This window comes from Megascapheus bottae, chromosome X (genome assembly GCF_031878675.1).
Source record: "Megascapheus bottae isolate mThoBot1 chromosome X, mThoBot2.hap1, whole genome shotgun sequence".
NCBI classification, from domain to species: domain Eukaryota; kingdom Metazoa; phylum Chordata; class Mammalia; order Rodentia; family Geomyidae; genus Megascapheus; species Megascapheus bottae.
The window spans coordinates 29,623,381-29,684,328 of NC_143547.1; the positions used below are offsets into that span (position 1 = coordinate 29,623,381).

Consider the following 60,948-nt stretch of genomic DNA (forward strand, 5'->3'; position numbering starts at 1 on the left):
CGGAAAATGCTGAATAAGGAAAGTTTGAGTGAACAAGAATTACAAACATATAGTTATAATGATAGTATACAGAACCTAGGTGTCACAAATCACATGGCTAGCCAGTACAACAGACGGAGTCAAGTTTAGAGTTCACAGATACTGGATGAGTACACACACACACACACACACACACACACACACACACACGCAAGAATACAAATCACGCACCTGGTTATTAGGAATCCACTGTCATCCAGAATATTTTGAGGCTGAAATCTAAGAATCATGGCTCAGAGAAAGCATGGACAAGAAAGTCTATGAAACTCTTTTCCTAAATAATCACCAAAACTAGGAAATGGAGCTATGGATCAAGTGATAGAGCACCAAGTTTGAGCAAGGACAGCAACACACCCAGAGTTCACAACCCAGAACGGACACACAAAAATCATATTAATAATACCTGAAAGTCAGGTGGACACATGGAATTTAACAGTACAGTCAGGGATCTGAAGGCCTGCCAGGGGATTGGGTAACTCAATGTAGGAAAAGGCCAATACCAGGGGTTCAGGTATGATAATGAACAGGTGACAGCAAGACTGTTGTTGTTGGAAGTGTATGGAAGTAGAAGGATTCCTTTTGCTTCCTTCCAGCCTCCCAAGCCCAGCTAGGGAAATTCACCCTCACCCACCTGCTTTCCCCTACTGACTCCCCAGCTCACCCCAATATTGTGCAGACAAGGCCACCATTACCTCCCCACAGGCGCAAATGTCCTCTGTCCCAGCTGCTCATAAGTCTGCATGCCTAGAAAGTGGGCAGGAAGGAATGGGATTGTGGGCTCAGGAAATCAGAGAAGGGGTAAGAAGTGGGAAGTGTGGGGCCTGGGAGCCTGGACTTGGGGAAGTGATAGAGGCTAGAGGGGAGGGCTCAGCAGTTAGGGTGGAATTTGGGGGAGGAGTCTGGACTGTGCATGTGAGGTCTGCAAGTGAGAATGCAGGTCTTGGAGCCAGGATGTGGGTTCAGATCATAGAGAGAAAGAAGCCTGGGATCAGCCAGTGGGAAGCAGGGAACTGAGGTTAGGGCTGAGGAGTAGGGAGCTGGGGTAGAACCCCTATCAAGGTGGCTTAAAGGCTTGTGGAATCCCTTACTTCTAGATGTCATCATCTGTCCTTGGAGCAGCTCTCTGGGAATGGGATCCCATGCTTTGAGGTGTAGTGCTTCACACCATTTAAAAGTCAGGTTAGAAACCAGAAAATCAAAGTACACCCCTCAGTGCCCTGGCTATGTGAACACTCAATACTTCCAGTCAGGCACAAGTTCACCTGAGATTGGAAGGAGCTTTTCTGTCACGAAATTGTCTTGATCTGAAGAATAAATCCCCTGTTTCTATGACAAGCAGATGCTGATTGATGGGAATTTGCCTAATACTAATAGACCGATGAAAATCAACTAGGCTAAATTCCTTGGAGATAGGCCAATTGGGGTGTTAACTAGCTTGCTTGCTTGCTTGCTTGCTTGCTTGCTTCTTTTTTGTTGGTCATGGTCATGGGGCATGAACTTTGGGCCTGGGCACTGTCACTAAGCTTTTCAGCTCAATGCTAGCTGAGACGAGAAAAGGAAAAGAAAGAAAGAAACAAAGCAAAAAAGGAAGAGAGAGAGAATGAAAGGCATTTAGTCCCTGGGCATCAGTGGCTCATGCATGTAACCTACTGTACTCAGGAGGCTGAGATCAGGAGGATTATGGGCAAAGTCAACCTGAGGAAAACAATTTATGAACACTGCGTGTAGAATAATCAGCTCCCAACTCAAGTATCAAGGCTACCCTGGTTTTCTAGTGGTTAACTGGAGATAAGAGTTTTATGGACTTTGGTTCCTGGGCTGGCTTTGAACCTTGATCCTCAAATCTCAGCCTACTGAGTAGCTAGGATTACAGGTTTGAGCCACTGGCTCCCAGCTTCATGTGTTTTTCTTTGCTTGCATTTCAGCACTGGGGATTAAACCCAGAACCTTGAAATTGCTGGCCAAGTGCTCTACTATTGTCATGCCCACAGTGTTTTCTTATTTTTTTTGAGACAGGGTTTCATTGCCTTTCCTAGCTGACCTTGAACTCACAATCTTCCTGTCTTTGCATCCAGAGAGGCTGAAATTACAGGTGTTTACAATCAAGCCTAGCTTCATTATTTTTTTTTGCCAGTCCTGGGCTTGAGCTCAGGGCCTGAGCACTGTCCTTGGACTTTCTCAAGGCTAGAGCTCTACCACTTGAGCCTCAGCACCACTTCCGACTTTTTTCTATATATGTGGTACCAAGGAATCGAACCCGAGTCTTCATGCATGCTAGGCAAGCACTTTAACCACTAGGCCAAACTCCCGGCCCCTAGCTTCATTATTTTTTATGTGACAGTATGAGTGCTTGAACTCAAGGCCTCTCACTCTCATAACTGTGACTCTTTTTTTTTGTGCCAATCCTGGGGCTTGAACTCAGCTCCTGTGCACTGTCCTTGGGTTTCCTCAAGGCTACAGCTCTACCACTTGAGCCACTGTACCACTTCTGGCTTTTTATGTGGTACTGAGGAATAGAATCCAGGTCTTTCTGCATGCTAGGCAAGCACTCTACCACTCTACCCTGTCCCCCACCCCCACATGAGCTCTTTAAGGATCCTTTTCATTTCCACCTTTCCTTTTTAATCACTTCATTGTGGGCATTGCTGGAGTTGAATTTATGGCCTGCCCTTCCTAAAACTTGTCAGGACTTATTTGGACACGAGGCTCTCATGGCTCTTCCTGTCCGGGTTTGGATTTGCTCTCCTCGATGTGAGTGTCCTCAAGGCTCCTGGGTAGCTGTTATTCCAGGCAGGAGCTGCTGGCTCCTAGTCTGTCTGCTTTATTTAATGCTCTATCTCCAACATCTGGAACTTTCATTGCTCGCTTTACAAGCTACCCCTTAAAAGAGTCCCAGTCATTGTGCAAACTCATTGCAGGAAAGAAATGAGTGAACACAGCTCTTCTTGAGGTCTCAGTTTACCTTTACTTATCCGTAGAAAAGAGTTCTCCAAGACATTTTTTGCCAGTGATCTGCCACTTGAGCCACAGCACCACTTCTGGCTTTTTTTCCCTATATATGTGGTACTGAGGAATTGAACCCGGGTCTTTGTGCGTGCTCGGCAAGCACTCTACCACTAGGCCAAGCTCCCTGCCTCCAAGAAATCTTTAACAAAGATGAGATGACTGAGACCAGTCATTTCAAATGGTATTTTTATTCTTTCTCTTAACCTCAGAAAAATCTTGAGTAGCCATTGGGGCCAGGAAGTGGAGTAGGGACTGGGCTGGGTAAGGACCCCGGATGTCCCACCTTCCCTCTCCATTTCCCATGGTGTTTGGAGTTGGGATTGAGACTAGAGTCACCACTCCATAGAAAGGGTTCAAGAGGGGGGGTGGGGGGAGGGTAATGGGTACCAAGACATGTGAAAGGGTATCAATGTATGTGAATTAATGCACCTTCTATCTGGCAAATATCATGTAACCCTTTTATAATTACAATAAAAATATATTTTAAAAAATAAAAAAAAATCAAATCAAATTGTAATGGAGAAATATTAAAAAAAAAAAAACAGGGTTCAGGAAAACGGCCCATTTCCCTCGACACAGAGACTCATGCTCTCGGGCATAGACTGGGTTAAGACAGTCCACGTCTTTGTTCACAACTGTGGCTTTGATCTCTAGTCCATTCAGTAGGCAGGAGGCCCAGACTGATTTTCCTGAGGTGGATTCTGAGGATGTCAACACACAGGGCCTGCAGGAGAGAAGAGCAAAAGATGGGGCTGTCAGAAACTCCTCACCAGTCTCTGTTTCAGTAGGCTCCTGAAATCTATTTCACCCCCACAAGCCAAAAGTGTCCCATCCATTCCTGACTCTCCTCCTTTCCTTCATCTCCTACTTTAATAAAAAAATATGTTCAGGGTGATGTATAGAGGGGTTACTGTTACATATATAATGTAGTGGGTATATTTCTTCTTGAAAATTGTTACTCCCCTCCATGTTTTTCTCCCACTTTCTCTCACCCCCACACTACCACAATGTAAGATTCATTTCCACATATTGTGATCATTTGTGTTACATTGGTGCATCCTTTGTCCTTAGTCTCATTAGTCAGTGTTTTTTTTTTTTTTTGCCAGTCCTGGGCTTGAGCTCAGGGCCTGAGCATTGACCTTGTACTTTCTCAAGGCTACAGCTCTACCACTTGAACCTCAGCACCACTTCCAGCTTTTTTCTATGTATGTGGTACCGAGGAGTTGAACTCAGGTCTTCGTGCATGCTAGGCAAGCATTCTACCACTAGGCCAAACTCCCGGCCTAGTCAGTGTTCTTAATGAATTGTTTATTTATATTATTTTATTAAAAGACTATATTGCCCAAAGCTGTGGCTCATGCCTGTGATCCTAGCTACTCAGGAGGCTGAGATCTGAGAATCAAGGTTCAAAGCCAGCCCTGGCACAAAAGGGCCTGAGACTCTTATCTCCAATTAAGCACTAGAAAAAAAGAAAATGGGGCTTGACTCAAGGGTAGGGACATAGCCTTGAGCTGAAGAGCTCAGGGTCAAAGTTCAGGCTGAGTTCAAGCTCCATTACCCACAAAAAAAATTTTTATTAATATTGATTTTTTTGCCAGTGATGTGGCTTGAACTTAAGGCCTGGGCACTGAATCTGAGCCTCTCTGTGCTCAAGTCTAGTACACTACCTTTTGAGCCACAGCACCACCCTGGCCTTTTCTGTGTTTGTGGTGATTATTTTTTTTTTTTTGCCAGTCGTGGGCTTGAGCTCAGGGCCTGAGCACTGTCCTTGGACTTTCTCAAGGCTAGAGCTCTACCACTTGAGCCTCAGCACCACTTGAGGCTTTTTTTTTGTATGTATGTGGTACCGAGGAATCGAACCCGGGTCTTCATGCATGCTAGGCAAGCACTTTAACCACTAGGCCAAACTCCCGGCCCTGATGATTTTTTTTGTAGGTCATGGAGCTTAAACTCTGGGCCTGGGCACTGTCTCTGAGCTCTTCAGCTCAAGGCTACCACCCCATCCCTTGAGCCTTCTCTACCCAGCCCTTCTTCTCTAGTGATTAATTGGACATAAGAGTCACAAGGTCTTTTGTGCCTGGGCTTGCTTTGAACCGCTCAGATCTCAGTCTCCTGGGTATCTAGGATTACAGGTATGAGGCAACGGGCCTGGCTTGATTTTTTACATCATATTTCAAATGTCAAGTTTAACAAACAAGTATTCAAGAATGGAATCTTTATGTGCAATCACTGGCACATAAATTTAAGAACAAAATTAAAATTGAGCTGAGAGTTTGTGATCTATATATCGATATGTCTATAGAATATATATAATCTATCATATATGTATATGTCTATATAGTTATAGTTATATCTCCGAGTTCATGTTAATGACCTTGAGTAAATGCATATTGAGTGATTGCTCTTGTACTGCTTGATGTAATATCCTTATCATAACCTGGATTATGATGCTCAGGGTAGATGCCCAGGAGTGGTATGGCTGGGTTATACAGAAGATCTATGTTTAGGTTTTTGAAAAACCTCCAAACTGCCTTCTAGAGTGGTTGTACTAGTTTACATTCCCACCAGCAATGCAGCAGGGTTGCTCTTTCTCCACATCCTCACCAGCATTTGTTGTTGTCTGTCATCTCCTACTTTTAAAAATGTATTTATCTGACTGTTTTGGCTCAGGGCCCCACATTTGTGAGAAAGGAGCTCTATCATGTGAGCTGTGCATGCCCTAATCCCATTTTGCTTTCAGTATATTTTCAGGTAGAAACATGCATTTCTTTTTTTCTTTTTTTACCTGTCCTGGGCCTTGAACTTGCGGCCTGAGCACTGTCCTTGGGCTTTCTCAAGGCTAGAGCTCTACCACTGGAGCCACAGCACCATTTCCAGCATTTTTTCTGTGTATGTGGTACCAAGGAATTGAACCCGAGTCTTCGTGCATGCTAGGCAAGCACTGTACTACGAGGCCAAACTCCTGGCCCAGAAAAAAGCATTTCATCTAGGCTAGATTCACATCAAAATTCTTCTACCAAATTCTCCCATATAGCAGGTGATTACAAGTATAACCACTACACCTGGCCCTAAAACTCCTCCTACAAGCCAGCAGTTTCTTGAATCCTCCATTTTGAAAATGCTTCCACCTCTCTTCACAATAGCTCTCCCTCATCTGCCTGAAGAATCCACCCTCTAGAACGATCCCATTTTGCAATACTAGGGATGGGACACAAGGGGTCATGCATGCTAGAAAAGCATTCTCCCACTGAGTTCCATCTCTAGCCTCTCTGCCTCTTCCAGTATCTTAGACGCTTGCTGGTGCTCTATCTGCTCTGTCCCTTCTTAAGACAATTGCCCTTAGTCTTCTAACCCTCCCCCCATTCCTGGCTTCATCCTTCCTCTATTTCCCACAGCTCCATCCTGACAATGTTCCACTAATGTCACTATATCTAAGAACAAGCATTCTTGCTGAATGCTGCCTCTTTTCTCCTGCCCTTAACCATGGGGTGCTCACCTGACTATTGGGCTATTGGCACAAAGGGGGTCCACAAAACCAGGTACCAGATGAAGGGTGAAGGTTCAGGTGGAGAGCCAGATGACACTTGTGCCTTACTTGGAGGCTGAAGGATAAGAAGGGCAGGAGTCAAGCTAAGTGCAGGTACAAGGTCAGGCTGGGGACTGGGTAGAAGGTACTGACCGATATTCCACAAGGTTCCCTGTATGAATGGAACACGCCAACAAAAATAGTAATGCCAGCCAGCATGATCAAGGTTACAGCAAGCACAAGTATTAGCTTGTAAGCAGCAGCATTCTCCAGAACTGTGGTGAGACAAAGGCAAGTCAGGGAAGAGGACTCACGTGCTGTCCCCTCCTGAATGGGAGAAGGTCATTGTGTGTGTGCACGTGTGTGCCAGTACTGGGGCTTCAGTTCAGGGTCTATGCTGTCCTTACTCCTCTTCCAGCTTTTTTCCATACTTTTCTTTTCCTTTTCTTTCTTTCTTTCTTTCTTTGCATATGTGGTAAATTGGCGATAAGTCTCTTGGACATTACTGCTTAGGTTGGCTTTTGATATGTAACTATCAGATTTCAGCTGCCTGCGTAGCTAGGATTCTAGTTATGAGCCACTAGCAACTGTCTCTATTACTATATCTTGAGCTCGACCTTGTCTGAAATCCCTATTTTCTCCTCCAAAGACTGTGTTTCTGCCTTGTGTGACTGTCCCTCTATGTCTCCGTTGTCTAAATGAGCTTCATACCTCCACTCTAATAAAATCTTTTCACTCTGCCTCTGTATGAAATCCTTTCATTCTGCCTCCCCTTTAGATAAGCATCTGCCCTACTCCCTAGTCTCCAAGTCCTGCCTTTGTCTCCATTTATCCAGCTCTACGTTGCTATGGAGACCTATCTGACCTTAAACTTGAGATCCTCCTGCCTCAGCCCTCTGACTGTTGGGAATACAGACATGTGTTATCACATCCAGATTCATCTTCTTTCTTCATCATCTTGGTGCTTCTATCTTCTGATTAACTGTTTCTGCCTGTCTCTTCTGTCTAGCCATCCATCTGTGCCTCTTTCCTCTGACTGAACTAGTGCTCTTACCTGTTGAGCCTTCCTTTCCTGACATTCCTGTCCCCACCGCTTCTGTCAGGCCACCAATTTTTGCCTTAACTGTCCCAGACAACTCTGCCTTTCTGTGTGTCCATTCCTGTAACTCCTTGTATCTAACAACTCTCTCCACTGCCAGAGCTCCAGCCTCTTTCCAAATAGCTGAGTCTATGACTTCTATTCATCCTCTCCTGGTACCCAGCTTCCTGGGAATTCTTGCCACACACCTCCCAATCCCGACTAGAATTAGTACCCTCCACAGAGTTAAGGCCATGGCAAGGAGGATGGTGAGGCACACGAAATGGCTAAGCTGGTCTTGGTGGTTGTATATATGGACTATTGCTTCTGGCATACAATCTGGAACAATAAAGAAGAAACGTGGCATTCAGGATGTGACAGGCACATGAGGACTGATACCCCAAACCTCACTCTCACAGCGCCAGAAATCTACACAGGAGCTGAGCATCCATCCTCCTCTTGGAAATTGTTGGGTCCATGATCAGGGAGGAAAGAAGCTCAGAGACTTTTGTCCCAGTTCCCTACCCTGGCCATACTCACTGGAGAAGACTAGGTGTCCAAAGGTGACCAGGAGTCTTTACATGAAGAACATGGCCCCAAGACACACACTGGCCACAGCCTACATCCTACACTAGAAAGGACTAAGGTCTAAAGGTTATGAAATTGATATGCTGATTGTCTTGGATTGGCCCTGGCCCAGAAACCCCCTGAGCCCCCTACTCCCATATTGGTATTCAGCTTGTACCTACTGGGGTGCTAAGTGACTAGCCAAGCTTCCCTCCTCTGCCCCCCTCACCTATTCTGCCCCCATGTTACCCATTTTGCCCACCATTACCTCTTCCTTCCATCTGAAAGTCTATGCTGTCCCTCTGTGTGTCATCATCCACATATGTCCCCTCTGCTTTATCTCTACCTCCCTTCCCTGTTAACATATCTTTTCCTTGACCATTTGAACACCTCTCTTCCCCAGCCCAGTCCACACTGACCTGCATTTCAGCTGACTGTCGGATCTCCACCATCCTCTCAGATCCTCAGAGTTAAAAAAAATCTCACTCAACAATCACGGTTGTCTTTCTTTGCCTGAGGGCTCTGGATTACCAAAAACCCCGCTCATCACAGTCTAACTAAAGCTAAAGTTCCAACACTGCTATAGGAACCAATGGACATAATGAGTGCCCCTCTCAATGGGGACATCACACAGGCCCCCTGGCTGCCCACTTTTCGGCAGAGTTCCAGGTAGATGGGCAGGACCTCAGGATAGCACACGGTCCGATGTCATAATGGGCACTGTGAAAGCATTTCTGCAGGCCCAGAGACAGTCCATGGGGTTAGGATATCAGACTCCCTCAGTCTCTCTGTCAGACTCTCTATCAGACACTTTTCAACCCCTGAGTTTGAACATTGTTTCTACCATAAATAAAACAGTAGGGGCCAGAACAGGAGGGTCTGGGTATGGTGGTAATGTAACATAACTCAGTCAGCAAGAAACAGAGAAGCCACATTTTGAAAGGTCGAATTGAGAGTTTTTATTGTAGAGCTGGCATCTGCAGGTGGACTCTGGTCTCGAAGACCTGCAGCCCAGAACAAAGCTTGAACCAAGCACAGGTACTCAAGGCTTGAACTGGGGGCCTAAGTGATCTCTCAGCTTTCTTTGTCAGTCGTGGAGCTTGAACCCTGGGCCTGGGTGCTGTCCCTGAGCTCTTCAGCTCAAGGTTACCCCCCTACTCCTTGAGCCACAGGGCCACTTGCAGTTTTCTAGTGATTAATTGGAGATAAGAATCTCCCTGACTTCAGTGCCATGCAGGCTTTGAACTACGATCCTCAGATCTCAGCCTTCTGAGTAGTTAGGATTTATAGGCGTGAGCCACCACATCCAGCTTTGTCTCAGCTTTTTCACTAAAGGCTAATGATATACCAGTTGAGTTAGAGCTCCACTCTTAGCTTTCTTGCATTAGTGGTAATAAAACTCTGAGGACTTTCCTGCCTTAGCTTACTCTGAACTGGGATCCCCCAGACCCTTAAAGGCACAATAGCCAGGTTCCCATGGCTCAAGCCTCCAATTAGTGTAGAAACCTTTATTTCAAGCCCCAGCACCAGTAATAAGAAAAGAATTCTTAGCTTCTAGATATTTTCAGTGAAACCAATCATTGAACAAGATACACATGGTGGCTCATGCCTGTTATCTTAACTGCTCAGGAGGCTGAGATCTGAGGGTTATGGTTCAAAGTCAGCTCTGGTAGGAAAGCCTGTGAGATTCTTACCTTCAATTAATCAACAAAAAAATGCTGGAAGTGTAGCAGTGGCTCAAGTAGTAGAATGTGTGCCTTGAGCAAAACAAGCTCAGGGAGGATGCCTAAGTCCTGAGTTCAAGCCCCAGCACTAGCACAAAACACACAAAAAAAACACCCCTAAGCTTTCAGTTAACCATAAACCAATTACATCAGAGTCAGAACGACAAAAACAGACACATACATACACTCCATGCCAAGTCCAGGAACCAGAGTCAGGTCAGTCCTGAATACATAGAGCTCTGTTTCAATATAGATTGAGGAGCTGAGAGTGGAATTCACCCCTGTAGCCCAGCATTCTCTAACCTTAGCTCTTGGGAGACTCAGGTGGGAGGATGAAGAAGGAGGATTGCTAGTTCAAGGTCATATTCGCTACATAGTGAAGCTCTGTCTATAAATACAGGAGTTATACATATGGCTCAGTGGTAGAATGCTTTCCGAGTATACAAGCGGCCCAGAACAGGGAAAAAATATAAATGAGTCAAACAATAGAAGGATCATGACATGTGTGTATTTGGAAACACAACAGCATACTTTCAATTCCAGTGGACACAATCTGACAGATCACACCATAGGATAAGGCTAGAAACAATCATCTAGTCAGAACAACCAAACCTTTGTGATTGTAACTGCAGTACAGAAGATATCTACCATTACAATTAGGAATCACACACACACACACACACACACACACACACACACACACGCACAAACTTGAAACGATTCATCAGAACTTTCACCAAATCAGAGATGAATTGAGTTAAACACAAACATATCATACCACTGGAACCCTGGAGCTAGACAGATTTTAAAAGCTTGATAAGCTCACAGAATCAGCTGGACAGGAAAGTATGAGTGGCTAAGTGTCACAGGGATATGTTTGGAATGACAATATATAGTATTTAGCTTTCACATATCACATGACCAACTAGAGAGAATCAGCCAGTACAGCAGTCACAGAGTTAAACTGGATCAATACATTCACATACACAAAGCTCTCTCTTTCTGTCTTTCTGTCTGCAGTACATTCACATACACAAAACTGTCTCTCTGTCTCTGTCTCTTTCTCTGTCTGTCTCTGTCTCTCTGTCTCTCTCTGTCTCTCTATCTCTGTCTCTCTCTCTGTCTCTCGCTCTCTCTGTCTCTCTGTCTTTCTCTCTCTCTCTCTCTCTCTCTCTCTCTCTCTCTCTCTCTCTCTCTCTCTCTCTCTCTCTCACACACACACACACACACACACACACACACACATACAAGCATCAGCTACAATGGAAATTCAGAAACCACTGCCAGCCAGTCAGCCTGAAGAACACTCCCAGAATCAGCACATGGTCTGCAGGCCTCCTAGAATCCACAAGAGTCACAGATACTTTAGCCATTTGACCATCCACAGGAGTTGTTGGTGTGGACCCAGTGGCCCCCTCTCTCCTAGCTTAGCATGCTCTTTCCCTAGGCAGCATTAGGCTCATTCAGTAGAGGTAGTAAACAATTAGCTACCACCCCCTTCACCTGAGATGGCACTCCTTTGGTCTGCTATAACCATATAAGGCAGGAAGGTCCCCTAAACCTCACAGGTCATATAGGTCACCTGAGATGGCACTCCTTTAGTCAGTTATGACCAAATAAAGCAGCAAGAGTCCCTAAATCTTGCAGGTTATAAGAGGTCACCTAACACAATAGCCAGCACTTCTCTCTTTCAAGAAGGGGTCTTGTCAATCCTTTGCTGGCAATAAACCTTTTCTTGGTTCTCTGTACCTGGATGGGATGTCGGCATGATTTTCTGGCAAAGTCTAATATTCTCCAACAGATGTTATCTGGCCAGCCCGATTCCCCAAACAGAAGTCCTGAGAGGCTGAGTGCAGGTCCCATGCTCACCTGTAACGCTAGCTATTCCAAAGGCTAAAATCTGAGAAACATGGTTCAAAGAGAGCCTGGGTTAGGAGAGTCTGTGAGACAGTTTTCTCTAGGCAGCTACCAAAAACCCAGAAGTGGAGCTGTGGCTCAAATGTGTTTTTCTTTGTTTATATTTCAGTACTGGGGATTGAAACCAGAACTTTGAACTTGCTGGGCAAGTGCTCTACCATGGGAATTATGCTCTCAGTCTTTTTTCTTTTCTTTTCTGCCAGTCCTGGGGCTTGAACTCAGGGCCTGCGCACTGTCCTTGAGATTTCTCAAGGCTAGCACTCTATCACTTGAGCACCACTTCCAGCTTTTTCTGTGTATGTGCTACCGAGGAATTGAACCCAGAGCTTCATGCATACTAGGCAAGCACCCTACCACTGGGCCACACTCCTAGCCCCTTTTTTCTTTTTAATGAGACAGGTTCTCACTAACTTTTCCAGCTGGCTTTGATCTTACAGTTCTCCTACCTCTGCATCCTCAGTAGCTGGGATTACAGGTGGAAACCACCAACCCTGGTTACACTATATTTACGTGTGTGTGTGTGTGTGTGTGTGTGTGTGTGTGTGTTTTGTTTGTGCCAGTACTAGTGCTTGAATTCAGGGCCTCTCACTCTCAAGACTGGGACTCCTATTACTTCATCCATATTTTTGCTTTTGACTTCTGGCTGGTTCACTGGAAATAAGAGTCTCAGGGAATTTTGTGCTCAGGCTGGTTTAGAACTGTGATAGTCAGAACTGTAGTCTTTTGAGTAGCTAGGACTGGCTTCATGCTTGAGGAACTTATGAGGTTTTTTGTGCTGGTATTGGGTCTTGAACTCAGGGCCTGGGTGCTGTCCCTGAGTTTTCCTGCCCAAGGCTAATGCTCTCCCCTTCAGGCACAGTTCCATATCAGTCTTTTGGTAGTTTATTGGAGGTAAGAGTCTCACGGACTTTTCTGCCTGAGCTGGACTCAAACCTTGATCATCAGATCTCAGCCTTCTGTGTAGCTAGGATTGCAGTCCTGCGTCACCTATGCCTAGGGCATGAGAGTCCTTTTCATTTCACTGTTCCATTTGCAACTGCATCATTTTTTCTCTCTTTCTTTTGGCATGGCTGGTGTTTGACCTTGGGGTCTTGGACTCATTAGGATGTGACTCAGGCCTCCTGTCATCTCCTGTATCGTTGAAATGTCCAGTTCATTCCAGAGAATTTTTTTCTGAGCAATTGAACAATTTAAATCCAGTATTTTCTGTGGTTATTCTAAGTGATTATTTGCATCTGGGAACAGATGTAACAGACACCCAACTTGACTGGAAGAATTGGAAGTTGGTATTTCTAATCTACACAGTATCAGAGGCTGAGCTCAGCCAATGTTTGTCTCCCTTCTCTTTGTCTGTGACTCCCAGGGAAGCTACCAGCGCTTCTGTCTTAGCCAACAAGCCCTGCTCTAGGCATCTAGAGTGCAGTCAGCTGCAATTGCCCAGGCTGGAGGGTGGACAGTATGGAAAGGGATACTGAGTTGTGGTCATCATTCATGGGACTGCACTTTTCTTTGTGCTCCAATTCCTCCATGGGTTTGATCTTTGTTGTTGTTGGTCCTGGGGCTTGAATGCCGAGCCTGGACACTGACGTCTTTTGTTCAACACTAGGCCTCTACAACTTGAGCCACAGCACTACTTCCACCCATTTCCTGAATACTTTATTGGAGATAAAGTCTCACAAACTTTCCTTTCCTGGCTGGCTTCAACCATCAATCCACAGATCTCAGCCTCCTGAGTAGCCAAGATTACAGGCAGGAGTCAATGAATGGCACTTGTTAGTTTTTTTGCCTTTTTATGGCAGTGGGGCATGAATTCAGGACCTTGGGTTTGCCAGGCTCATAGGAACCTATCAATCACTTGAATTACCAATTAGACCACAAGAAGTGGGACTTGGCTCAAGGGAAGGGTGGTAGACTTGAGTTGAAGAGCTCAGGGACGGCACCCAGGCCGAGTGCAAGCTCCATGACCCACAAAAATAAGTGTTTCTTGGAGCCGGGAGTTTGGCCTATTGGTAGAGTGCTTGCCTAGCATGCACGAAGACCTAGGTTTGATTCCTTGGAACCACCCTACCCTTGAGCCAAGTCCCACTTCTTGTTTTCTAGAGGTTAATTAGATATAAGAGTCTCAGGTCCTTTTGTGCCCGGGCTGGCTTTGAACCTTGATCCTCAGATCTCAGCCTCCTGAATAGCTAGGATTACAGGTATGAGCCACCATGCTCGGCGAAAAACATGTTTAAGTTAAAGAAAAATTATTTGAAAGACTGGGAGTGGGGCTCATCTATCATGTGTTAAACCCTGGAATTGATTCCCACTTCATAATTTTTTAAAAAAAAAACTAACTTGGAAAAGTCGTTCATAAATTGCTCAGTTTTAGAGTAATATCTTTTTCACCCATTAAGATGTCAAACATCTGGTGAGTTTTTTATTTTATTTTTTTTTGCCAGTCCTGGCGCTTGAACTTCAAGCGTGGGCACTGTCCTTGAGCGTTCTCAAGGCTAGTGCTCTTCCACTTGAGCCACAGCACCACTTCTGTTTTTGGTTGTTTGTTTTTTCGTGTGCATGTGGCACCGAGGAGGGCTACGCAAGCACTCTACCACTAGGCCACACTCTGGGCCCCACATCATTTTTTTGTAACTCATACTTCTTGTAAAGACTTGGGTAAAATTGGCCCTTAGATACTTACCCTAGCTTCTCCTTCCTCTTGCTTGGATCTGCAGGGTCAGACCTACATCAGGGTGTCTGGCACAACCTTTTCCTAGATAACTGTGATGCAAGCTTCTTCTGGTCATCAGAGGGCCCTGAGGACAGCGAGTGGCAGAGCGCCATCTATCACACCCTAGAAGGAACTGAAACTGCCACAGAAGGTCCGTCATCACCAAGAGCTGCCAGGCACCCTCCCTCTCACCCCCTCCTCAGAGCTGCCAATATCAAGCTCAGCATCTTGGGCAAGCTCTTAGGAAGCGGCGATTGCGTGGCCTCATATCAGCAGTGCCTGTGGGCCCGTGGTGGGTACGCGGTGTGGGGGGGGGGGGTGGAACAAGAAGGGCATTGCAATCAAGGCTTTGGAAACAGCAAAATGGTTTAATGTAAGGAACAAATATGGTTTCATCAACACCAAGGAATATGTATTTGTATACCAGACTGCCAGAAATAAGAACCCTAGGAAGTCTGCTAGTAGTGTAGGAGATAACGAGACTGTGGAGTTTGATGTTGTTGAAGGAGAAAAGGATGTGGGGGCAGCAAATGTTACAAGTCCTGTTTCAGTTCAATGCAGTAAATGTGTAGTAGATCATACTCATTATAGACACTATCCAAGTTGTAGGGGTCCTCCAGACAATTACCTGTTGAATTACCAGAAAAGAATAAGGGATCAGAGAGTGTGTCCAAAAGCTACGTCCAACAAAGCTGTCCTACCACAGACAAAGGTTTCCCACCTTACTGCATGCAGAGACCCTGTGGGCATTCTCAGTATTCCAACCCCTGCCAGTGCCCACTGCCCCTGATTTGAAGTCCTTTCTTCTTACCCTGCCTATCTCTGCCACCCCACTGGTCCAGCGCTTTTTTTTTTCACCCTAGTCTCAAAGCCTTGCCTTTCTCTTCATCTAACTAGATCTACCTTCCTCCTGTCAAAATGATTGACTACTTCCCATCTGAGTCTCATCCTGTCTACAGCTCTATGCATCCTTTAGCCTCACTACTTTGTTTTCTTTTTTTTCTTTTTTTTTTTTTTTTTTGGCAGTCCGGGGCTTGAGATCAGGGCCTGAGCACTGTCCATGGACTTTCTCAAGGCTTTATCTACCGCTTGAGCCTCACCACCACTTCTGGCTTTTTTCTGTGTATGTGGTACTGAGGAATCGAACCCGGGTCTTCGTGCATGCTAGGCAAGCACTCTACCACTAGGCCAAACTCCCAGCCCCTTCCTTTGTTTTCTTTTATGAGGAGCAAATCCCAAACTGAGCACATGCACGGTTAAGTGTTCTATATTGAGCTGTATATTTTCTTTTTGGCCAGTCCTAGGGCTTGAACTCAGGGCCTGGGCACTGTCTTTGGACACTTTTTGCTCAAGGCTAGTGCTTTGCCACTTGAGCCACAGCGTCACTTGTGACTTTGTGTGTGTGTGTGTGTGTGTGTGTGTGTGTGTGTGTGTGTGTGTGTGTATGTGGTACCAAGCACTTGAACTCAGGGCTTTGTGCATGCTAGACTAGCACTCTACCACTAGGCCATGCTCTCGACCTAGAGCTACATATTTCTAATCCTTGGGATTTTGTTTTAGGACTCCAAATATATGTATATATAAGGTTATGTATACACAGTGTACATATCTATTGATATATGCTGATATACAGTATATATAATGATATACTGTATGTGTACATATATATGTGTAGTGTGTGTGTATATACATGTGTACATGTGTGCGCCTATGCACACACCCGCCATGGTAGTGGGGTTTAAACTCAGGGCCTGTATGCTCTCCCTAATTTTTTTCCATTCACCTTAGATCTCTATGACATGAACCAGAGATCCAATTTCAGGCTTTCCTTTTTTCTTTTCGGTGGGTCATTGGCGATAAGTCTTGTGGACTTTCCAGGCCAGGCTGCGTTTGATTCATGATCCTCAGCCTCATTACATAGTTAGGATTATAGCTATGAGCCACTTTTCCCAGGAGGAAACCAAAGCTATTTATTAAAAATGATACAGTGCAAACAACGAAATTCTTAATACGGAGATTGAAAGGTTTACTTGTTTGTGCTAAGATATTTTAAACAAAACTCTAAAAGTATATTAATGAGAATTTCATCTCACTAAAGAAATTTATTCTGTTGAAATGTGTAATCGCAAAGTATATATATATATATATATATATATATATATATATGGCATAATATTGCTTTATATCCTCTATGGACTTTTTTCTGTCAATTTTATTGTCAAAAGGGTGTCATCATGTATAGTGTAATGATCAAATTCTTTATTGGTTTTCTTTCCACCATTCCCCATTCCCCATTTTGAACCAGGTTTTTTGTTGTTGTTATTTGTTTCTTTGTTGCCAGTCCTTGGGCTTTCCTCAAGGCTAGCGCTCTACCACTTGAGCCTCAACACCACTTCCAGCTTTTCTATGTATGGGATACCAAGGAATCGAACCCGGGTCTTCATGCATGCTAGGCAAGCACTCTACCACTCGGCCAAACTCCCAGCCCCATTTTGAACCAGTTTTAAAGTGTTCCATTATTCTATGGTCACACATACAAAATACTTGCCAAGATTTTCCCTCTCCCAGCTCATCAGCCCTTCAAGTTTTGAGATAGGCTCTTGCTGTAGAGACCAGCCTGACCTCAAACTCAAGATCCTCCTGCCTCAGCCTCCGAAGTGCTGGGATTATAGACAGTGCTACTGAATCCAGTTTCATCTTGTTTCTTCATTCTAACTGAGCTTCTCTCCTTTGGTGATCCACTAGCACATCTTCCTTCTGTCAGGCCGTCAGTGTGTGCCTCCTCCTGCTGAGATTCTGTCCTGCCATCCATGCCTCCGTCTTCTGGCAGGCCACCAATTTTTGCCTTCTCTATCCATCAGCGAACTCTATATTGTACTGTGTGTCCATTTCTACCACCTCCTTCCAATATTCTTCCAGAATCCAGCATCCATTCAAACATTCAAACATCCACCCCCACCACTCTGTTTCCTGGGTTTCTTTGCCCCCACATGAGTGTCAGAGTTAGGGCCACGACAGGTAGCACAGCAGGGTGCCTACAGAGGCTGGGCAGGTCCTGCTCATTGGATATGTGGATCCTCACCTCCTGCATACAGCCCAGCACATAGAAGAGACATTCAGGATGACAGAAGTACAAGGACTGACTGCCCTAAAAGTTATATTTAGTGTCAGAAGTTGACACAAATGATGGGTATGCACTGACACCCCTAAACCCATCCTCAGTGTGCCAGAAAGATACACAGGAAGCCCACACATACCTTTCCTTTGGAGACTGATGGGTCCAAGTTCTGGGATGGAAAGAGCTCAGAGGCCGTCGTCACAGCCTCCAGCCCTGGACCTAGCTGTACTCATTGGAGAAGATGAAGTATCCATAGGTGATTAGGAGTCTCTACAAGAACAACATGACCCCGAGGGATATACTGATCACAGCCTATATTTGGCAGTAGGTGGGACTAAGATGTATATGCTATGAAACTGTTATGCTGAGTGCTATAAAAAGACCCAGGCCCTTAGGGCTGGGAGTTTGGCCTAGTGGTAGAGTGTTTGCCTAGCATGCACAAAAGCCCAGGTTCAATTCCTCGGTACCACATACATAGAAAAAAGCCAGAAGTGGTGTTGAGGCTCAAGTGGTAGAGCTCTAGCCTTGAGAAAGTCCAAGGACAGTGCTCAGGCCCTGAGTTCAAGTCCCACGACTGGCAAAGAAGAAAAAAGAAAGACCCAGGCCCTCCAACCAGATCTAACCTCCAGACTCCCCTCCTCCTAGACCAGTATTCAGCTGGTACACACTGGGGTTTTGTGTAACTAGCCAAGTCTCTGGGGCTCTTCAGATCAAGGTTTCTGCCCCACCGCTGGAGCCAAGCCCCACTTTCCCGTTTAAGAGATTAATTGGAGATAAGAGTCTCAGGTCCTTTCATGCCAGGGCAGGCTTTGAACCTTGGGATCTCAGACTTCTGAGTAGTTAGGATTATAGGCATGAGCCACCGAACCTGGCCAACCGCATTGTTTTAAAGGAGGAGCTGGGTATGTGGCTTAGTGGTAGAGTGCTTACTGAGCATGGAAGAGGCCCAGTACAGTAAGCAAATATATGTCAAACCACTGAGGGGTTGTGAGTTGTGTGCATAGCAAGACATATAGCAAGAGCCTCAATGAACAAACAACCTAACAGATTACACCATAGGATAGATCTAGAATCAGTCACAGTCAGAACAACAGTCAGTCCTATTGGATCATAATTGCAGTACAGAAAACATGTACTATTAAAATTAGAAATCACACATATAAGACTTGAGGCAATTTTCCAGGATAGTTACCAAAACAAAAGAGAAATGATTCCACCTCATTCCCGTTAGAATGGCCAGGATCAGGAAAACGAATAATAACAGATGCTGGAGGGGATGTGGCCAGGAGGGATCACTACTACACTGTTGGTGGGAGTGCAAACTCATTCAACCACTATGGAAAGCAGTATGGCAGTGCCTCAAAAGACTAAACATAGAGCTCCCCTATGACCCAGCAATTCCACTCCTTGGCATTTAACCAATCGTCCAGAAACAAAGACATACTAAATCTACCAGCACAACGATGTTCATTGAAGCACTATTTACCATAGCAAAGATACGGAACCAACCTAGATGTCCCTCAGTTGATGAATGGATCAACAAGATGTGGTATTTATACACAATGGAATTCTATGCTGCTGTCAGAAAGAACGACATTGTCCCATTTGTTAGGAAATGGAAGGACTTAGAGAAAAATCATTAACTGAAGTAAACCAGACTCAAAGGAAGTTAGGCTCAATGGTTTCCCTCATTTGTCTTAATCAGTAGAAACCTTGGGCTCTCCTAGCAGAGATTTGCAATAGAGCAAAACTTTGATACATAAGGCCATATAGTACAACGCTAAATGAAAGGACCTCTAGGATATAGAAACAGAAGCCATATAATGAATGGTTGTTGTCCTTAATGTACTATGTTATCTCTCATCTCTTTTGCTGTCCCTTGGTTATCTCATATTGTTACAGTATCTCACTTTGTTACCTGATATATGGGACATATTTGTATTTGGTTATTTGAAATTGTATAGGGAAGGGGGAAAACAAGATGAGGGGTGTGGGTGGGGGGAGGGAAATGGGGATCAAGACATGTGAAAGGGTATCAATATATGTGAATTAATGCACCTTCTATCTGACAAATATCATGTAACTCTTCTATTAATTATAATAAAAAATATATGAAAAAAGAGAAATGAACAGAGTTAAATTCACACACACACACACACACACACACACACACACACACACACGTTACCATTGATTATTTGGAACCCACTGCGAGGCAGACTATTCTGGAGGGTAAGATCTGAGAATCATGATTCAGAGAGAATCCTGGCAAGGTTTGTGAAACTCTTTTCCCAAATAACCATCCAAAACTTGGAAGTGAATCTGTACGGGTGGTAGGGCACTAACCTTGAACAAAAAGCTAAGGGACAGCAACAGATCCTCAGTTCACGCCCCAGAACTAACATACAAAAAACAACACCTGAGAATCTGATGGAAACACACACATACTTGGAAAAGAAAGGTGAAACTTACAAGTAGAAGCAAAGATCTGAAGTTCAACCAGGGGACAGGGTACAGTCACCACTGGGGTCCATGTACAGGAAAGGGCCAATAACCAGGCGCAGTTCAGATAGGATAATGAACAGGTAACAACATCGCTGGTGTTGGTGGGACGACACGGAAGTAGAAGGATTCCTCTCTCCCCTTTGGTCTTTCCATCCCTGCCAGAGAAATCACACCTCTCTCCACCCGCTTTCCCCTGCTGATTTCTACCTCCAACACTATGTAGACACAAGAACAAGGCCACCACTACCTCCCTGCATGCCTGAAAATCCTCTGTTCCACCTGCTCATAGGAATGCAGGCCTAGGGAGTGGGCAGGAGGGAATGGGGTTGTGGGTTCAGGAAGTCAGGGTAGGGATAAGAAGTGGGAAGTGAGGGGCCTGGGAGCCTGGACTTGGGGAAGTGATAGAGGCTAGAGGGGAGGGCTCAGCAGTTAGGGTGGAATTTGGGGGAGGAGTCTGGACTGTGCATGTGAGGTCTGCAAGTGAGAATGCAGGTCTTGGAGCCAGGATGTGGGTTCAGATCACAGAGGGAAAGAAGCCTGGGATCAGCCAGTGGAAAGAAGGGAAATGAGGTAGAACTAAGGTGTAGGGAGCTGGGGTAGAACCCCTGTCAAGGTGGCTTAAAGGCCTTGTGGACTGCCCTTACTTCTAGGTGTCATCATCTGCGCTTGGAGCAGTCCTCTGGGAACTGGATCCCATGCTCTGAGGTGTACGTAGTGTTTCACAACATTCTTAAGTGGGGTAAGAAACCAGTGGCAGAGCAGTAACCTGGATCAAAAAAGCTCAGTGACAATGACTATGCCCTGAGTTCATGACCCACTACTAGCACAAATCAAATAGTGTAACATCATGCCTTTGCACAAGTGATTCATGAGTGTAACCTAGGCTACTCAGGAGACTAAGATTCAGATGATCAAGATTCAGAGCCTGCCTGGGAAGAACAGTTCACAGAACACTGTGACTCAAAGTCCCTGGGTATTCTAGGGCATTCTTTCTAAATATGGGCAATGGTGAGTTCTGCTTTTCATCCAGTGTCTCTGCCTGCTTCTCACATTGTCAAAATCTTGTGAAGTCAGTTTATTCTCCTTTTCCCTGACTCTTCTTACTCATTCTGCACCACTAACCCTCTCTCCGTTCTGCTCCTGGACTACAGATCTCCGCTTAGCCGTGTTGGAGTCAGAGTTGAGCTCAAAACCACATGCTGCTGGCATGAACCATAAGCACGAGCTAGTAATCCTATTCAGAAGCCAACATGTGAGAATGGAGATTGGAAAGGAGCACAACCAGAGAAACCAAGAGACTCTTATCTCCAACTTACCAGCAAAAAGCTGGCTGGCTCAAGTGGCACTGCACCAGCCTTGAACAAATAGGCCCAGTGAGAAGCTGATTCCTTGGGTTCAAGCCCCTAAGTTCTGTCATTAAAGAAAATGTTTCTTTTTCATAATCTCAAAGGTGTTTGTGGAAGGTCACGAACAGGGGTGTTTCTCTTCTGTTCAGCATGCTATGATCCTTGCAAATATGAAGTTGTCCACACCTGAGAAACTCACTCATTAAGTATTTTCTCCTCTTGAATTACTTCATTGTTCTTACGAGTCAGTTATACAATCAGTATTTGAATATTTATTTCTCATGTATGAATTAACTTTACTCCCTTTTCTCTGCTTTTAGACATTCTTCCTGTGTTTTGGGTTTCAGTACTGGGGATTGAACCCAGAACCTTGAACTGGCCAAGTGCTCTACCATGTCAGTTCTGCTCCCAGCCTTTTTTCTTTGGAGAAAGGGTTACGTTAACTGTGCCCAGCTGGCCTGGAACTCATGCTCTTCCTGCTTCTGTATCATGAATAGCTGAGATGACATGTGGGCACCACCAAGCCTAGCTTCACTCTATATTTTTGTTTTATGAAAGTACTAGTGCTTGAGCTCAAGGCCTGTCACTGTCAGGTTGGGACTCTTACCAGCTGAGCCACATCTCCACTTCTGCTTTTGGACAGATTCAGACAAGGTAAGATTCACAGGGAGTTTTCTGCTCAGGTTTTAGAACCATGATCCTCTCAACTCAGCCTCTTGAGGAGCTATGTTGGCCTTCACTCTTGAGGACTTTTACAAGTGTTCTTTCCACGAACGCTGATCTTGGGACTTGGGGGCCTGGACACTGCCCCTGAGTTTTTCTTCTCTACCAAGTGGTAGGCCACTGCTCTACCACTTGAGCCAAAGCCTCCCTTCCGGCTTTTTGATCGTTTATTAGAGATCAGTATGGCACACGCAGTCTTTCCTCCCCTGTCTGACTTCAAACCTGGGTCCTCAGATCTCAGCTTCCTGAGTAGCATGGATGATTGGCGTGGGCCACCAGCACCTGGCATTCTTCAGAATGGCGTAAGTTCTTTAAGAACCCTCCTCATGCCAGTGTTTCCTCCGCAATGCTGCATTTGTTGTGCATTACTGGTGTTAAAAGTCCAGGTCTGCACTTTCTAGAAGTTGCAGGGACTTCTTTGGAGATGAGAATCTCATGGACTATCCTACCTCGGCTTGGGGTTGCCGTTCTCAGAGGTGAGCCTTCTGGGTAGCTAGGATTACAGGCATGAGCTGTTGGCTCCTACTCTGTGTGCTTTACTTAATGCCCTATCTCCAATGTCTGGAACTTTCATCGCTCAGTCTGAAGCTACATCTAGAAAAGTTCCCAGGCACTGTATCATTTCACTGAAGGAGAGAAATGAGTGAATGCAGCTCTACTCTGGGCTTCAGTTTACTTTTACTTATCCTTAGACAGGTTTCTGCAGACTTCTTTTTTTGTGGGTCTTGGGGCTTGAACTCTGGGCCTGGGCGCTGTCCCTGAGCTCTTCAGCTCAAGACCACAGCCCTACCCCTGGGCCTAGGCATTGTCCCTGAGCTCTTCAGCTTAAGGCTACCACCCTACCCTTGAGCCAAGCCCCACTTCCCATTTTCTATAGATTAACCGGAGGTAAGAGTCTCAGGTCCTTTTATGCCCGAGCTGGCTTTGAACCTTGATCTTCAGATCTCAGCTTCCTGAATAGCTAGGATTGCAGGTGTGAGCCCCTGCACCCTGCTTTCTCAAGACATTCTTATCAAAGATCACAAGACTGAGAGGAATGATTTTTTTATCTTTTATTTTTTTTCATTTTTTTATTTTTTTAATATTTTTATTATAATTAATAAAAGGGTTACATGATATTTGCCAGATAGAAGGTGCATTAATTCACATACATTGATACCCTTTCACATGTCTTGGTATCCATTACCCTCCCTCCCACCCCCGCCACCCGTCTTGGTTTTCCCCCCTTCCCTATCCAATTTCAAATAACCAAATACAAATATATGCGATATATCAGGTAACAAAGTGAGATACTGTAACAATATGAGATACCCAAGGGACAGCAAAGGACATGAGAGATAACATAATACATTAAGGACAACAATCATTCATTATATGGCTTTTGTTTCAATATCCTGGAGGTCCTTTCAATTAGCTTCACATTATATGGGCTTATGTATCAAGGTTTTGCTCTATTGCAGATCTCTGCTAGTAGAGCCCAAGGTTTCTACTGATTATGACGAATGAGGGAAACCATTGAGCCTAAGTTCCTTTGAGTCTGGCTTACTTCACTTAATATGATTTTTTCTAAGTCTTTCCATTTCCTAACAAATGGGGCGATGTCATTCTTTCTGACAGCAGCATAGAATTCCATTGTGTACAAATACCACAACTTGTTGATCCACTCATCAACTGAGGGACATCTAGGTTGGTTCCATATCTTTGCTATGGTGAATAGTGCTGCAATGAACATTGTTGTGCTAGTGGATTTAGTATGCCCTTGTTTCTGGATGGTTGGGTAAATGCCAAGTAGTGGAATTGCTGGGTCAAAGGGGAGTTCTATGTTTAGTCTTTTGAGGCACTGCCACACTGCTTTCCATAGTGGTTGAACGAGTTTGCACTCCCACCAACAGTGTAGTAGTGATCCCTCCTGGCCACATCCCCTCCAGCATTTGTTGTTATTCGTTTTCCTGATCCTGGCCATTCTAATTGGAGTGAGGTGGAATCTTAGAGTTGTTTTGATTTGCATTTCTTTTATGACCAGAGATGTTGAGCATTTCTTCATGTGTCTGTAGGCCATTTTTGTTTCTTCTTCAGAGAAGACTCTCTTTAAGTCTTTGGCCCATTTTTTAATGGGATAGTTGTTACTTTGGATATTAGTTTTGGAGTGATTCAATTTTTTGAGTTGTTGATATATTTTAGATATGAGGTCTTTGTCCGTTGTTTGGTTGGTGAAGATCTTCTCCCGGCTTCCTAATTAATTTACTAGCTATGTCCTTTGCCATACAAAAGCTCCGCAGTTTAATGCAGTCCCACTTATCCAGCCTTTCTCTGATTTGTTGTAATTCTTGGTCCTTATTAAGAAGGTTTCGACCTGTGCCAAGGAGGCCTAGTGTATCTCCTGTTCCTTCCTGTAAAATTTTCAGTGTTTCAGCTTTTACCTCCAGATCTTTGATCCATTTGGAGTTAATTCTAGTGCAGGGTGACAAAGAAGGATCCAACTTTAGTTTTCTGCAGGTGCTTAACCAGTTCTGCCAGCACAACTTGTTGAAGAGGCTGTCTTTCTTCCATTCTCTTTTTTTGGCTCCCTTGTCAAAGATTAGGTGGTCATGGGCCTGTGGTTTAATATCTGGGTCCTCAGTTCTATTCCATTGGTCTTCAGGCCTGTTCTTGTGCCAGTACCAAGCTGTTTTGAGAATTATAGCTCTGTAATAGTGTCTAAAGTTTGGTATTGAAATTCCTCCAGCGCTGTTCTTTCTGCTAAGAAGTGTTTTTGCTATATGGGGTCTTTTATTATTCCATATGAAATTTTGAATTGTCTCTTCTATTTCTTTAAAGAATGACATTGGGATATTGATGGGTAGAGAAGAATGATTTTAAACAGCATTTTTATTCTTTTTCTTCTTTCTTTATTTATTTCTTTTGTTCTTTCTTTTTTTCTTTTTTTATTGGTCGTGGGACTGGAGCTGTGGGCCTGGGCACTGTCCCTGAGCTCTTCAGCTCAAGGCTACCACCATACCCCTTGAGCCACAGCATCACTTCCAGTTTTCTGGTGGTTAATGGGAGTTAGAGACTCACGAATTTTGGTGCCTGGGCTGGCTTTGAACTGTGATCCTCATATCTCACCCTTCTGAGTAGCTAGGATTCTAGGCATGAGCCACCACACCTGCCTTTGTTCTTTTTCTTTACTTCAGGGGACTCCTAAGGGGCCACTTGGGCGAGGACGTGGAGTAGGGACTAGACTGGGTTAGGACCCCTGAAGTCCTGCCCTCCCTCTCGATTTCCCATGGTGTTTGGGTTGGGATTGGCACTAGGGCTGCCAATCCATAGAAAGGATTCAGGAAGCCAGGCATGGTGGCTCACCCCTGTAATCCTAGCTACTCAGGAGGCTGAGATCTGAGGATCACGGCTCAAAGCCAACCCGGGAACAAAAGTCCGTGAGACTCTTAACCACTAGAAAACCAGAAGTGGTGCTGTGGCTGAAGGGGTAAGGCAGTAGCCTTGAACTGAAAAGCTCACAAACAGTGCCCAGGCCCCAGAGTTCAAGCCCCATGACAGATAGGGGGAAAAAGGTAAGAAAAAGAAAGGCTTCAGGAAAATGGCCTATTCCCCTTGACATATAGACTCATGCTCATGGGCATAGAGCGGGTTAAGTCAGTCCATGTCAGAACTGTGGCTTTGCTCTCTAGCCCACTTGGTAAGCACAGAGCCCAAATTGATTGCTCTCAGGTGGGTACTGAAGGCACCAAAACACAGGGCCTGCAGGTGACAGAAGATGGGGCTGTACCACACTCCTCCCCCAGCTGGTCTGGCGATGACTCTTCAGGTCTTAACCTGTCCTCTGTCCCCCAGGAGTGTCCCATCCATTCCTGCCTCTCCTCTGTGCTCTATCTCCTACTTATTTTTTATTATTATTATCACTACTATAGTTTGGGCTCGCGGTGGAGCATTTGTGAGAAAGGTGCTTTCCCATCTGAGCCATGGCCTCATCCCTTTTTATCTTTTAGTAATGCTTTTCAGGTAGAATAATATACATGTAAGCTAGGACAGCTTCGGATCAAGATCCTCGCACATAGCTGGGGATTACCTGTATGCCCGGTGTACCTGGCCCCAGCTCTCCTCCTATAACCCAGCACTTTCCTCAGTCCTCCATTATCAAAGTACTTTTACCTCTATTCGCAACAGTTTCCCCCTCATCTGTCTGAAGAATCCTCCCTCTATGTTATCCTGTCCCCTTTCTCAGTAGTAGGAATGGGACCCAAGTGGTTAAATATGCTAGGAAATCATGCTGTCACCGAGTTCAACCACCAGCTCCTTTGTCTTTTCCAGTGCTTTATCTGCTTGGTCCCTTCTTGGTTTTTGCCACCGAACTCAGAGCCTGGACACTGTCCTTGGATACTTTTTGCTCAAAAATCAAAAAAGAAATCAAAAAGTGCAAGTATACCCCCTCAGTGTCGCGCCCGTGTGAACAATCAACATTTATAATCAAGCACAAGTTTACCTGGGGCTGGAAGAAGTCTTTCTTGCAAGGAAATTGCATTGATCTGAAGAAAGAATAAAACACTTATCTCTATGACAAGCACATGCCAGCAGTTTGGTGTAAGTCACCTAAGCTAGACTCCTTGGAGAAAGGCAGATATGGGTGTCAACTTTTTTTTTTAATTAGTTGTGGGACTTGAACTCTGGGCCTGGGCGCTGTCCCTGAGCTCTTCAGTTTAAAGCTATCACCCCACCCCTTGAGCTACAGCGCCACTTCTGGTTTTCTGGAGGTTAACTGGAGATAAGATTTTATTACCAGGGCTAGCTTTGAAACTCGATCCTCAGATTTCAACCTCCTGAGTCCTAGGATTACAGGCCTGAGCCACTGTGCCTGGCAGGATGTATCAACTTACTTAAAGTCCCATTGCAGAATGGCTCAGAGGCCCTTAAGAAAGATATCCTGGCTAGATGTCTTTGGCCCTCATTTGTAATTGTAGCTACTCAGGAGACTGCTGTCTAAAAATCATGATTTGAGACTGGGAGTTTTGCCTAGTGATAAGAATGCTAGCCTAGCATGCACAAAGACCCAAGTTCAATTCCTCAGTAGCACATACATAGAAAAGGCCAGAAGTGGTGCTGTGACTCGAGTAATAGAGCAAAGGACAGTGCTCAGGCCCAGAGTTCAAGCCCCAGGATTGCCAAAAAAAAAAGAAAAGAGAAAAAAATAAGAATCATGGTCTAAATCCAGCCCATGCAAGAAAGTCCGTGAAATTTTATATCCAATTAAACACCACAAAGGCACAAGTGGAGCTGTGTTTCAAATGGCAGAGCACTAGGCCTTGAGCTAGGCTCCACTCCCACACCCAGGCTAAGTTGAAGCCCAATGCTAATGCAAACAGAGAGAGAGAGAGGGAGAGAGAGAGGGAGGGAGAGAGGGAGGGAGGGAGGGAGGGAGGGAGGGAGGGGAAAAAGACTTCCACTATCTGGATACCACAGACTTATGCATATAACCCAAGCTGTTTAGGATACTGGGATCCAAAGAATCAGGGGCAAACTCACCCTGGGGAGAAGAGTTTAATGAGACGCAAGTTTCCTGGGTATTCTTGGGTATTCTGATTATCCACAATGGTGAGCTCTGCCCTTTGTCCAGTTTTTCTGCCTATTTAACACACTGGAAAGATATTGTAGTCCGTTTAAATCTATTTTTCTTTTCCTGTGTCACCACTAGCCCTCCCTTCACTCTGCTCCTTGCCTAGAAATCACATCGTTGTTGGAGTCGAGCTGAGCTCCAAGTCAGACCCTCATGTACCATCACGAGCTGGTCATCCTGCTCATGAAGCTGAGGTGTGAGCATCAAGGTTTGAAAGGAGCACAGGCAGAGAAATCCAAGAGAATCTCATCTCCAGTTCACCAGTAAAACACTTACTGTCTCAAGTGGTCCAGTGCCATTCTTGGGGCCAAGAGAAAGCTGGGTTCCAGCTCCAGTACTAGCACCACAGTAAATGTTCATTTTCCATAATCTCAAATGTTATTGTGTATAGAGGTTTGCAGATGTGTTTCTACTCTCCTGTCCAATATTCTATAGACCTAAATATGAAGTTTAAATCTAAGTTATTTTCTACTTTCAAATTGCATTGTTTTTATGAGTTAACTAAACAATGTGTATGCATTTTCATATGTCATGTATTAAGTTCACTCCATTTTCTCAACCTCTGGATATTCATGTATTTTGTTTGTATTTCAGCACTGGAGATTGAACTCAGAATCCTGAATTGCTGACCAAGTACTCCACCATGCCAGCAATGCCCACAATTTGTTTTTGCTTTTGTTCTTGTTGTTGTGTTTTGTTTTTCCAGTCCTGGGGCTTGGACTCAGGGACTGAGCACTGTCCTTGGGCTTTTTCCTCAAGGCTAGTGCTCTTCGACTTGATCCACAAACCCACTTCGAGCTCTTCTGTGTATGTGGTACCAAGGAATTGAACCAGGATCTTCGTGCATGCTAGACAAGCCCTCTATCACTAGGCCAAACTCTGGCCTTTTTATTTCCTTTTTTTTCTTGATACTTATAACTCAGGGCCTGCGTTCTGTCCCTGAACTTCTTTTACTCAAGTCTAGCACTCTACCACTTGAGCTACAGCAGCACTTCTGGCTTTTTGTTATGTGGTACTGAGGTATCAAACCCAGGGCTTTATGCATGCTAGGCAAGCACTCCACCACTAAGACACATTTCCAGCCTCTTATATTTTTTTGCCAGTCCTGAGCTTGAGCTCAGGGCCTGAGCACTGTCCTTGGACTTTCTCAAGGTTAGAGCTCTACCACTTGAGCCTCACCACCTCTTCCGGCTTTTTTTTTCTATGTATGTGGTACCGAGGAATCGAACCTGGGTCTTCATGCATGCTAGGCAAGCACTCTACCACTAGGCCAGACTCCCAGCACCTCTTCTTTTTTGAGACATGGTCTCACTTTTTTTTTTACCAGTCCTGAGGCTTGAACTCAGGACCTGGGCACTGTCCTTGGACATTTTTTGCTCAAGGCTAGCACTCTGCCACTTGAGCCATAGCGTCACTCGCGGCTTTTTCTGTGCATGGTTCCAGGGAATCTATCCCAGTGCTTTGGGCATGCTAGGTGAGCATGCTACCACTAGGCCCTCACAATCTTCCTGCCTCTGCATTCTGACTATATGGGATTACAAGTGCGTACCACCAACCTTAGCTTCACTATAATTTTTTGTTATATGAAAGTACTAGTGCTTGAACTCAAGGCCTCTCACTCTCAAGAATGGAATTCTTACCACCTGAACCACATCTCTTCTTCTATCTTTTCGCCAGTTCATTGAATATTAGACTCTCAGGCTAGATGGGTGGCTCACGCCCATAATCCTACCTACTCAGGAGGCCCTAGCTACTCAGGAGGCTGAGATCTGAGGATCGTGATTCAAAGCCAGCCTGGGCACTAAAGTCTGTGAGACTCTTATCTCCACTTAAGCACCAGAAACTGGAAGTGATACTGTAGCTCTAGGACATATTGTCTCTGAAGCACTCAGAGACACTTCCAGTGTTCTAGTGATTAATTGGAGATAAGAGTCTCATGATCATTAGTGCCCAAGCTGACTTTAAACCATGATCCTCAGATCTCAGCCTCCTGAGTAGCTAGAATTACAGGCGTAAGCCACTGCACCGGCCAAGATTTTTTTTTTTTTGGCCGTGGGACATGAACTCTGTGCCTAGGCATTGAGCTCTTCAGCTCAGAGCTACTGCCCTACTCCCTTGAGCCAAGCGCCACTTCCATTTTTCTGGAGATTAATTGGAGATGAGAGTCGCATGGACTTTAGTGCCTGAGCTGGCTTTGACCCACGATCCGGAGATCTCAGTCTCCTGAGTATCTAGGATTAGAGGCATGCACCACCGCATCCAGCTTTGTTAGGACTTATTTGAAGAATTTCAAAGACTCTCCTGCCCAGGGTTGGAGCTGCTATCCTCAGATGTAAGCCTCCTGGATGCCTAGGACTATCTACCTCACACCTGTGAGCTACTGGCTCCAAGCTTGTCCCCTTCATTTCATGCTCTATTGCTACCATCTAAAATAGTCACTGGGCTGGGAGTTTGGCCTAGTGGTAGTGTGTTTGCCTAGCATGCACGAACACTCAGGCTCTATTCCTCGGTACCACACACATAGAAAAAAGCCGGAAATGGTGCTGAGGCTCAAGTGGTAGAGCTTTAACCTTGAGAAAGTCCAAGGGCCCTGAGTTCAAGCCCGGGACTGGCAAAAAATATTGGCTGCTCAGTCAGTAATCTAGTACAATCACTGTATCAATTCACTGAATGAGAGAAGTAAATGGACACATTCCTAATTCAGGCCTCCATTTAGCCTTGTCTATCCTTAGACAGGCTTCCCCAAGACATATTTAACAAAGATGAGAAGACTGAGACCAGTGATTTTAAACACCATTTTCATTCTTTTTCTTAACCTTGGAGAAATCTTGAGTAGCCATTTGGGCCAGGAAGTGGAGAAGGGACTGGAATGGGTAAGGACCCCGGAAGTCCCACTTTCCCTCTCCATTTCCCATGGTGTTTGGGATTGGGATTGGGACTATGGTCACCACTCCATAGAAAGGGTTCAGGAAAACGGCCCATTTCCCTCGACACAGAGACTCATGCTCTCGGGCATAGACTGGGTTAAGACAGTCCACGTCTTTGTTCACAACTGTGGCTTTGATCTCTAGTCCATTCAGTAGGCAGGAGGCCCAGACTGATTTTCCTGAGGTGGATTCTGAGGATGTCAACACACAGGGCCTGCCGGAGAGAAGAGCAAAAGATGGGGCTGTCAGAAACTCCTCACCAGTCTGTTTAATTAGGCTCCTGAAAGTAGCCTCTCTTTAAGTAGGCTCCATTCCACTCCTGCAACCCAAAAGTGTCCCATCCATTCCTGACTCTCCTTTCCTCCATATCCTACTTATAAAAATGTATGTATTCGTGTTGGAATTTTGGTTCAGAACCCCACATTTGTGAGAAAGGAGCTCTATCCATGTGAGCTGTGCCCTAATCCCATTTGCTTTTAGTAATTTTTCAGGGATTATAAAGTGGGGATTATAAGTATAACCATTATATGTGGCCCTACCTCTCCTCCTTAATGCCCGTACTTTCCTTAATCTTTATTGTGCAGTGTTACTACCGGTCTTCACAATAGCTCTCTCCCAACTGTCTGAAGAATCCTCCCTCTATGTAATCCTGTCCTCCCACCTCCCTTTGCAGTATGCTAGGGATAAAACCAAAGGAGACATGTCTAGTAAAAAAATCACTCTGCTGAGACAGAGTTTGGCCTAGTGGTAGAGTGCTTGCCTAGCCTGCACGAGGCCACGGGTTCGATTCTTTGGTTGCCACATACACAAAAAAGGCCAGAAGTGGTGCTGTGGCTCAAGTGATAGAGCTCTAGCCTTGAGAAAGCCCAGGGACAGTGCTCAGGTCCTGAATTCAAGCCATGAGACTGGCAAAGAAATAATCACACCGCCACTGAGCTGCCTGCCTTTTCCAGTGTCCCCCTGTCTTCCTAGATGCTCTGTCCCTTCTTTTTTTGTGGGGCTTGAACTTGGCCTGGGCACTTTCCCTGAGCTCTTCAGCTCAAGGCTACCACCCTGCCCTTGAGCCAAGCCCCTCTTCCTATTTTCCAGAGGTTAATTTGAGATGAGTGTCAGGTCCTTTTATGCCCCAGCTGGCTTTGAACCTTGATCCTCGGATCTCAGCCTCCTGAGTAGCTAGGATTACAGGCGTGAGCCACCGCACCCGGCTCTGTCCCTTCTTAAAACAATTACCTTCAGTCTTCTAAAACCATCAACCTTTCTTCCTAGTTTCACCCTTCCTCTAACTCACACAACTCCATCCTGAGAATATTCCAGAAATGTCCAGGTATCTGAGAAGTAGCAATCCCTCTTAATGCTTCCTTTTTTCCCAGCCTTTACCCATGGGATGCTCACCTGATTATTGGGCTAGGCATAAAAGGGCTCCACCAAATAAGGTACCAGACAATGGTAGAAGATTCTGGTGGAGGAGTAGATGAAAGCTGTGGGTTAGGTGGAGCCTGGAGAACAAGAAGGAATGGGATGCAACCTAAGTGTGGGTACAAGTCCAGTCCAATGAAATAGGTTGGGGACCAGGGTGGGAGATACTGACCAATAACCCCAAATACAGCCCAAATGAATGGTGCACGAAACCAATAACGAAAGCCACAGGTATTAGGGTCACGGATGCAAGGAGCAGAAGGCGTAGCTTGTAATACTGATCTGTTGTGAGGAAAAGACAGGTCAGAGGTGAGGATTCACATGCTGCCCTCCTGAATGTGACATGTGACAAGATCACTCGTGTGTGAGTGTGTGTGTGTGTGTGTGTGTGTGTGTGTGTGTGTGTTTAACTGGAGATAAGTCTCCTGTACATTCCTGCCTAGGCTAGCTTTGAACCACGATCCTCAGATCTCAACCCCCTGAGTAGCTAGGATTATAGACATGAGGCACTGGCACAGGTTTCCATTACCCTCTCTTTAACTCTGCCCTGTCTAAAATCTCTGCTTTCTCCTCTAAGAACTTGGACTTCACCTTAACTGCTGTCCCTCTGTGCCTCCGTTGTATAAACGAGCTCCTTGCCTCTACTCTCTGACAAAATACTTTCTATCTGCCTCTGAAATCTTTTTACCACCCCCCCCACACCGTTCACTGCTGCTTCCCCTTCAAACACCTATCCTTTTCCCTGTTCTCAAAGACTTGTCTCTGTCTTTATCTATCTAGTTCTACCTTCTTCCTATCAAAATCCTTCCCATTCCCTATCTGAGCCGTATATGTCCTAAAGCTTCCTGCTTCGGCCTCCATCCCTTTTCTGTCCCTTACTCTTCATTTACTTTCAGGTGCCCCTGAGAAGTAAATCCCCACTTTAAGCACCTGGATGCAAAGTGTTCTACATTGAGCTACATACTCTTAACCTAGTAGAATATGTGCTGCTGCTGTTGTTGCTAGGAAACTATTGTTTGTGTGTGTGTGCTTATTCCATCATCATTACTCCTCACCCAACCCCTATCACCATGAATGCTTCCATTTTTGAGATAGGCTCTGGCTATGGCGGCCAGCCTAACCTCAAAGTCGAGATCTTTCTGCTTCAGCCCACTAACTGTTGGGAATACAGACATGGGTTACCACATCCAGCTTCATCTTGTTTCTTCATTCTGTTTCTATCTTCTGATTAACCACTTCCACTTGTCCACCATCGATCTGCCCACCCTCCATCTGTACCCCCTCCCTGCAAGTGAGTACTATGACTTCCCAAGCCTCCCTCTCCTGCCATCAATGCCACAGCCTTCTATCAGACCACCAATGTTGCCCTTCTCTGTCCATTAGAGAACTCTATTTTCCTGTGTTCCCATTCCTGCCTCCTTCCATCATATCCCCCACCCTTGCCACCAAGCCACATTCTCTATCTAATCCACCATGTCAAAGCCCTCTGTTCATCCACCCAGCAACCTGCTCCCTAGGCCTCTTTGCCTCCCACATTGGATTCAGCACCATTGGCAGAGTGAGGGCCACGACAAGGAGGACGGCGATGCACACGAATAGGCTGAGCAGGTCTTGCTCGTTGTACATGTGGTCCATCACCTCCGGCATACAATCTGGGACATGGAGAAGAGACAAGGCATTTAGGATGTCACAGGCACATGAGCATTGAAGCCCCCGATCCCACACCCACAGTGTCAGAAATCACAGGGGATAAACATGCACTCTCCCCTTGGAAATGGATGGATCCAAGATCCGGTTGAGAAGGAGCTCAGAGGCTCTTGTTTCAGCCCGCGGCCCTGGCCCCCGTCGTAGTGACTGGAGAAGATGAGGTGCCCGTAGGTGACCATGAGTCCCTACAAGAAGAACATGGCCCCAATGGACACACTGGCCTCAGTCTCCATCCTGCACTAGCAGGGACTAACCCATAGGTCGTGGATCTGGCATGCTGAGATCCCGGGGTTTTGTGCAGGCCCTGAAGCCCACTCCATCCCTCTGAGACACCTCCTGCTCGACTGGCAGTCATCCTATACACACTGGGGTGCTGGGGGAATAGCCCTGTCTCCCTTTTCTCCCACCTCTCACTCATTCTGCCCACCCCTAATGCCTCTTCCATCCATCAGAAAGTCTCTATGTCTCTCTGTATCCCATCACCCATATCCTTATCCCTACCTCCCTTCCCCATAAATATATCCCTCCCCAGCCATCTGACCATCTTTAGTCCCCATTCCCGTCCATAGTAATCCCTATTCCTGCTGACCCCTGATCTCTACCATTCTCACAGCTACTGGGGATTAAAATAGGAGACAAACTCACTCAGGTACCATCGTTGCCCTTCAGTCCCAGAGGCCTCCTGACCATCTGAAACTCCTCTTTAATCAGAGTCTTGTCTGAATCTAAAGTTCCAAAGCTGCTATGGTAACCATCAGACACAAGGCATGCCCCTCCCTCTCCAGCTGGCCCATCACAGAGGCCCCCTGGCTGCCCACTCACTGGCAGATTTCCATGTAAATGGAAATGGTTCTCAGGGTGGCACCCAAGACTGAAGTCATAATGGGCACTGTGTGTAAGTCACTTGTTTTTACACACACACACACACACACACACACACACACGCGCGCGCGCGCGCGCGCGCGCGCGTGAACAGGGCTGGGAGTTTGGCCTAATGGCAGAGTGGCTGCCTAGTATGCAGGAAGCCTTGGATTTGATTCCTTGGTTCCACATACACAGAAAAGGCCAGAAGTGGTGCTGTGACTCAAGTGGTAGAACTCTAGAATTGAGAAAGCCCAAGGACAGTTCTCAGGCCAATTTCAAGCCCCATAGTGGCAAAAAAAAAACTAACAGGGAGCATAGCCTAGTGGTAGAGTGCCTGCCAAGCATGGACGAAGCCCTGGATTTGAGTTCTTGGTACTACATACTCAGAAAAAGCCAAAAGTGGTACTGTGGCTCAAGTGGCATAACGCTAACCTTAAGAAAGCTCAAGGACAGTACCCAGGCCCTGAGTTCAAGCCCCAGGACTGGCAAACAACAACAAAATAAAAACAGAAAAAAGACAAAAGTTGATGGGATTAGGGCATGGTAGGATCAGAGGTCCTCTTTCTCCTTCCCTCAGCCTCTCTGTCATCCTACATACCTCACAGACTTCAGCCCCTAAGGTATACCATATGGCTCCACAACGAATAATGCAGGGTGGCCATGACCAGAGGGTCTGGGTGTGGTGGAAGCACCTACTCTCCTGCATCTCTACTGTGAGGTAATAATGAACAACTGGGCCTGAAAGGTGATGCTGAGCCTCTCAGATAAGGGAAGGCTGAAAAGACGTTGTCTTCATAGATGTCTCCCTGGAATTCACAGTACAGCTTAGCCGTGGGTTTCTGTGTGTGTGTGTGTGTGTGTGTGTGTGTGTGTGTGTGTGTGTGTGTGTGGGAGAGAGAGAGAGAGAGAGAGAGAGAGAGAGAGAGAGAGAGAGAGAGAGAGAGAGAGAGAGAGAGTGAGTTGGTGGTACTGGGGGTCTGAACTGACAACCTGAGCAATCTCCCTTAGCTTTTTCACTTGAGGTTACTGATGTACCTCTCAATCTCCACTCTGGCATTTTGCTTAATTGGAGATAAGAAACACATAACTTGGGCTAGGAGTGTGGCCTAGTCGTAGAGTGTTGCCTAGCATGCACAAAGCCCTGGGTTTAATTCCTCGGTTCCATATATACAGAAAAAGCCTAAAATGGCCCTGTGGCTCAAGTGGTAGAGTGCTAGCTTTGAGAATGCTCAAGAACAGTGCCCAGGTTCTGAGTTCAAGCCCCAGAACTGTCAAAAACAAAGAATTACACAACTTTGCTCCCTGGGCTTTGAACCTGTTCCCCAAAGATAAAATGGCTTGGATCCCATGGTTCATGCCTGTAACCAGGCTGTAGTTCAACACCTAATACTGGCAAAAAAAAAAAGGCAGGGAGTTTGGCCTAGTAGTAGAGTGCTTGCCTAGCATGCACAAAGACCCAGGTTCGATTCCTCGGTACCACATACATAGAAAAAAGCCAGAAGTGGTGCTGAGGCTCAAATGGTCAGAGATCTAGCCTTGAGAAAGCCCAAGGACAAGTGTTCAGGCCCTGAGTTCAAGCTGTAGGACTGGCAAAAACAAAAAAAAAAGAACCAAGCATTCTTAGACTCTAGATATTTTCAGAATCAATTTGTCGGACTTGGGGCTTGAACTCTGGGCTGGGCCGCTGTCCCTGAGCTCTTCAGCTCAAGGCTACCACCTACTCCTTGAGCCGCAGTGCCACTTCCGGTTTTCAAGTAATTAATTGGAGATGAGAGTCTCATGGACTTTAGTGCCTGAGCTGGCTTTGAACTGTGATCCTCAGATCTCAGCCTTCTGATGTAAGTATGATTACAGGCATGAGCCTCTGCACCTGGCTTCAAATCGATCTTTTTTTAATTGTTGTTTGGATAATGTATAGAGGGGTTATGGTTACATTTGTCATGTAGTAAGTGAATTACTTCTTTAACACTGATACCCCTTCTCATGTCAAACCAATCTTTTTTTATTCTTTTTTTTTTACCAGTCTTGGACTTGAGCTCAGGGCCTGAGCACTGTCCTTGGACTTCCTCAAGGCTAGAGCTCTACCACTTGAGCTTCAGCACCACTTCCGGCTTTTTTTCTATGTATGTGGTACCGAGGAATTGAACCTGGGTCTTCATGCATACTAAGCAAGCACTCTACCACTAGGCCAAACTCCAGGCCCCTCTTTTTTTTTTAATTTGGTCAGCCCTGGGGTTTGGGGCTTGAACTCAGGGCCTGAACACTGTTCCTGAGCACTTTTGCTTAAGTCTAGTGTTCTGCCACTTGATCCACAGCACCACTTCTGGCTTTTTCTGTATATGCAGTAATGAGGAATCAAACCTAGGGCTTTGTGTGTGCCAGGCAATCACCATTAGACCAAACTCCTGGCCCCAAACCAATCTTTTAACAAGATTCACACAGATAATGAAAAACTAGCTTTCAATCAACAATAAAGTAACTACCTAAAAGTCAGAATGACAAAACAGACACATATATACATATAAATACATACATACGTACGTACGTACGTACATATGTACATACCACATAAAGTCCAGAAACCAGAGTTATGTCAGTCTTGAACACAAGAGGTGTATGTCAAATAGTCAGAGGATCTTGGAGTGGAATTCACACCTGTAGTTCCAGAACTCTCTAATTCCAGCTTTTAGGATACTGGGTTGGAGGTTAAGGAAGAAGGATTGGACATTCAAGCTCAGTAGTGGTTACATAGTGGAACCTCATCTTTAAAAAAAAAAATTAAAAAAGAGGCCTTGGACCAGGAGTTTGGCCTAGTGTTAGAGAGCTTGCCTAGCATGCATAAAGACCCGGGTTCAATTCCTCGGTACCACATACATAGAAAAAAGCCAGAAGTGGTGCTGAGGCTCAAGTGGTAGAGCTCTAGCCTTGAGAAAGTCCAAAGACAGTGTTCAGGCCCTGAGCCCAAGCCCAGGACTGGCAAAAAAGGAGGATCTAGGCATGTGGTTCAGTGGTTAGAGTGATTGCCTAGCATGCAAAATGCCCTGAGAAAGTAAACAAATATAAATAAGTGAAACCACAGAGGGATAATATGATGTGTGTATTTGGAAATGCACACAGCAGCACACTTGGAGTATCAATGGACACAAACAACCTAAGAGATCACACTACAGGATAGATCTAGAATCAATCTTACAATCAGAACCAGGGCAAGGTATCTGTAATTATAACTGCAATACAGAAGATATGTACTGGGCTGGGAATGTGGCTTAGTGGTAGAGTGCATGCCTAGCATGCACAAAGACCTGGGTTCCATTCCTCAGTACCACATAAACAGAAAAAGCCCAACGTGGTGCTGTGGCTCAAATGGTAGAGCTCCTAGCCTTGAGAAAGCTCAAGGACAATGCTCAGGCCCTGAGTTCAAGTCCTAGGACTGGCAAAAAAATCAAAGTATACAGATGCCAAAAGCCTGAAGAGCCTAAAATCAAAATTAGAGTCAGCTGGTCATGGGAATTTTGAGTGGACAAGTGTCACAGATACATGGTTGGAATAACAGTATACTGGATTTAGCTGTCACACATCACATGGCCAGTTAGAGAGAATTGGGCAGTATAGCAGTCTCAGAGTCAAAGCCAGAATTCAGTTACTAGATCAATACATGCGTGCGTGCACGCGCGCGCGCGCACACACACACACACACACACACACACACACACACTCTAGGTAAGGTAAACTGAACATTTGGAATCCACTTCCAACCAGAATGAACCAGAACAATGCCAATCAGCACATGGTCCACAAGCGTCCTAGAGTCAGAAGAGGCATGCATACTATAGGCATTTAACAGCCACAGGAGTCACCATCTGGCCAGCCCAGATCCCTAAACAGCATAGCTTAGAGGCAGATCATGGGTGGTTCACATTTGCAATCCTAGTGATTTAGGAGCCCAGGAAGAAAAGTTTGTGAGACACTGTTCTCTAATTATCCACACACACAAAAACTAAAATCCGGGCGCGGTGTAATCCTAGCTATCTATGGTTCAAGTGGTAGAAACCCATCTTGAACAAAAAAGCTAAAGGATAGAAATAGATGCTGAATGAATGCCTCAGAGAGTCAGGTAGGTATACAAAAGTTGAAAAGCTGGGCCTGGAGTCTGGCCTAGTGGTTAAAGTGCTTGCCTAGCATGCATGAAGACCCGGGATCGATTCCTCGGTACCACATACATAGAAAAAAAAAGCCGGAAGTGGTGCTGAGGCTCAAGTGGTAGAGCTGTAGCCTTGAGAAAGCCCAAGGACAGTGCTCAGGCCCTGAGCTCAAGCCCAGGACTGGCAAAAAAAAAAGTTGAAAAGCTAACTAGACCCCACTGGTAGATAGAGTCAAAGATTTTGAAGGCCAGCCATAGGTTTGAGTGCACTCACCATCGGGGTCCATGTGCAGGAAAAGGCCAATATCCCAGGGTTAGGGGAGTTCTGATATGTTAATGAACAGGTGACAGCAAGACTGCTGTTGTTGGAAGTGTATGGAAGTAGAAGGATTCCTCTCCCTTCCTTCCAGCTTCCCCAGCCCAGCTAGGGAAATTCACCCTCACCCACCCCTTTTCCCCTACTGACTCCCCAGCTCACCCCAACATTGTGCAGACAAGGCCACCATTACCTCCCCACAGGCCCAAATGTCCTCTGCCGCAGCTGCTCATAGGTCTGCATGCCTAGAAAGTGGGCAGGAAGGAATGGGATTGTGGGCTCAGGAATTCAGGGAACGGGTAAGAAGTGGGAAGTGTGGGGCCTGGGAGCCTGGTCTTGGGGAAGTGATAGAGGCTAGAGGGGAGGGCTCAGCAGTTAGGGTGGAATTTGGGGGAGGAGTCTAGATTGTGCATGTGAGGTCTGCAAGTGAGAATGCAGGTCTTAGAGCCAGGATGTGGGTTCAGATCACAGAGGGAAAGAAGCCTGGGATCAGCCAGTGGGAAGCGGGGAACTGTGGTTAGAGCTAAGGAGTAGGGAGTTGGGGTAGAACCCTGTTGAGGTCATTCAAACGTTTTCTTGGTTTGGTGAAGCAGGTCTGTGTGTGACATTTGGCTTTGTTCTATTTTTTTTGCCAGTCCTGGGCTTGAGCTCAGGGCCTGAGCACTGTCCTTGGGCTTTCTCAAGGCTAGAGCTCTACCACTTGAGCCTCAGCACCACTTCCGGCTTTTTTCTATGTATGTGGTACCGAGGAATCGAACCCGGGTCTTCATGCATGCTAGGCAAGCACTTTAACCACTAGGCCAAACTCCCGGCCCTGGCTTTGTTCTATTTTATTTGGGGGTATTTGTGTTTTGTTTTTGCCAGCCCTAGGCTTCAGACTGATGGCCTTGGCACTGTCTCTTAAATTTTTCACTCAAGACTGGCATTTCATTATTTGAGCCACAGCCCCACTGTCAACTTACTTTTTTTGCCAATCCTCAGGCTTGAACTCAGGGCCTAGGCACTGTCCTTGAGTTTCTTTTGCCTGTCACTTGAGCCACAGCACCACTTTGGCTTTTTCTGTTTATGTGGTACTGAGGAATCGAACCTAGGACTTCATGAATGCCAAGCAAGCACTCTACCACTAAGCTGCTTTCCCAGTCCCCCACTATCAAATTTTTATTGGTAAATTAGAGCCAGTTACTTGTGCCTTTAATCCTAATTACTCAGGAGTCTGAGATCTGTTGGCCTCAGTTTGAAGTTAGTGTAGGCAGATAAAATCCATGAGATTCTTATCTCCAATTAATGAGCAAAAGCCAGAAGAGGTGTGTGTGATTCAAGGAGTAGAGCACCAGGTTTGAGCTAAAAAAAGTCTAAGTGAGAGCATGAGACCCTGGGTTCAAACCTCAGTACCACCACAAAAAGAATATAGTACCAGGAAATGTGATTTTTCCTTTCTACCAGAGAGCTAAAGGATACTAATATGAAACAGCTCTATAAATAAATTTAATTTTGAAGGAATGAAAAGAGCTAACATTGTCCAAAATGAAATTTACTCTTTACATGACGTATAACTTCACCCCTCTGTACATTATAGTACATGGTAGCTCATGTCCATACTCCTAGCTACTCAGGAGGCTGAGATCTGAGCATCATGGCTCAAAGCCAGCCCACGCAGGAAAACTCTGTGAGACTCTTATCTCCAATTAATCACCAGAAAACTTAAGTAAAGCTGTGGCTCAATTAGTAGCGTGCTAGCCTTGAGCAAAAAACGCTCAGGGTCAGTGCCCAGACTCTGAGTTAAAGCTCCATGACCAAACAAAAAAATGCAGGGAGGGGTCAGGGAGCGTAACCTAGTGGAAGAGTATTTGCCTAGCATGCATGAAGCTTTGGGTTCGAATCCTCAGTACCACATACACAGAAAAAAGTCAGAAGTGGTGCTTTGGCACAAGTGGTAGAGTACTAGCCTTGAGAAAAACCCAAGGACAGTGTGCATGCCCTGAGTTCAAGCCCAGAATTGGCAAAAAAAAAAGTGGGGCTGTGAGTTTGACCTAGTGATAGAGTCCAGCATGCATGAAGACCTAGATTCAATTCCTCGGTATCACATACATAGAAAAGCAAGAAATGGTGCTGTGGCTCAAGTGGTAGAGTGCTAGCCTTAAGGAAAGCCCAAGGACAGTGCTCAGAACCTGAGTTCAGTCCCTAGCACTGGCAAAAAAAAAAAAGCCAGCCTGGGCACTAAAGACGGTGAAAATCTTATCTCCAATTAACCACTAGAAAACCGGAAGTGGTGCTGTGGCTCAAGGGGTAGGCTCAGTAGCCTTGAGCTAAACAGCTCAGGTACAGCACCCAGGCCCAGAGTCCAAGCCCCACGACTGACAAAAAAAAGTGGGGGCCGGAGTTTGGCCTAGTGGTAGAGTGCTTGCCTAGCATTCACGAAGATCTGGTTCAATTCCTCGGTACCACATACATAGAAAAAAGCTGGAAGTGGTGCTGAGACTCACGTAGCAGAGCTCTAACCTTGAGATAAAAAGTCCAGGGACAGTGCTCAGGCTCTGAGTTCAAGTCCCACGACTTGGCAAAAAAAATCCTTTTTGGGGCCAGGAGCATAGCCTAGTGGTAGAATGCTCACCTAGCATGCACGAAGCCTTGGGTTTGATTCCTCGGTATCACATACACAGAAAAAGCCGGAAGTGGTGCTGTGGCTCAGGTGACATAGTGCTAGCAAAAAGTGTCCAAGGACAGTGCTCAGGCCCTGAGTTCAAGCCCCAGGACCAGCAAAAAAAAGAATTGCACATATCTAGTGAATGTAACTGTAACCCCTCTATACATTACTCCAACAATAAAAAATGAAAAATAAAAAATAAAAAGAGTAGCACAGACTTTCCTACTCAGATTGTCTTGGAAGAGCAAACCTAAGATCTCAGCCTCTTGAGTAGCAAGGATTATGGGTATAAGCTACCAGTACCCAGAAACCAGATTTTTTTTTTGCCTGTCCTGGGGTTGGGGTCTATCCCTGAGCATCCCTGTGCTCAAAGCTAGCCTTCTACCACTTGAGACACAGTGCCACTTCTGGCTTTTTCTGTTTATGGGGTAGTGAGGAATCAAATTTGGGGCTTCATGCATGCTAGGCAAGCACTCTGCAAGTACTCTAGCACTAAGCCACATTCCTAGCCACCATTCCCCCCACCCCACACCACTGTATGCACGTTTTTTTATGCACTTTTTTTGCCAGTCCTGGGCTTGAGCTCAGGGTCTGAACACTATCCTTGAACTTTCTCAAGGCTAGAGTTCTACCACTTGAGCCTCAGCACCAGTGGTGCTTTTTTCTTTGTATGTGGTACTGAGGAATTGAATCCAGGTTTTGGGCATGGTTGGGAAACACTTTACCACTAGGCCAAACTCCCAGCCCCCACTGGGTGCACTTTTAAACTCTTAAAAGCAATGTACCAGCTAGACACCAATGGCTCACTTCTATCATTATAATTGAGGATGATGAGATTTGAGGTTTGTGTTTCAGAGCTAACCCAGACAGGAAAGTCTGTGAGATACTCTGGGTTGTTTGTTTGTTTTTGTGGGTATGTTTGTTTGTTTGTTTTTGCCAATCCTGGCACTTAAACTCAGGGCCTGAGCTCTGTCCCTGAGCCTCTTTGTGCTCATGGGTTGTGCTTTACCACTTAAGCCACAGCACCAGGTCCAGCTTTTTCTGAGTAGTTTATTGGATATAAAAGTCTCAGGGACTTTTCTGCTCTGGCTGGCTTCAAACTTTGAGTCTCAGATTTCGGCCTCTCTTGAGTAGCTAGGTTAACTAGTGTAAGTGCCAAAGTCCGACTCACTTTGTGTTCTTTTCTGCCACTAAATGTAAGCTCTGAAAGGCCACCTGATGTTCTTGGTGCTGGAAACAGAACCCACAGTCTTGTGCATCCTAATCACATATTCTCCTACAGAGCTAAACATCCCTTCTGATGCATATTTCATGCATTTGTCTAATACTACTTGTGAGCTGGCCAGGAGATCAGGCCTGTAATTCCAATTATTTAGAAGCAGATATCAAGAGGACCCAAGTTGATGACTAGCACACATGAATAAAATGTTAGTAAATCTAACCTACCCAAAACCTTAAAACGGTTGAGGGTTCTTATATCATAAAAACTGGGCCTATTTTATCATCCCTATAAACCTGGCTATTCCAGAGCAACAGGTAGGAAGATCTGAGCAGCCTTCCTGGCAAATGTGTGAGATCCTATCAGGAAAATTAACGCAAATTAGTCTTAAGTGTGTAGCTCAAGCAGTAGGGGCTTGCCTGTCTGGCAAACTCAAGGCCCTTAACTCATGCCACACAGTATCAATAAAAGAAAATCAAAACTCATACAGGTAGGGAGCGCTACTACATAGTTGGTGGGAGTGTAAACCCATTTAATCTCTCTGAAAAGCAGTACGTGGTTCCCCAAAAGGCTAAACATAGAGCTCCCCTATGACCTAGCAATCCCACTCCTGGGCATTTGCCCAAATGTCCTGAAACAAGGCCATACTAAACCTACCAACAAATCATGTTCATTGCAGTATTATTTACCATAGCTAAGATATAGAACTGACACAGATGCCCCTCATTAAATGAATGGATCAAAAAAATGTGTGTGCGTGTGCACAGTTTTTTGTTTGGGGGGGGGGTTTCTCCAGGCTAAAGCTCTACTACCATTAGTGCCACAGCACCACTTCTGGCTTTCTCTATGTATGTAGTATCGAGAATCTTTGTGCATGCTAGGAAAGTACTCTACCATTAGGCCAAATTCCTGACCCAAATATGTGGTGTTTATATACAATGGAATGCTATGCTGCCAAGAGAAAGAATTACATTGCCCAATTTATAAGGAGATGGAAAGACTTGAAAAAATTCATATTAAGTAGCCAGGTGCCAGTGGCTCACGCCTATAATCTTAGCTACTCAGAAGGCTGAAATCTGAGGATTATGGTTCAAAGGCAGCCCAAGCACAAAAGTCCTTGAGACTCTTATCTTCAATTACCCACCAGAAAATGGGAAGTGGCACTGTAGTGATTTGTAGTACAGTGGTAGCCTTGAGCTGAAGAGCTCAAGTAAGTCAGACCCAAAGAAACATAGGCTCCATGATTTCCCTCATTTGTAATAATTAGTTTATGTCTAAGGTTTTCCTAGTAGAAGATCACAATAGCTCAAAAGCTATCTAAAGGTGCTGGGAGCATAGCCTACTGGTAGAGTGCTCTCTTAGCATGCACGAAGCCCATATACACGGAAAAAGCCAAAAGTGGCACTGTGGCTCAAGTGGCAGAACACTAGCCTTGAGCAAAAAGTATCCAAGGACAGTGCCCAGGCCCTGAGTTCAAGCCTCAGGACTGACTGGCAAAAAAAAAAAAAGCTATGTGCACACGGCCACATAGGATGAGGCTAAACAATATGAACTCCAGGATATGGAAACATGAGGTTTATCTTTATGGTTGCTATTTTTAGTGCACTATATGAAGTGATTTCTTTCCCTTTTTTTTTTCCCTTTATGGTTCATCCCCTGTTGTTACTGTATCTGAATTTGGCACTTTGTGTACGGTATACACATGTATTTGTTTATTTGAATTAGCGAAGGGAAGGGGAAAAAGATGATGAGACAAAGAACAGGGCCAGGAGTTTGGCCTAGTGCTAAGAGTGATTGCCTAGCATGCATGAAGACCCACGTTCATTCCTCAGTACCACATATATAGAAAAAACTCGGAAATGGTGCTGTGGCTCCGGTGGTAGAGATCTAGTCTTGAGAAAGCCCAGGGACAGTGCTCAGGTGCAGAGCTCAAGGCCCAGGACTGGCAAAAAAAAAGTTAAATTTAAGGGGCCAGGAGTTTCACCTAGTGGTAAGAGTGCTTGCCTAGCATGCATAAAGACCTGGGTTCAATTCCTTTGTACCCCATACATAGAAAAGAAAACCGGAAGCAGTGCTGAGGCTCAATTGGGGCTCACGTGGTAGAGCTCTAGCCTTGAGAAAGTCCAAGGACAGTGCTTCGGGCCTGACCTCAAGGCCAGGACTGGCAAACAAAGGGGGGTGGTGTACCAATGTAACAGTAAATATTCACAAGACAATATGTTAGAAATGAACTTTACAACTTTGGAGGGAGTGGGAGAGGGAAAGTGGGAGAAAAATAGGCGAAAGAGTAACAATGTTCAAGAAGTAATGTAGTGAGTACCTTCTGAATGTAACTGTAACCCTTCTAGACATCACCTTGACAATAAAATAAAAAATTTCAAAAGGGTGAACCAATGTAACAGTGACATTTCACATGACAATATGTTGGAAATTAACTTACAACTTGGGAGGGATGAGGAAGGGAAAGTGGGAGAAAAACGTGGGATGGAGTAACAATGTCTGATGAGAAATATACTCTACCTTACAAATGTAACTCCAACCCCTAAATACATCACTTTGACAATAAAAAAAAAAAGAAACTAAAAATGTTTTTGAAAAAAGTATCCGTAGGAAGTGGCTGAGGTTCAAGAGGTAGGGTGGTAGCCTTGAGCTAAAGAGCTCAAGAATAACTCCCAGGCCCAGAGTTCAAGTCCCACGACTAATAGACTATATATATGACAGTTACTAGGATTAAGTTCTAGCCCCAGGAGTAGCACTAATTAATTAGTTGATTAATTAATAAAAATATTTTTATTATTTAATTTAAAAAAAATAAGGCATCCTCAAAATACAGGTGGCTCATGCCTATAATCGTAACTACTGAGGAGGCTGACATCTGAGGATCTATATTCAAAGCCAGCCAGAGCAAGTAAGTCCATAAAAGTATTATCTCCAATTAACAGAAAAAAATCCGGGAGGAAGAGGCTGGGGGATCTTTAATTTGAGCCAGCGTGAGCTACATAAAGAGCCCTTGGGTCACAATTCTATAAAGTTACAATGAAATGAATTCTAGTTTAACTAGATTTTTAAAGGTAGCATTCTCAAAATTCGCGTTCTATTTACTTTTACTGCATTTCATTCATCCTCTGTGCTTTTGAATTCGTTTACCTCTATTTTATTGGCAGGATAGTAATAATGCATAGAAGTGCACGGATGAATCCTATGTTCATTTCATGTGGGAGCACATGCTAAACATAGTAATAATGAAATGAGTTCAGATTACCCTCATTTTCATGAATGGAAAACTCTTCTGAGACAGCAAAACAAAGCGCAGCGAAACTAATCAGTAGAAGTGGAATGAGAAAATGTAGCAAAGTAGCTTTGCGCGTGAGCGTGTTAGTGAGTTCCAACCCTCTTGTATCAGTCAGCTACTTTGCATGCTTTCACATTGTAGCCAGTGAGTTCTTTACGCTTCGCGCAGGAATAGGATGGACAGTTGCATCTTGGGAAATGTAGTCCATAGACTCCACGGCGGTCCAAAAAGGAATTGTAAATCAATCTTACACTCTTTTCTGTATGTTTGTCTCGAGATAAGGTCTCACTGTATAATCCCAGGATGATCTTGACCTCTCAATCTCAGAGTATTTGATTTTAGCCTTGGGACAAAAGAACAAAGGATTCCCTCTCGTGGGCATGACTATGTTCCCACCACGCTGTGCGTCCGTTCGGCTACCCGATGCATGCTGGGGACTGCGTTAAAGTGACGTAGATTTAGCTGCCCTGAATGGTGGGACTCACGTTTTAAGTTTGAGTCAGGACTTCCCCAGAACCTCGGTGTTCCACAATGAAAAGTTTCCCACGCTCCTTTGGGTCAACTAGGAACCCACGCTAAAGCCCCTTGTGGTTTACGATTTTGCCAAGGCTGGGGCTGCTGGCTGGCCAGTCCCCGTCTTCCTGCACCTTCCTGCTCCTAGAACTAAGGTAGGTTCCAGGCTCACGGAGTCTCAGGATTCCATCGAGAGTGGTGGAGACACTCGACATTCCCCTGTGCTTTCAATCCCCCACGTCGGCGCGAAATAGAGGGTGCTCCTTTCTCGGCAATTCCAACAACCGCGTGGTTCATCTGGGTGTGGAATCCAGCCCCAAAGCTTGTGTCCTACAGAGTACTGGAATGCAGGGTGAGCTGGAAGGGCTAGATCATGTAGTGAAGCTACGGCCCAAATTATCAATGAATCCGCCTTGAAAGGGGATCTAGTGTTTCCAAATCGTGTTGCGATCCTGGAGATAAGGAGAACAGGACCAGGGGTGTAGCCAGAGGGCTGTTAATGTAACATGTAGTGGGGGATGATCAGTGTAGGACTATAGTGTTCTTAGTTTGTTCTAGTTAAAATGTTCATGATGGTTGATGAGGTGGGTTCATTGATTGAAGTTTTAAAGTTGACAGCTACAAGTGGGTGCCGGTGGCTCATGCCTGGGAAAGGGGGGGAGGGCGGTAAAAGAAAACAGGTAAAAGCTACTACTTCCTAAGTAATGGGATCAGGTCAGTGAAAAGAGGGTGTAAGCTGGGAGCTGGTGCCTCATGCCTGACATCCTAGCTACTCAGAAAGCTGAGATCTGAGAATTGCGTTTCAAAGCCAGCCTCCCCCACCCCCCACGAAAGTCCCTGAGCCTCTTATCTCCAGTTACCACCAGAAAAACCGAAGTGGCACTGTGGCTCAAGTGCTACAGTGCTAGACCTTGAGCTGAAGAGCTCAGAGGCAGATCTAGGCCTAGAGTTCAAGCCCCACCCCCAACCAAAAAAAATTGACAGCTAGAGTAGATGGAGGTGGATTGGAATGTGTGGCCCTTGAGGATTGATGGAGATGGATATTCACTGCGTTAATGAAGAGTGATGAGCCACAGTGTTCATGGTGAAGCTATGGAGGGAATAGGGGATGGGGTGGGGGCAGTGATGAGCAGGGATGATTGTTGTGTGAGCATGTTCCATGAAGTTAATAGGCACCAAGTGAACAAGGGGAGGGTGTGGTCATCAAGTTGAGTGATCTTTGTGGCCCATGAGGGGAGTATGTAAAACTAATGTATGAGAATCAGGCAATAATGTGTTGTGTGTCCATGGAGAGGGCATCAGAGGCCAGCGATGTGATCTGTGAGTGGTCAGCTAGAGTGCCAAGCTAATGAGGGCTGATAAGGCAGTAATCAAGAGAATGTAATGGGAAAGTAACAGGCCATGGTTTTCCAGGCATTAATTGGAGTTAAGGATGTAATGATAAAGGAAATATTCAGGGATCTAGTCTTTTAAGGGATTAACAGATTGCAGAGTAGATAGATGTACTAAGAAGTGGAAGCGGGTAAAAAGCAAGGGATTAATGGGGGACTGAGAAAGCTCTATGAGTCTAGGGAAAATAGAAACAATTGCTGAGGTGGTCAGGAGGTGTTATTGGATATGAAGTGGTTGAGAGGGGTTGAGAAACACAGTAGAGTGTTGGTGATAGTGAAGACAGTTGAACAGGGTCAGTAATGGGTCATCAAGTAAATATTAGGTTTGTGGATTCTTCCGTGGGATCCAGGAGTAAGTGATGGGTGGGTGGGGATTGTGTGATGACTAATTATGCCTGAGAGCTTAGTTACAGGGTCTTTGGGGCTCTGTTGGGGTCAGTGCCTGGGCTTCAGTCTTCTAGGATATGTGTTGTCTTGTGGATCATGTGGACTCAAGTCAAGTGTGAATGGTTTTCTCTGCCTGGCACAGGTCACGTACTCCCCTGGGACTGAAGCTAAGCAGCATCAGCTGACAGCCAGCAAGTTGCTAGACCAACAGTACGTGAGATGGGACGAACATCGAAGGACAAGCGAGATGTCTACTACCGCTTAGCCAAGGAGAATGGCTGGCGGGCACGAAGTGCCTTCAAGCTGCTACAGCTTGATGAAGAATTTCAGCTCTTCAAAGGTACCTACCTTGGGGTGGGGTGGGGAGGCTCTGCAGAGCTCCCTGTGGTTGGCAGGCTGACTTGGAGGGTCTCTGGAGCAGGGAGAAGGTGGGAAGATAAGACAAAGGCCCCAGAGGAGATGGGCACTTGGGTAGTGGTTAGACAGGGTGATCCCCAGGGGCCAGGAGTGAACTTGGCAAGGTTCCCAAATTGGAGTTTTAGGAACTGCTGACCAGTACGCTTTCATTGTGTGTGCCCAGGAGTGACACGGGCAGTTGACCTATGTGCAGCCCCTGGCAGCTGGAGCCAGGTACTGAGCCGGAAAATTGGGTAAGTATAGGAAGTCCAAGAGAGTGGAACAGAGGAAGGGCTAGGGTTTACAAAAACAACAACAACAACAACAACAACTGGGTTGAAATGAAGCAACTTGTTCATAGGAGCCAGGGATCTGGCCAAGTGGTGGCTGTGGACTTGCAAGCTATGGCTCCTCTATCGGGTGTGATACAGATCCAAGGGGACATCACTCAGGTGAGAATATGGCAGAGGGTACTGGGATACATCCTGAATGCCATGAAAAAGGGCAAGAGAAACTAGTCTATAGAGTCAGAATGGAGTTGGGGCTGGAAATATGGCTTAGCAGTAGAGTGCTTGCCTAGCATGTATGAAGCCCTGGGTTCAATTCCTCAGTACCACATACACAGAAAAGGCCAGAACTAGTGTTGCGGCTCAAGTGATAGAGAGCTAGCCTTGAGCAAAAGAAGCTCAAGGACAGTGCCTAGGCCGTGAGTCCAAGCCCCGGACAGGCAAAAACAAAACAAAAGAAACCAAAAAATGATGATGAAGATAAATCCTCAGAGATAGAAAATGATGTTAGGTAGATAAAACCTGAGAATTTGGCTGACCCAGAGGCTGTGGGATCACAGCCATGAGCAACTGGGGCCTCCGGGCAGCACTGAGGCTCCTGGGTCCACTTGTCCTCCCTCTTTCCACAGCTTTCTACCGCCAAGGAGATTATCCAGCACTTTGAGGGCTGCCCTGCTGACCTAGTGGTGTGCGATGGGGCTCCTGATGGTAAGTGGGGTCAGGAAAAATCATGGAATAGGGAAGCAGGGTGTGTCTATTGGGATTTAAAATAAAATGGACAGGAAAGGCTTCACTGACTTCACAACAGAGAACGAAAGGAGGGGAGAAAGTGAGCCATATGTGTTTGCAGGTAGAGTGATCCGTATAACATTCCAGCCTGTGCAGACGTTCTGCGGCAGGTGTTATATATGAGAAGCAGCAAGGAGATCAGCGTGGTTGGGATAAACAATGGGATAGTAGGGAAGCAGTGAATTCAGTAGGGATGTTGCCTTTCTCACTGAGATGAGAATTCGGAGAAAACCATGAGGAAGTTGTGGACAAGGAAGGGCTTCCTGGCTCAGGTTGTGACAGGACCCTTCAGGCTGTTTGGGTACTGTGAGGAACAAAGGAAGCAGCTACCCTGGGGAGGAAGTGCCCAGTCAGTAGCCCAGAGGACAGGAGGGTCACGTCAGGGGACCTTTGGCAATTGGAGCCCCAGAATTTGCCAGTGACTGAAGTGTGGATGTGAGGAAGATTTTTCTTTGTAGGGAAAGGAAGTGTGAAAGAGAACTGAAGGCTTTGGCCTGGTAAGGGAAAAAATAGGATGAGCCAGAAGTGGCACTGTGGCTCCAAGTGGTAGAGTATTGGCTTTGAGCAAAAGAAGCTCAAGAATAATACCCAGGCCTAGAGTTCAAGCCAAAAAAAACCCAAAAAACAGCTGGGAGAGGGCCGGGGGTTTGGCCGAGTGGTAGAGTGTTTGCCTAGCATGCACGAAGACCCGGGCTCGGGTCCTCGATACCACATATGTAGAAAAAAGCCGGAAGTGGTGCTGAGGCTCAAGCGGTAGAGCTCTAGCCTTGAGAAAGTCTAAGGATAGTGCTCAGGCCCTGAGGTCAAACCCGGGACTGGCAAAAAAAAATAACTGGGAATCTGCCTTAGTGTTAGAGTGCTTGCCTAGCATGCATGAAGTACTGGGTTAAATTCCTCAATAGCACATAAACAAACAAACGAAAAAAGCCGGAAGTGGTGCTTTGTCTGAAGTGGTAGAGTGCTAGTGTTGAGCAAAAGAAGTTCAGGAAAAGTGCCCAGACCCCGAGTTCAAACCCCTGGACTGGCAGGTAAAAAAGAAAAACCAATAACCCCCCCCCCCAAAAAAAATAGGCACTGATGGCTCACTCCTGTAATCCTAGCTACCCAGGAAGCTAAAATCTGAGGATCACAGTTTGCAAGAAAGTCCATGAGACTTATTTCCAATTAACCGCCAAAAAACTGGAAGTGACGCTGTGGCTCAAAGTGGTAGAGCACTAGTCTTGAGTGAAAAAGCTCAGGGACAGCTCTCAGGCCCTGAGTTTAAGCCTCATGACCAAGAGAGAGAGAGAGAAACAGAGGGAGGTGTGGAGAGAGATCAAAGGAACAGGTTTGGGAAGGGAAACTGGGAGTTTTCAATTTGTTTGTGGACAAGTGAAGTCTAGTCAGTGAAGCAGCCTCAGAGCAGCCATCTGGCTGGAGTTTGAATGGTAATGCTGCTTCTGTGGGGATGGGAGGGTAGTTGTGAAAATGTAAATAGCTTCCTAATCCTGGGGCCTGGAACTCAGGCTACATAGGTTGGCAGAACTTGATTTGTATGTAGACCCCTTGCAGACACAGAAGTTGAGACATGATGATTTTAGCTTTCGATCTCTGATAGAATATGCCTAGAAGCCAAGGGCTTCTAACACTGTTCTTCTTACCACAGTCACCGGGCTCCATGATGTTGATGAATACATGCAGGCCCAACTCCTCCTAGCCGTGAGTAACCCCAGCCACCCCTGCCCAGCTTTAACCCCCCTCTTGGCCACTTCCAGCATTGCTTAAACCTTCTGTCCCTACACACAGGCGCTCAATATCGCTACACATGTTTTGAAGCCAGGTGGCTGCTTTGTGGCCAAGGTAGGTCTTGTGTAGGGAGACCTTGGTAGACCACAGAGAGAAGTCCTTACACTGGCCTCACCCTTCCATCTGGGTCTCCTCCCACCCTGCAGATATTCCGAGGCCGGGATGTGACACTGCTCTATAGCCAGCTGCGGATCTTCTTCGGTAGCGTGCTCTGTGCTAAGCCCAGGAGCAGCCGGAACTCGAGCATCGGTCCGTGAGCTGGGCCTGGCAACAAGGAGGTTCTTGAGACTAGGCATTCCCCTCTCCGCTCACTCCTTTGTTTCCCTCCTTCAGAGGCCTTTGCTGTCTGTAAGGGTTATGACCCTCCTGAGGGCTTCGTGGCAGACTTGGCCAAACCCTTGCTGGACCATGCATACGGTGAGAGCTAGTGCCCAGGGGCCTGGCCCTGGGGGAGGGGGGTGTCCCCCATATCGTGCAACTTGTGTTTTGTGAGGATCCTCAGCCTCCACCAGCCTCACACCACCCCCCTCACCCCACCTTCCCCAGGATCATTTGTACCAAAGGAAGTTTTAACTGCCTAGTGGTAACTCTGGGTCCTGATGAAAATTCTACATCAGCAGGCCCCTGAGTCTTGCTCCAGAGAAGAATTCCATCTGCTTAAGGAAATTCTTCTTTTTTTTTTGCCAGTCCTGAGCTTGAGCTCAGGGCCTGAGCACTGTTCTTCGGCTTTTCTCAAGGCTAGCACTCTGCCACTTGAGCCACAGCACCACTTCCAGCCTTTTTCTATGTATGTGGTACTGAAGAATCGAACCTGGGTCTTCATGCATGCTAGGCAGGCACTCTACCACTAGGCAAAACTCCCGGCCCTGGAAATTCTTCTTTTTTTTAAGTTGCTAGTCCTGGGGCTTGAACTCATGGCTTGAGCACTGTCCCTGATCTTCTTTTGCTCAAGACTAGCACTCTGTATTTGAGCCACAGTGCCACTTCTGCTTTTTCTGTTAATTTGGGTACTGAGGAATTGAGCCCAAGGTTTCATGCATGCTAAGCAAGCACTCTATCACTCAAGGAAATTCTTACCTTAGGAAGATCATCAGTCATTCTCCCAAGTAGAAATGGCCCCTGTAATGAACATTTGTTCCCTGGAGGTCTGTAGCCTCACCCCTGAGATCCTGCTTGGGCAAGACAAGATCTTGGCAGGTGCACACAGATGCAGTGCAAAGCAAAACGAGCTGGAGCTGGTGGCTGACACCTGGAATCCTAGCTACTCAGGAGGCTGAGATCTGAAGATCATAGTTCAAAGCCAGCCTGGGCACTAAAGTCAGTGAGATTCTAATGTCGAATTAACCACCAGAAAACTGGAAGTGGCATTTTGGCTCAAGTGGTAGAGCACTAACTTTGTGCTGAACAGGGACAGCATGCAGGCCCAAAGTTCAAGTCCCATGACCAACATAAGAAAAAAAAAGCAGGGCCGAGAGTTTTGCCTAGTGGTAGAGAGCTTGCCTAGCATGCACGAAGACCCTGGTTCAAATCCTCGGTAGCACATACATAGAAAGAAGCTGGAAGTAGTGCTGAGGCTCAAGTGGTAGAGCTCTAGCCTTGAGAAAGTCCAAGGACCGTGCTCAGGCCCTGAGTTCAAGCCCAGGACTGGCAAAAAAAAAAAGAAAAAAAAGCGGAACAGAGCTGGGAACATAGCCTGCCTAGCATGCACAAAGCCCTGGATTCGATTCCCTAGAACCACATACACAGAAAAAGGCGGAAGTGGTGCTGTGGCTCAAGTGGCAGAGTGCTAGCCTTGAGCTAAAAGTGTCCAGGGGCAGTGCCCAGACCCTGAGTTCAAGCCCCAGGACTGAAAAAAAAATGAAAAAAGAAAAGAACAGAGGTCAATATCTTACAGGCAGTAGTCAGGGGGTCCCTGAACAAGTCATAGAAATTAAAGGATGGAGTTGTTACCAAAGGGATAAGAAAGTGGTTAGTGGCAGGGTTGGGGGGATTGGGGGATTTCACACCATGGCCTGAGTCATAAGCAGCCTTCTCAGTCTCCTTTCTGCTTTTCCTAAGATTCAGACTTCAACCAGTTGAATGGTCCCACCCGCTTCATTGTGCCATTTGTGACCTGCGGGGACCTGAGTGCCTATGACTCAGACTGCAGTTACTCCCTGAATGTGAGTGCGTAGCCAGCAGAAGGTGGGTGGGGAAGACTATGGTTCTCAGGTCCTCACCATCTACCTGTTCCTGTGTCCCTGCAGCTCAAGAATGGCTCCAAATACGAGTACACTCCACCCACACAGCCCCCCATTTCACCTCCATACCAGGAGGCCTGCATATTGAAGAAGAAGGGACGGCTGGCCAAGGAGGTCCATACCCAGGACAGTGCTGTCACCAAAGCAGATCCTTCACCTCAGCCTGTCCCTTACCACCACACAATCCTGGCTCCCAAGGTCTGGAAATGGGGCTCTGACCCTAAACTGACTACTACTCAGTGTGTCTCCTTTCATGACTCAAAGGGTCTTTGCCTCCTTCTTTCATGCTCCCTAATAACTAAAAATCAGTAGGTCGCCAGGTGTATTGTGGCTTATACCTGTAATCCTAGCTACTCAAGAAGCTGAGATCAGAGAATCACAGTTCAAAGCCAGCCTGGGCACAAAAGCCTGTGAGACTCTTATCTCCAATTAACCACCAGAAAACCAGAAGTGGCGCTGTGGCTCAAGGGGTAGCGTGGTAGCCTTGAGCTGAAGAGCTCAGGGACAGCGCTCAGGCCATGACCCACAAAAAAATAAAAGAAAAAGAAATATAAGCATTTGTCACCATGCTTAGCTTTAATTTTTTTTTCAGGGCTGGAACTCAGGACCTGGGTGCTGTCCCTAAGCTCTTTTGCTCGAGGCTAGCACTCTCCTACAGGTTGTTGTTTTTTGTTTTTTTTTGTCAGTCCTGGGCTTGAGCTCAGGGCCTGAGCACTGTCCTTGGACTTTCTCAAGGCTAGCGCTCTACCACTTGAGCCTCAGCACCACTTCTAGCTTTTTTCTATGTATGTGGTACCGAGGAATCGAATCCGGGTCTTCGTGCATGCTAGGCAAGCACTCAACCACTAGGCCAGACTCCCGGCCCCTCTACCTCAGGTTTTTATGTGGTTAATAGGAGATAAGAGTCTCATGGAGACTTTTCTGCCCAGCCTAACTTTGAACCATGATACTCAGGTCTCAGCATCCTGAGTAGCTAGTATTATAGGAAGGAGCCACCTGTTCCTGGCTTGCCTTTTAATCTATGTGTTTGAATAAGAAAGAGTTCAGGCCGGGAGTCTGGCCTAGTGGTAGAGTGCTTGCCTAACACGCACGAAGACCCGGGTTTGATTCCTCAGTACCACGTACATAGCAAAAAGCCGGAAGTGGTGCTGAGGCTCAAGTGGTAGAGTGCTAGCCTTGAGAAAGTCCAAGGACAGTGCTCAAGCCTTGAGGCCAAGCCCAGGACTGGCAAAAAAAAAAAAGAAAGAAAGCATTCAGTAAAATTCCATGTTTTGGGGTATTCATTTTAGGGTATATATTTTGAGATGACAGTGATACTATATTGTTCAACCTGATTTTGAAGTCCTGGTCCCAAGCAATCCACCCAACTCAACTTCTCAATAGCTGGGACTGCAGGGAGCTGCTCCTATACCAGCTAAATTTCAGCTTTTGGCTGAGACTTATAGAAAGCACTTGTCTGTGTGAGCAAGGCTTTGGATTCACTGCTTAGTCCCACAAAATAAATTTTACTTTTTTGGTTTTGTCAGTCATGGGGCTGGAATTCTGGGCCTGGGTGCTGTCCCTGAGCTCTTCAGCCCAAGGCTACTGCCCCACAGTGCCACTGCTGGTTTTCTACTGTTTAATTGGAGATGAGAGTCTCATGGTCTTTAGTGCCTGGGCTGGCTTTGAATCATAATCCTCAGATCTCAGCCTCCTGGGTAACTCAAATTACAGGTGAGAGCCACCATGCCTGGCTAAATTTTACCTTTGAAATATTATGCCAACTGATTTCAGTTAGGAGCCTGGCATGGTGGTCATTCCTAGAATCAAGAATCGAGGCCAGGCTGGATTACACAATGTGACCCTGTGTCAAGAACAAAGTCAGGGAGCATTTATCAGCCATCCTTTGTATGCTGAGAACTATTTCAAGCATTTTATTTTCTTTGTATATTTTTGCCAGTCCTGGGCTTGAGTTCAGCGCCTGAGCACTGTCCTTGGACTTTCTCAAGACTAGAGCTCTACCACTTGAGCCTCAGCACCACTTCCAGCTTTTTTTCTATGTATGTGTACTGAGGAATCGAACCCAGATCTTCGTGCATGCTAGGCAAGCACTCTACCACTAGGCCAAACTCCCAGCCCCTTTCAAGCATTTTCTTATGTATATTGAGGCATTCAGTATATCTGAGAGCCAGACTATGTGCCCAGAATTCTTCTAGATTTGGAGATAGACAAGGGAATAAAGTTAGAGAGACTTCATTTAAACAAATAAACCAAGCACGGTGATATGCATATATGGTACCAGCTACTCAGGAGCCCATAGGTAGGTGGATTTAGGGTCTAAGGTCAGTCTCAGACAAAACCACATGACCTTACCTGAAAAATAAAAGCATTAGAGATGTGATTGAAGTGGTAGAGTCCCTGCCTTGCACGAAAGAAGCCCTGAGTTCAAGCCACAGTAGTACAGTAAATTACTTAAGTAAAAAAGGTTGGCCAGGCACTGGTAGGTCACGCCTGTAACCCTAGTTATTCAGGAGGCTGAGATCTGAGGATTATGATTCAAAACTGGCCTTTGCAGGCAAGTCCATGAGACTCATATCCAGTTAACCACCAGAAAACTGGAAATGAAGCTGTGACACAAAGTGGTAGATTGCTAGCCTTAAGTGAAAGTGTTCAGGGATAGCACTCAGGCCCTGAGTTTAGGCCCCACAACCAGCAATAAATTTGACAAGTAAATAGAGTTATAATGGTACCTCCTTGAGGTAATGTTTAAGCAGAGGGAGCAAATCCATGTATTTATCTAGAGGAATAGCCTTCCAGAAAGAGAACACAGAAAAGTTACAAAGGTAGAAATTGTGCCTACTATGGTAGAAAAAATAGTGGTCAGATGCTAGTGACTTACACCTAGCTACTCAAGAAGCAGAGAGCTGAGGATCCGCTTTAATGTCAGCCCAGGTAAACAAATCAGTAAACTTATCTCTTATCTGTGTTCACAGGAACTAGCATAGACTGATGTGGAAGAACAAATAAGAAGTAGCTGACAAGCTGGCCCTGCTGGTGGCTACGCCTGTAATTCTAGCTACTCAGAATTAAGACCTGGAGGATGAAAGTTTGAAGCCAGCCCAGGCAGAAAAGTCCAAGAGACTCCATCTCCAATTAGCCAGCAAAAAGCCTGAACTGAAGCTGGATACCAGTGGCTCACACCTATAATCCTAGCTACTGAAGAAGCTGGGATCTAAGGATCAAGATTCACAACCAACCCAGACAGATAAAGCTCCCAAACTCTTATTTCCAATTAATCAGCAAAATGCTTGAACTGGAGGCATGGCTCAAGTGGTAGAGTGCCAGCTGGGAATGAAAAGCATAGCTACTTGTATGTATATAATGAATATATATACTTTATATACATATAGTATATGTCTGAAATCTTGGCACTCAGGAATATGAGACCAAAGGATTGAAGGAGCCAAACTGAGTTAAAAGCAACAGAGAAACAGGGCTGGAAGTGCAGTTCATTGGCGAGATAGTCTCAGGCCTGTTTGAGGCCCTGTATCCATTTCCTGCACCACATTTAAAAAAAATTAAAACAATAGGAATGAATCACTGTGGGAAAGGTATTTAAAATCTTTATAATGTCTTTTATTAAGGACTTGGCTTTGAAATCAGATTCATGCTTGCTAGGCAGGTGTTCTGCAACTTGAGCCATGCCCCTAGCCCTATAGTAGTCTTAATATTAGAAAAATCCTATAAGAGCCAGGCATGATTGCATATGCCTTTAATTCTAACCCTCAAATGTCTGAAGAAAGAGAATCGCAAGTTTGGGGGCCAGCCTGGGCTATTGTCTCAGAAAGCCCAGGGTAGGGGAAAAGGTGGGGAGGGTCCTGCAGGGCTGGGTTAGAACCCAGTAGTCAGGGCCCTGAGTTGAATACTCAGCACTGGAGAAGGGTCGTATAAATAAGGCGACCAAAAACAAAACCATGACAATGGCCAGTGAATGAATGAAAAGCTGCTTATGAAAATGCAAGCTAACACTGAAAAAGATAGATAACTGGCAGATTATGCAATAACTACAACTTTGATTCATACTGCTCAGAACATTGAATGGTACAGCCAGTAGGAAAATTTACCTACTCAAGCTGCATGTATACCATCTTTACTCCTAAAACATGAGTACTCCAAATGTTCATGGAAGCAATATTTATATTACCCCACCCCCCAGACCCTGATCTATTCGCAGCAATGAGAGTGAACATTCTACAGTGTACAAACTCCTGCTTTCTACTTAATAAGCGGAACTTACATTTTTATGCATTTTCTTTGTTTTGTTTTTTGAGACAGGTTCTCATTCTATAGCCCAAGTTGGCTTCAAAGGTAGAATCCTCTCAGATACTGGAAATTTAGGCACAAGCTGCCACCTGGGCTATGTTATAATGTATTTTGAAGCTGGGTTAAGGAACAGATGTATAAGTACCTTGTATTATAGCATAGTAGTGTCATATAACCTACATAGAGCATCTCATAAACTGTATTATTTAAATATAATTTAGAGCTGGGTATTGGTAGCTTATACTGTAATCCTAACTACTCAGAAGGCTGAGATCTGAGGATCATGGATCCATGGAAGGAAAGTCTGAGACTTCAGTAAATCACAGAAAAAGCTGGGAGTGGTACTATAGTTCAAAAGGTAAAGTGCTAGCCTTGAGCAAAGAGAGCTCAGGGACAACACCCAGGCCGACTTTAAGCCCTGGACCAGCAAAAATAAATAAAATTGTTTTTAAACTATCTTTAATTGTTTCCATTTAACCAACCAGCTCATGAATACAATATATCTTGATCATTGTCATCTCTTTCAATTTGCCTACCCATCTGTCCCCTTACTCATCATAATTTTGTAGAATATACATTAGATTCTTGACTGCATGCTCCTCCTCTTCTCTTCATTTGTCCACCCCTTGAAATATATGGTTATTTTTCTGCCTTACTGGGGATTGAACTCAGGGTTTGGGCACTGTCCCTGAGCTGCTTCTGCTCAAAGGCCAGCATTCTGGCCACAGTATAACTTTGGGCTTTTCTGTTTATGTGGTTCTAAGGAATCAAACCCAGGGCTTCATGCATGCAAGGCAAGCACTCTACCATTAGGCCACATTCCCAATCCCTTGGCTTTTTTATTCTGGCACTCTGCCACTTGAGCCTTTACTTTCAGGTTTTTGCTGGTTAAGTGGAGGTAAGTGTCACAGGGAGGAACCGGGAGTTTGGCCTAGTGGTAGAGTGCCTGCCTAGCATGCACAAAGACCTGGGTTCAATTCCTCGGTACCACATACATTTAAAAAAGGAAATAGCAGGGTGTGGTGGCTCATGCCTGTAATCCTAGATACTCAGGAGGCTGAGATCTGAGGATCGAGGTTCAAAGCCAGCCCAGGCACTAAAGAACATGAGACTCTTATCTCTAATTAATCACTAGAAAATGGGAAGTGGCACTGTGGCTCAAGGGGCAAGGTGGTAGCCTTGAGCTGAAGAGCTCAGAGACAACACCCAGGCCCAGAATTCAAGGCTCATGACCCACAAAGAAAAAAAAGCTGAAAGTGGTGCTGAAATAGTCACATGGAGTGTTGGGCACCAGTGGCTCACACCTGTAATCCTAGGTACTTAGGAGGCTGAGATCTGAGGATCGCAGTTCAAAGCCAGCCAGGGCACAAAAGTCGATGAGAATCTTATCTCCAATTAACCACCATAAAACCAGAAGTGGTGCTGTGGCTCAAGGGTTAGGGTGGTAGCCTTGAGCTGAAGACAACTCAGGGACAGCACCCAGGCTCAGAGTTCAAGCCCTATGGCCAACAACAACAATGGAAGAGTCACATGAACTCTTCTGCCTTGGCTGGCTTTTAAACCTTGATCCTCCTATCTCAACCTCCTGAGTAGCTTTGATTACATGTGTGAGCCAATGGCACTAGGTCTTAAAGACTTTTTTGAGGCAGAGTCCTTTGTGTAGCCCAGATTGTCTTTGGACTGTCAGTCCTGCCTCAGCTTCCTGTGTGCTGGAATTACAAGTGTACACTACCATATCAGGCTCCCATATATTTTAAATAATTTCCAATGACATACTTAATTCAATGTTAATGCTGTGTAAATATTATACTGTGTTTAGGGAATAATAAGAGAAAATGTATGTTCATTTTCAATACAGATGCAATTTTGATTCTGAATTTTTTTCGGGGTGCGTGGGGGTGTTGGTGGTGAAGCTTCAACTCCTGGATGCTATACCTGAGCTCTTCAGCTCAAAGCTAACATTGTACCATTTTGATCCACAGGGCCACTTCCGGTTTTCTGGTGGTTCACTGGACTCAAGGTCTTTCAGACCTGGGCTGGCTTTGAACTGCGATCCTCAGATCTAAGCCTTCTGGGTAGCTATTATTACAGGTGTGAGCCACCGGCTTGATTAGTAGCTGAGAGCCATTGCTAACCAGGCAGTGTTGGTAGATGACAGGTTGTACAGATAGGTGGGTGGGCATGTTTGCCCAAAGATATGTGCAACCCTGAGAGTGAGATTGTGTATATATACACAGTATGCTTCTGCTTGTATTTGTGTGCAGTTTCACAAAGCTTTGTGCATGTATGCATGGTACACATATATGCATTAACACTTTTTCTTGCAAGGGTACAGGTGTGATTATATGTACATGGGGCTTACCCAAATGCAAGTGTACATTCTCATGAAGAAATTAGTGTACAGATGCAATAAAGTGCTTGTACATTTGTGCATAAGCAATTGTGCATGTGAATGTGATTCTGTA

At 45.6% G+C, this 60,948-nt stretch overlaps 1 protein-coding gene and 2 long non-coding RNA genes across 4 annotated transcripts; 1 reads left to right on the top strand and 2 right to left on the bottom strand.

Annotated features, from left to right (window-relative positions):
• Nucleotides 1–3,440: 3,440 nt before the first annotated feature.
• LOC150040699 (uncharacterized) lies at nucleotides 3,441–6,903 on the bottom strand. Its single transcript, XR_016533836.1, has 3 exons — nucleotides 6,725–6,903; nucleotides 6,542–6,647; nucleotides 3,441–3,769 (listed from the first exon to the last, which is right to left on the bottom strand). It is a non-coding gene; the product is annotated as an uncharacterized LOC150040699 (long non-coding RNA).
• Nucleotides 6,904–30,648: 23,745 nt separating this feature from the next.
• Nucleotides 30,649–32,285, bottom strand: LOC150040700 (uncharacterized). Its single transcript, XR_016533782.1, has 2 exons — nucleotides 32,187–32,285; nucleotides 30,649–31,008 (listed from the first exon to the last, which is right to left on the bottom strand). It is a non-coding gene; the product is annotated as an uncharacterized LOC150040700 (long non-coding RNA).
• Nucleotides 32,286–46,851: 14,566 nt separating this feature from the next.
• Nucleotides 46,852–59,077, top strand: Ftsj1 (FtsJ RNA 2'-O-methyltransferase 1). Of its 2 annotated transcripts, none has more exons than XM_090326000.1 (12): nucleotides 46,852–47,061; nucleotides 48,827–49,024; nucleotides 49,265–49,334; nucleotides 49,442–49,532; nucleotides 49,997–50,075; nucleotides 51,802–51,854; nucleotides 51,942–51,995; nucleotides 52,088–52,190; nucleotides 52,275–52,358; nucleotides 54,000–54,103; nucleotides 54,188–54,379; nucleotides 57,154–59,077. In XM_090326000.1, exons 2-12 carry the CDS (start codon nucleotides 48,904–48,906, stop codon nucleotides 57,163–57,165), a joined length of 963 nt encoding a protein of 320 aa, XP_090182126.1. In that variant the 5' UTR covers nucleotides 46,852–47,061; nucleotides 48,827–48,903; the 3' UTR covers nucleotides 57,166–59,077. The 2 variants fall into 2 exon arrangements, with proteins under 2 accessions (XP_090182126.1, XP_090182128.1); XM_090326002.1 differs by having other exon boundaries at nucleotides 54,006–54,103.
• The last annotated feature ends 1,871 nt before the right edge of the window (nucleotides 59,078–60,948 follow it).

What these genes read in the sequence shown, in the direction of transcription:
- Ftsj1 (XM_090326000.1), top strand. Translation starts at nt 48,904, where the DNA reads ATGGGACGAACATCGAAGGACAAGCGAGATGTCTACTACCGCTTAGCC. An exon ending in TCCAAGGGGACATCACTCAG is followed by an intron (nt 49,533 to 49,996) that starts GTGAGAATATGG and finishes CTCTTTCCACAG; the next exon opens with CTTTCTACCGCCAAGGAGAT. An exon ending in CTTGCTGGACCATGCATACG is followed by an intron (nt 52,359 to 53,999) that starts GTGAGAGCTAGT and finishes GCTTTTCCTAAG; the next exon opens with ATTCAGACTTCAACCAGTTG.